This window comes from Acomys russatus, chromosome 12 (genome assembly GCF_903995435.1).
Source record: "Acomys russatus chromosome 12, mAcoRus1.1, whole genome shotgun sequence".
Taxonomy (NCBI): Eukaryota; Metazoa; Chordata; class Mammalia; order Rodentia; family Muridae; genus Acomys; species Acomys russatus.
The window spans coordinates 17,654,648-17,726,736 of record NC_067148.1 but is presented as its reverse complement, the minus strand read 5'-3'; the positions used below and the strand labels follow the sequence as shown (position 1 = coordinate 17,726,736).

The 72,089-nt window shown below is 42.7% G+C and overlaps 2 protein-coding genes across 2 annotated transcripts; one reads left to right on the top strand and one right to left on the bottom strand.

Moving 5' to 3' along the window:
- Window positions 1–30,185: 30,185 nt before the first annotated feature.
- On the bottom strand, window positions 30,186–51,174 carry Fastkd2 (FAST kinase domains 2). Its single transcript, XM_051153934.1, has 11 exons — window positions 50,391–51,174; window positions 47,082–47,185; window positions 46,367–46,475; window positions 46,009–46,132; window positions 45,640–45,779; window positions 44,156–44,328; window positions 37,562–37,725; window positions 35,083–35,298; window positions 33,454–33,538; window positions 31,667–31,781; window positions 30,186–30,355 (listed from the first exon to the last, which is right to left on the bottom strand). Exons 1-11 carry the CDS (start codon window positions 51,102–51,104, stop codon window positions 30,248–30,250), a joined length of 2,052 nt encoding a protein of 683 aa, XP_051009891.1. The 5' UTR covers window positions 51,105–51,174; the 3' UTR covers window positions 30,186–30,247.
- Window positions 51,175–52,418: 1,244 nt separating this feature from the next.
- Mdh1b (malate dehydrogenase 1B) lies at window positions 52,419–70,340 on the top strand. Its single transcript, XM_051153707.1, has 9 exons — window positions 52,419–52,525; window positions 57,041–57,153; window positions 61,484–61,618; window positions 61,795–61,937; window positions 63,088–63,584; window positions 66,839–66,980; window positions 68,204–68,367; window positions 69,774–69,913; window positions 70,230–70,340. The coding sequence occupies exons 1-9, from the start codon at window positions 52,504–52,506 to the stop codon at window positions 70,320–70,322; spliced, it is 1,449 nt and encodes a 482-aa protein (XP_051009664.1). The 5' UTR covers window positions 52,419–52,503; the 3' UTR covers window positions 70,323–70,340.
- The last annotated feature ends 1,749 nt before the right edge of the window (window positions 70,341–72,089 follow it).

Below are 72,089 nucleotides of genomic sequence, written 5' to 3'. Positions count from 1 at the left end.
AAGACAGATTAGCAAACTATTTAGCAATTATCATGAAATGTTTCTAGTGCTATGGTAACACTGTGAAGAGTCCAAAATGATCCCCAAATGGTTCTTGGCACTATCAGAGGGGAAATTCTCAGTGTCTCCTAAGCTTTCAATTCAACAGCCACAGACCAATCACAGAGCCCAATGGCCCCTGTAGAAAAATACCAACTTAACATTGCAAAACAAACAAAAGTCTAAATTCTTCTAAATATGTTTGACTTTAATAGAACACGACATTTTATTTAGAGACTTACTCCCACTCTTAATACATTTTTTTTTTCACTATTAAAAGTGCAAGTCACTCTGATGAATCTCAAATACTGTCATTAACCTCTTAGAAAATCTTCATTGCCAACTTCCCTGGACAGTTATGAAACTACAGAAAACCCTCCCCACACATTGACATCTCCCTTGAATATGGGGTAGCATGGGAGACAAATATAAACAATATAGTCACTCCCACATTGAGTTGGCCATATGAGGATTGAAGTATGAATCTCTAAAATGTATGAATGGTCGAGTTGTATCACTTTACATGTGACATTGAAATCTATAGTTTCCAATAGTTCTGTCTTAGTAATAAGACAGAATCTGGGAATCATCAATAAGATGCAGAGACCCATCCTCAAATAAACAGAAAATAAAACTCACCCCCCCCCCCAAATAAAGAGAAGAGTAAAGCAGAGTAAAGGGCTGTGTGGCAGAGACAGCTATATGCCTAGAGCACGCTCTTTTGCCTGGTCTTCTCAGCAGTAGAAAACTCAATTTTAATTAGTGACTTAGCCATCCAGAGGGGCCCTTTATTTCATTGCAGGTAAATGTGGGGGGTCACATGATGATACTCTGACCAGTAAGGAAAGCAACTTCTTGATAGTATCTTTCTCTCTCACCCTGGATTGGAAAGAGGGTATGACTCTTACTGCCTGGATTTGATGATACGTAGTTGTGAATAACACTGCAAGAAAAGGCAAAACCATGAGTGAGAAGAAATAGAAACCGAAGATGGCTATTAGAACGGAAGCATCTACCTACCCTAGACATCCCCTTAACCTCTTCTCTGGACTCTACAGTGAACAAGGAACAAACAACTCTCTTATCTGAAAAGAGCTTAGTCTGAGTAACTAGCTCTATATATGTGATTCCAAAAAGAGAACCCATTTCTGGTGTCTCCTACAGGCATTCAAAGATGACTATTTCCCACTAGGACTAACTGCTAGCTGAAATTATACTACAGAGCACTGGTTCTCAACCTGTCGGTCAAGACCCCTGCAAATGACCCTTTCACAGGGGTCACATATCCGATATCCTGCATATCAGATATTTATATTACAATTCACAACAGTAGAAAAATTACAGTTATGAAGTAGCAATGAAAATAATGTTATGGTTGAGGGGTCACCACAATCCGAGGAGCTGTATTAAAGGGTCTCAGCACAGCAAAGGTTGAGGAGCACTGTTCTAGAGGGTCCCAACATCCAGGACATTGTGGCATCTCCTTTGCCTCCCTGTTTGCACTACCTACCCACCCTGAGGCCGAAGCAGCAGGAGAGTGCCTCCCTCTGCACTGGTTGGTCCTGGAAACGTGGACTCAGGCAATGTGAGAATGAAGACATGACAGATGCACCTCAGAGATCCCGAGAGGGAGGCTCCATGGGAGGTCTGCGTGTAGAACCAGTCTGAGGCAACGGATGCTTCCTGTTCACTGGTCTCAGCTAAAGGTCAAACACCCTTCGGCATTCGTACATGTACCAGCGGCAGGCTTTGCTGCTTCTCACCCAGAGACGGCTTTGTCATCTCCACGGATCTGAGCCATTGGTGTCCTTGATAAGGCTATGTCCATGTCAACAATCCATATTCACTCATGGCTTCCTCCACTCCCCACAGCAGAGTGTGACAATGGCATGCTCACCCAGAGTATGCTGAGCCAGTGGGCTGCAGTCACATCCAACGTTACATAAGCAGTTAATTGTTCCTTCACAAGGTCTTTGGAAGAGAAAAGGCTGCCGGCATTTGACGTTATGACATACTTCATCTCTTGGTGCCACGTCCTGTCTACTCCTAATACAGACAGCCATCAAGCAGTAGATTTTTACAAGCAATAATCGCCCAGAACAAGAGTTTTTAAAGGACCCCTGTGTGCACAGAACGGTCAGCATCCGGCCATTATTTGCTTTCTGAGCTACCAACGTCCTGCTTCCACTCGTGGCAACTGTTCATTTTTCCCAGCAGTATGCTGCACGTCTCTGTCTATTAGTCAATAAATGTTAAACACATATTAAAATGATTTTTCTCTGAAACAGAGGCTCCTAAATTGCTAAATGGATACACCAAAATTATTTTCATTTTTTTCCACAGGAATTAGGGTTCACTTTTGATTGTAAGCCTTGTAAACAAACACCCCCTTTACTGCCTCATTGACAATCACACCATCTCTCCACCCCCTTATTTACTGAGTTTTATGGAAACTATTTTCCACAGAGTAGACATTTATCATCACAGAAGAAACTCCCATTTCGACATTAACTACCTTAGCTTTATTACAAACTCATTTTCCACAGATGTCCAGCCATGATTTGCTCCTTTTTTTATCGGGAAATAAATAATATCAGGTAATAGCTTCCTGTGGCAGAGGTTACATCCTTATTATATCCAGGGAAATAGATCTCCACCAGTCAGAAGAAAGCCAGATGGTATACCTTTCTCATCAATAAAATTTAATTTTCAGTAAGCCCAGTTGCTATCAAGCTAATATTCGGCTAGGAGACAGACATTGAGGATTCTTAGAAGACACAGTACATGCCACCTGAAAACTTTCTAGTCTGTTCTACCTAGATCCCTTCAGTAGCTGTTGCTCCTTCTTTGACCCAGAAGCCTAAGCCAGAGATCTGACTAAGCCAACCAATCACAGGCTGTGTTACTTCTAACCTGCCCCAATGCCCTGAAACCTGTGTCTGTTCTGCTTTTCCACGCTGTGCCCTGGATAACTACTGCTTTGCTTTGTATCTGTATACCTGTGGCGCACCATCACCATGCACCATGAAACTGCCACCTTACACCCATCCACCCATCAGTCTTCACTTTCATTGCCATCAGAAATGGCCTTTCACACCAGCCAAGGACAATACAGGTGGTAAACTTTAAACCCCTACCCGGATCTAGCCAATGGTCAGAACATTCTCCACAGTTGAGTGGAGAGTGGGATATGACTTTCTCACGTACTCTGGTGCCTCACATTTGACCATGTCCCCTGGAGGGGGAGACCTGGTGGCACTCAGAGGAAGAACAGCAGGTTACCAAGAAGAGACTTGATACCCTATGAGCATATCCAGGGGGAGGTAATTCCCCTCAGGAACAGTCATAGGGGAGGGGAGTAAGGGGACAATGGGAGGGAGGGAAGAATGGGAGGATACAAGGGATGGGATAACCATTGAGATGTAACAAGAATAAATTAATTAAAAAAAAATTTTAAAAAGAAGAAAAAAGAAAGAAAGAAAGAAATGGCCTTTCAAAAAGGATATGTGTAAAATGCCTGAATGTGGAGAAGGAAAAAAAAAATCAAAGAAACAAAATTACAGCATCTGTTTCTCTGCCTCATTTTTTGGCCCCATTTTCTACCTCTATCCATACTCCACGCTTTTCTCTGACACTATATTCAGTTTATATAAGAACTTAAAGCTCCCGCAAGTAGATCTAGTTCACATGGCCTCTGCAAACACTGTTCCTTTTGCTTGGCATGCCCTTCCCCATACCCACCAGCCCCTTCACCTTAGCCTGGATGACTGTGGTTTTGTTTTGTCTTTAGCATATTCATGACTTTCCTAATAAAGATCCCCTCCAAGTCATCCAAGGTTAGACTTTTCTTACTGTGACTTCCCAGGATCAAAACGAATGTTGGCTGAAACACCATCAATGCCAACACCAACTAGTTAGTCTTGTATGATCTTGCATACATTAGATGCATGGAGCGATGTTTGGCGCCATCATTTCTGTGATGTCCAATTCTGAAACCTGCCCTAGCCTGGTGAACTTGATGGCACCATTAAAATTGCTAGAGACATCAGTTAGGACTGGCAGCGAGGTGCTAGTATCAGAGAGCAGAACTAACAGAGGCTTAAAATAGAAGCGTATTGCTCTGCCTCAGAAAAGAGCGTCTAAAGATAGGCGAGCCAGGCCTGATACTGCAGATACAAAGTCATCAGGGACACAGCTGCATCGTTCTGAGTGTACAACTTCCATTCTCAAGGCTGAAAAATATCTGTGGGTCTCTAGACAGTCAACCTTCATTTCAGACAAGACAATGAGAAAGGGAAATGAGGACAAAGGGGACTCTTCCTGGTGCCTTCCCTGTGGGCTTCAGTTTATAGCCCTCTGGCCACCCCTGAATGCAAGAAAGAACGTGCTCCGGGCTGAGTTAGTTACGCACACTGATGCTTCAAATAACATTCTGCTAAGGAAGAATTGGGTAGTAAACACTGAGTAAGTGATTTGCAATTTACTCTACACGCAGCTTGCTTTTGGAGTCCATGCTTTAAGGAAATACTTACCCCGACTTAGACATTCAGAGTTCGATGTAATCTAAGAAACAGTACATAGTTAAGCAAGAAGAGTCACCAGGGGGATTTTTAAAGGAGCCCATTCCCAATATGAGGAAGGTATAAAAATTTAAATCACAATGATCTTTTGACAACATATCTCTTGCATCTAGCAAGATACGCTCTCATATGGAGACCTCACCCACTCACTCATATGTGATCCACATGGAACCGTTAATGTGCGGCACAATGCACAATTTATTCTTTGCCTTAGGAAGTAGGACTCTTAACCTGATTTTAAACTCAAAGGCAGAGTGCCAAGTATCTTGTACAGAATCCTGTCCCTGGTGATTGCATCTGCTTCAAACACAGGTTGGCCTCAGGCTTTCTGTATTCAGCAACAGATTCTCCTCAGAGCCCAGCCCCGACCACCACCTTTTAAAATGGACTACAGGTTCTGTCACTCAAAGAATAGAGTTTCCAGTGTCACTCGGTGAGAGGCTGTCATGGCCTCTGCCAAATCCACCAGCTACTTTATTAAGTGTAAGCAAATGCTGAGCGATTCAGGTAGCTTGCTTGTGTCCTAGAGCTAGTAAATCCCTTTCCTTCCTATTGCTGTGGTGAACCACCTCATGACATACCTGCACCCCACACAGCCCCAGGGAGGCACCCCACTCCTGGCCTCCTCATCTCAAATCTTTTCAAATTCTGACATGCCTTCCACTGCCCTGTCAAGCCCCTGTGGTTTTCCTAAAGACTCGGAGCTTCTTGCTTCCAAACTTGAAGTATGGACATGAACATGAACCCATGTTTGAGTTCTTCAGTCCTTTTGTGCCATGTCAGTTTCACAACGTTAAATTATAAGCACCTGAAGTATTTAAAGAAAAAGAAAGATCCAAGCACCTAGCTCCTGTGTATTCCACACTAATCATTCAGCGTGTATTCGTGAATGAGCAAATGCTCACCCTGTGCTTTTCCATTTCTGTAGTGTTTTTCTTGGCAGGTATCTCTCTAAACTTCAAAACAAAAGCTGGGCTCAAGGCTCTGTATTGGGACTTTCTGTATTGTGCTGGTTTTGTTTGGGTACCCACTTGAAGCATCCTCTAGGATGAGGTCTATATGGACCTTCTCATGCCATTTCCTAACACCCAGAATGAGTCTGATACAGTGGCATGACCCGAGCACCAAGTGAGCAGTAAACAAGTACGCGTACATCTCTAGATGCCCGGAAGACTTGCGTAGCTTCCGCTGGAGTCTCCCAACACCATGAGTGCAACAGAAATGAAGTCTCAAGCTGCCATTGCATTCTTCTAAATAAATAGTGGTGAGACATCTAAGAACAGAAAATTGGCAGGCTCACAATACATCCTGAGAAAAATAGGAGTGTAGCTGTCAAGGAGAAAAGAGTCTTTGGAGCTGAATCGTTTGCACAGTCCCCCATCAGCATTCAACAATAAGCAATTCTTATTCATGCTGGGATGGTTGAGTGAGCAGCTCTGAGAGTAGATAACTGGTCCCAATCAGACAACCTCACATGTATAGGAGATCCATTAACTAAAGCAGATCACCTGGGCTTTGGCCAGATTAAGATGTTCTTGGCTAGAATATTTTCCAGCTCTGTCTCAACCACCTCTAACCATCCAACAGGCTAAAACACACATCCTTATACTGATGTGTGTAAGAAACTATCTTTACTTCACAAGCTAGGCCAAGCTTTTGCTTTGTATCTTACTTATGACTCCTTGATCAAGCAAGTCTCCTGTCAGAGAACAGAATCTCTGAACTGGTGTAGCAAACACTTCAGAGGTGAAGAATTGGGGCTGCTTTTGCAAACCTCCCACCAGAGTCCAGACTGAATATGATTTGCCCAAATCTTTGTCGTTAACATGTAATAGTGATTGGGTAAGTATTTGTTGAGCAGATGCACATATCAATGGGTGGACAGATGACTAGATACATTAGTGAAGCAGCTAGTTTATGGGGCTTTTAGCAGAGACAAGTCATTAATAATTCAACCATCTACCATCTTGATGATGCTGGCAAGAGAACACTTGTCCACAGATTTCCATAAGATATGACCCACTACCTTGTAAAATCAGGAGCAAGCATACATTAGCTTGTTCTGTGATGCCGCTCTGGGGAAGGGTTCTTCAGATGTTCTCAGATCATAAAGTACTTTCCATGTGCCCATCCTCTTTAGTCACCCCAAACCTCCTGTGAAACTAAGGCGCATGCTCATTACCGTTGGACCGATGCCCTTCTAACGTCTACAGTTATCACCTCTTTGCTACATGGAGCTAAGGAATACAGACATGTGTTTTATATCAATGCAGGTTCTTTTTTGCAGGGGCAACATTAAGAGCTCCCATCCCATAGCAGACATCTGAAAAAGTCATGGAGATTTCTCTGGAGTTTTAAAGCCTTCGTTATTCAGGAACCTGCACTAGTGACTAGATTGTGGCAGACAGCAGTGGACTGAAAGGTGGAGCTGCTGAGGCCTCCTCCGTACACCTTTGCTCTGAAGGACGGTTTTGATTCCTGGTGAGATAGGTTTTATAAGTAACTCACCTGGCATCTGGAGAGGTAACTCAGGAATGTGCTCCCTGTGTAAGCATGAAGACACGAGTTCAGATCACCAACACGCCTATGAAAAGCTGGGCAGGGCAGCAAGTCTGTAATTCCATCCCTGGAGAGATGGAGACAAACAGACCTTGCTTGCTTTCCAGAGAATCGAGCTGAATGGAGAGCTCTGGGTTCAGTGAGAGACCCTGCCTCAAAAAATAAAGTGGAGCGCAACTAAAGAAGGCATGGGATGTCAGCTTCTTCTCTATAGGCGTGTGTGTGTGCGTGTGCGTGTGTGTGTGTGTGTGTGTGTGTGTGTGTGTGTGTGTGCGCACGCGTGTGTGTATGAGCACCCTCACACATATCTATGTGGAAGCATGGAGATTGTGACACTACTACAATATACTGTTCTAAAGGAAATGAGCCCAGGACTTGTGGTGTGTTCTACAAGATAATCAAAAGGTAGGCGTTAGCTGTTGGTACTCTTCAACATCCCAAATCGCCCTGAGAGATATGAAGAGCTGGATATGAACTCATCATAATAACTAGCATCCAGTGTCTTTTGGTACCACCAGGCTCTATGCTAAGCAACCCCTGTTTGTTATTGCAGAGAGCAGTTTTCATATGAGAAGAGAGCCCTTCTCACTAAGGGTTTGGTGACAAGGCATCCTAGTTTGACCACAGCCACTTTTATTTGTACCCATCATCCTCCTATAGTTACTTTGGATTTTCTGCCATAACTACAGATGACATTACCTTTCTCTCCCGAAAGTGTCCTAAGTTGGAGGACAATTGTGGCTGGTGCTGGCAGAACCGGGACACAACTCAAAGTCTGTCTGACTCCAGAGGCAGCAGCTCAACCCTTCAAAGCCCTTGATCTATACTCGATGGTGCTGATTGAGGCACCAAGGCTGTGGGGGCATGGGCATTACGACTGAAATGTGGAACTTCTGTGGATCCTAGTTGTGTCAGGAGGACTGGGGACACATGGAAGGGCTGAAAAGAAGACGTAAAGCCCCTGACATCCGTCTTGTAGCTCACCTGGAAAGTCATTGTTTTCTCTACTGTCATTCATTAAGCTGCCCTCATGTTGACTGGCCAAGCATAATGAAGAATCCAAGACTGCATTCCTGCTCTCAAGTCCAAAGGGCAGTTCTGGCTGTTGAGCTCCCCTCTTCCCATTTCTCTTATGCTAAATAGTAACGTTTGTCTCCTTTTATGCAACTGGAAAGATGGCTTATATCTTCAAACGGTGGTCAATTTGGATAAAATGGAAACCAACAAAATCATGGATTCCTCCTTCTACAGTCCCTTCCTTCCCTCGGGAAGGAAATTTGTACATTAGCAAGTGACTGGCTTAGAGAACCTGTTCACTCAGTGCACATCACGAGCGTGGTTGCCTCTCGTTCCTCAGGTCATGCCTATTGCTTTTCGCTAGGGCGTCTGAGGAGAGATGCCCTAGCATCTTCTCATGCAAAGCAATCTGGGAAACAATTATCTTGGAGGACTGTTTGTTCGCATAGGAGAAGCATTATTAAACTCTTGAAATTCTTTTAATGACAAATATTTATTAAACCAAAGGAATAAAAATAGCCTAGAAAAAAAATGACAATAGTAGGAGTTAGACCAAATTACCAGGAGGAACTTAAAACAAAAACAAAACAAATAAACAAACAGGAAAAAACAAAAAACAAAAAGCAATAAGGGCAAAGAAGAGCTGAAATAAAGTCTCCTTAAAGGGTAATTATTGGCCAGGGCAGCCGTCAGAAGTTGTTTCTCCAAATCACAGTATATGGAAGACAGCCAAAGGATCTCTAACTCATGGGTGACAACACAGTGAGAACAGATGCCTTCAGTTGCTTGAGTGCCCTAGAAAGAACTATATACTCACCCTAGGCGTGGAGATGGAGAGGGGGCGGGGGAGAGGGAGAGGGAGAGACAGGAAGGGAGGGAAGGAGAGAGACAGATAAAGAGAGGGAGAGAGACAGAGCAGAATGGAGACAGAGTCTACTGACTCATAAGGGAGGAGTGGTGACCTCTTGGCCACCTGCCTGACATTGCCCAGAGCCACTCCTAAACTGTGGCAAGCAGATATGAGACTTCCAGAGCGCAGATGCCATGGTCGCCCTTGGCCGCAGTCTCCGGGGTGGATCTGGTTGGAATATTTTCCTTCTTACTAATCGACACCCAAGCCACAAGAACACACTCTTTCCTTGTTTTCAGGGAACTAGAGAGCAGCATACTTGCCCCTCACTGCTTATATGGATAAGGTTGACAGGGGGCTTCATTACCTCGTGGTGTGAAAACATACTCCCCTGGAAAGAGTACCAAGCCCTCCTCTCCCCTCCAGGCTCATACATTGGGCTTTAGAAATTAGTACATTTTGCCCAAGCAGATCTTAAAAGTAGTGCCAATAAAATAAAGTTTCTTACAGCTAAAACGCACTAAAGGAAAAGCCTTAGGAAAGTCATATGTAAAATGGACATTTAAACCAGGTGTGGTGGCACACACCTTCAATCCCAGAACTCAGGGAGGCAGAGGCAGGTGGAGCTCTGTGAGTTCAAGGTCAGCCTGGTCTACAAAGAGAGTTCAGGACAGCCAAGGCCACACAGAGAAACCCTGTCTTAATCCATTTACAACCACCCCCTGCCAAAAAAGGGCACATTCAAAATGTTCAGCTTATTTGCATTTGGCAACCCTCGAAGAAAACATCTTTCTTCAAGGGTTGCCAAATACAAATAACCAAATACTATAAATGTATTTGTATAAACATTTGTATAATTCCTGATTGTTTTGTGGTTCTTCCTGGAGGTAGTTTATTGAGTATTTGTGTGATAATATCAATGTATATGTAAAAAAGAAAAATAATAATAATAAAAGAAATGCAGAAATAATAAAAAAAACAACAAATAAAGGAAACTGAGGGAGGAGAGTCGGGCGGGGGGGGGCGGAGAGAGAGAGAGAGAGAGAGAGAGAGAGAGAGAGAGAGAGAGAGAGAGAAAGTGTAAGTATATCCTATCTAAGTGAGTCTAAAGTTTTATATCTAAACCATTTTCTATTATATCATGTATTTATCAACTTAAAAACTATTTCCAGACCTTAAAATATTTTCTTAATCCTAAACTTAAGTTGTTTAGGTCATGGTGTTTTATCACAGCAACAGAAACCATAACTAAGACACATATCCAACAAGGAAGTAAATGCAGAGATTCTGTATTCCCATGCGGGAAGATAATACTGTCAAAAATGTCAGTTCTTCCCTTCCAGATCTATAGATAGACTTAAAACAGCCCAGCCAGCCTCTGAAGACGTAGCTCAGTTGGGACGGTGCTGGTCTAGCATGCATGGAGCCCTGAGTTCAAGTCACGGGACCTCACAAACCAGTTATGGTGACACATGCTGGTAATCGCAGCACTGAGGAAGTGAAGGGGGATTGGAAGTTTCCACTCGTCCTTGGCTATACAGCAGGTTAAAGCCAGATGGGATGCTTGAGATCCTGTCTCAAAAACACAGAGTTCCAACAAAAACTTCAGCAAGCTGTAGCTGTTGACTACATGCCAAAAGCAGCATGGAAAGGCAAAAGATCCGTGAGATTATAGGTAGAATGAAGGTTACTAATGAGCTGTCTCTAAGATGGAGCGATTAGCTTGGGCTTATCAGCGAGGACACAGTCTCATCACAGGCATCCTTAAAAGTAGAAGAAAAAGGCAGAAAAGTCCTTGTCAAAGTAAAGGGAGTAACAGGGGAACCATTCTATTGGACACTGCTAGCTTTGAAGATGGAGGGAGGAGCCTCAATCCAAGGGTTGCAGGCGGACTCCAGCAGCTGGGGGAAAAAGCAACAACGGCAAAACTTTGACTCTCTCAGCAATCCCACAAGAGACAGTCTTGCCCACTTCTTAATTTGTTCCTTGTTAGAGCCACACCGAACTTCAGAGTCTAGCGCTCTACAATAACAAATGTAAAATTTTTTTGAACCACTCTGTAGTAATTTGCTATGACAATGATATGAAATAAACACAGTGTGCTAAACTTTGGACAATTTCATAGCTAGTTGCCTCTGACTCCTATAAGCACTACACAAGGCCCCATCACTTGATTTATATAAACGAAGACACTTGGGTCCCAGCAGTCAAAGGTGCTATTGCCTTGATGTGTCTTGACTATATCCCCTAGGAGATCCCCTATTGGAAGCTCAATGTTGGGGAGGTGACTCACGCTGACTGAGCCACAGGAGACTCTCATTTTGTAGGTGAATGTGAGTCTGTAGATAGTGGTCAGAGAGCCCAGCCCTCCCAGCTCTTTGGCTTCCTGTCTCACCACATGGGTTTTCCTACTCACATGTGCTTTCCATGTGATGCCAACTGTCATGATGCAATGTGGCCAGGGGTGTCACCCCAGGGCTGATACTGTGTTGTTTCGGCTTTTAGATGTTAAAAACTGTGGTTAAATAAACCTGCTTTCTTTCTAACGTACCCATCCTTAGCTACTTGACAAAGTATGCAAAACAAACTAATAAAAATGATTTGTCTACAGCGTCTCTTCCTTGGTGAAATGCAAGCCTGGCCTGTAGGGCACTGAAGCCAAAGCTGTCTTTGTTTCAGACCTGAGCTGTGCAGCCTCAGCTCTTAAGGCTCACTCCCTGAGTAAAGAAAATTTTAAGACTCAACTACCAATTTTCTTTTTCTTTTTTTTGGTTTTTCGAGACAGGGTTTCGCTGTGTAGCCTTGGCCATCCTGGACTCACCTTGTAGACCAGTCTGGCCTCGAACTCACAGCGATCCGCCTGCCCCTGCCTCCCAAGTGCTAGGATTAAAGATGTGCGCCATCACGCCCGGCCTCAACTACCAGTTTTCAAAGAAAGCTCCTTATGTAGACAACAAAACGAAAGCATTATTTTGGTCTGATTGGTCCAATCGGCTCCACTCAATACTTTCTTTATTTAACATGTAGGGGGGTTCCTCTGAGGATAAGCAGGGAAGGAGCAGGGTGAGTTAGCCTCAAAGCTTGGCTGAGCACACTTCCAACCAACAAATAAGTCAGGCCCTAGGAGTCGTGTTCGAAATGCTGCTTTTGTTGTTTGTACTTTTGCTTTTATAACTAATTAACTGTCGATAATGCTTTTTGTTATTTTTTTTATAATTAATTAACAAGCACAGGGAGCAGGCAGCCACTTTTCATAGATTGCATAAGCACACGGAGATAAGAAATCAGCATCGTTACTGGAGTGCACATTCACAGATTACTGGGCTGCTCACACGAGAATTACACATTAATTCAACTACAATAAAAAAATTACATTTGAAGAGCTTATTATATACTATTCCTTCCCCTTCTGAGAAATGTTTGAGCAGAAGCCTAGCATGGCTACCATGGCAACTATAATGCAAAAAATTGGCAGTAACTTTATGAATTGCAAATTCCTCTAAGGGTGTTGGGGATTTTTTTTTTCTTCCTTCCATTTTTAACCACCTCATATGCATTATCCTAGCAATATGTTAAACAAGATTTGGGGGAACTCAGCAATTACTTGGAAACAAGCTGTTTTAAAACCTCAAATTGCATTTTTCTAATGAATGCATGTGTTCACAGGGAACCCCCAGTTTACCTGGTTTTAATGATCCGTATCTTTAACTGAGCTCTTAACACATGGATCACCCCACCTTTTCTAGAAAGGGTCCAGATCCTCTAACAAAGGAACTCACCAGAGTCTTTCCCATCAGCCGTTCTAGAACTAATCTGAGAACGGTGAAACGGGACAGTCTCAGTTTAAAAAATAAAAAAATAAAAAACCGGAATCTCACAACATGTCTCTCACTCCAAGTAAGTTCAGCTGCATTCTTCATGAAAACCTTCACCAAAGAAAGGAATGGCCAGTCCTCCATGTTTGAGTCCCATCCCACGGGTCCTCAGAACATGACAGTGGGAAGTAGACAGCATCCAACAAGGCTTGCTTGGCTCAGGATTTAGACACTTGCAAAGGTGCTAAGAACATAGTTGAGCAAATGTCCTTGTTGTGTGGTGGAGCATCTTTTGGGTATATGTGCAGGAGTGGTATGGCTGGGTCTTGTGGTAGAACTAGTCCTAATTTTCTGAGAGAGCTCCAGATTGGTTTCCACAGTGGTTGTACAAGTTTGCAGTCCCATCAGCAATGGAGGAGTGTTTTCTCTTTCTCTGCATTCTCTCCAGCATGTGCGGCCACTTGAATTTTTGATTGTAGCCATTCTGATGGGTGTAAGATGGAATCTCGGAGTCGTTTTGATTTGTATTTCCCTGATGGCTAAAGATGGTGAGCATTTCTTTAAGTGCTTCTCGGCCAGTAGAGATTCCTCCATTGGGAATTTTCTGTTTAGCTCTGTACCCCATTTTTAATTGGATTATTTGTTCTTTTGTTGTTTAATTTTTTGAGTTTTTGATATATATGGGGTATTAGCCCTTTGGGAAGAGGACATGCTCAGTCATGATGCGACTGGAGTAGGAGAGTTCCCCTTTTCTGAGTAGGGGAGGGTGAGACAGGGAAGAAAGGAGAGAAGGGCTACGATTGGGATGTAAAGTGAATAAATAAATAAATAAACCCAAAAATAGACACTTGCACAAGTAACCAACACCATGCTGTTGTGCATGGTCCTCCTTCCTTAAAGTACTTGGGATTGAGAGGACAGGGTTACCTACAGAATCATGCCACCTACATCTGTGGCTGGAAGTCACTTATGTGCAATGCATTTGAATGTTTGCTTCATCTATTTCACAAGTCCGTGCCAAAAATCAAATGAGACGATGTGTTTGAATACTGCCATGTTCCACTAAAACACTACAACCAGGAATTCTGATTTTTTTAGATTTGATACAGTTACTAGTAAAAAGGAAAAATATAAAGAATCTTTATTTTTTGAGTCCTGTAGCAAGAAGAAGAGTGATCATTTGCCCACAGCTGGTTCAGGCCTTGGGCAACACACTGAAATGGAGGTGGGAACAAAAATATGAATGAAATCCGACTCTATCACAAAAGACCTAAATGGTTGCCTGTCCAATTTGGAAGAACTCTCTGTTTGCAAAGAGTGACACAGGAAGTGACATTGTGCCGCACAGCTCTAAGCAAAGTGTCCTTCTGTGTCCTTAGTGCCGGGCACAGCAGCGTTTTGTGAAAATAAGAAGTACACTGGCATGCTCTTTTCTGCCATGTTTCATAGCAACCTCCTGGGTTCAAGACCACTAGCTGTCTCCTCCCATTGAACAATTGTCTTTAGAAAGGATGTAAGCGCCACAGAACATCTGATGGACAAATTATATTAGACAGAGGAATCAAAGAACCTTCAAGAGATAGCATCTTGCATGGCTCTGAAGACTTCTTGGTCATCGCTTCCTTCTTTCGTGTCTTCACTCAACAAACCCTTACTGCAAGTAGACTGTCCTCTGCCTCAGCAAATACAGGGAAGGAGCCCACATGGTCTTGTTCATGAAGACCTTTCTCACTCACTGAGGAGAAGACTGTACAACCCCCTTCCTCGCCCTAACAGGGTTATGGGATAGCAAAGGAGAGGCACAGATGGTGAAAGGCAGTATAGGGACACATCCTGGGAAGTGACGTTTCAGTTGAGCGGTGCAGGAGCATCCTTCATGAGGAAAAGACGGATTCTGCAAGGGAGAAAGCATGTGGAAAGAAAGCACCTACAAGATGAAACCTGAATGCTATTGAAGGGGCACATAGCAGGGGCACAAGAGGGTAAAAACAGGGAGTGATGACCAAAAAAAATTTGCTAAAGTCCACCCAGGTTCAATTGACAGTCCATGCAAAGCAGTGAGAAGGCCCACTTATTCTTTTTTCTTTAATAAGGAGAAAGAATGATGTTGTCAGATTCAGGTTTTAGGGAGGACCCAGCAGGAATAGCAGACTCTTTCAAAACAAATATAATGGTCAATAATGTCACTCATGTCTCCTAGACAGCCTGCTTTCTCCAGAACAGACCTGAAACCCAATGGCCCCACAGACACAAGATGCATGGCAGAGCTACAGGAAGAAACTTAGAATCTGCTGCCCTCCACAACTTCCTGAAGAGCGAGGAAAGCATTGGAAAGCTGTCAGCATGCTCTCAGAAGGTGAGCGCACAGATTGCAAAGCGTTTCCACCTCTTCAGCTTGGCAGTGAGACAAAAATGCGGTCGATTCCCTTCACTCCAAGTAACTCACAGCAGATGCCGATGCCCTTAGACTCTTCCCCAGCTCCAGTTCCCAACATCATTTCTTTCCAGAGGTCAGGCATATGGAGCTCATTAAATTCTACACAGCAACATTCGAACCGTGTGAAACTTTTTGTTTGCAGTGCAGTTTAATGTTGAGTTTGATTTAAGGAGGACTGCACATTCTTGGTCCGGGGATGGAAACTTATTCATCCATAAGCTTAAAGCCTAGTTTGGGAAGATGGGTTTGAAAATCACAGCTTCTGCCAAGAATTTGAAAAGGTAGGAAAGCTCTGCTCCGGCTTCATTTTTTCATACAGTGGAGGAAACCTAGATCTAGACCATTCCAATGGCAGAGGTAAGGCAACAACCTGGGTCTCCCCATCTCTGGCCTAGCAGCAGCAGCACCCTTGTCTTCCTACAGAACAACATACAAAAAGAAAAATGGCAGTTCTCATCAAAGGTGAAGCTCGCTTCAAAATGAAAATGGCCACCCACTTACAGTGTACTGGTTCCTTCAGGTCGTATTATAAAAATGAGAATGTTAAGAGCTTTGTTTGCAAATGGCTTGCTCCTGTCTGCTACGGAATAATATACAGAGTGTAGCTGTGTTATCAAGTCTAAGAATTAAAATAACTTGCCCAGAGTCACGTAACTTAGTGAAGTCTAAGTCTTGGTGTCTTTGTCTGTAAAATGAGTAAGATGTTTCTCAAGGTTGGATGGTTTTATTTATTTAAACATGGAGGGGGAATAAGAAAGACAGTGGCTGTTGTATTTTGCGGGAATGGGAGGGCTTCAAGCAGGCTGCCTAACAGACTCAGCAAACACTCATTCTCACAACCACTGTGTGAACCTCTAAACCTATGAGCCAAAATTAAACATTTCCTCCTCTTGCTCTTATTATCTCAGCTGCTGGGTCATGGGGAAAAAGTTATCACTCACACTCATAGACACACACACAAAGCTTATCACTCCATTTCATCAACTTCATTCATTAATATTAGCCCTCCAGTGCTTCAATCACTTGTTCAAAATGACATCAGATTCTAAAAGAGGACAACTGCCGCCATTGAATCGCTTGGTTTCTTCAAAAGCAGTGAAGACACCTTTTGTTTTCTAGGTCAGGTTCAAGAACATTTGGAAATTCATACACCATAGAACCAGAGCCTGCTCCCAGGATTAGAAGGTGGGAGATGCGGGTGCTGATGATTCCAAGTCAACCCTGGGGAAGGTAAAACTCTCTGGAAGTTTTTAAGAGAGTAATGTTCCCTCTCGCAAACAATTGAATGTCTATTCTCACAAACTGTAGCTGTTGAATGATTTTCATTCTGTAGAAAGAACACACTGAAAGAAAGCCCTGTGAGATCCATGCACTCCTGACCTTGACCCCAACTGGCCTGTGGAAAGAAAGGATGCCGGGGCCATCCAGCTTTGGCCTTATTCAGAATTGACTATCCCCCACCATACTCATTTTCCCAATACCACACACAGGCACGGACACACACACACACACACACACACACACACACACACACACACACACACTCATACCCCCACACACTAACACACACTTTTATACACACTACATGCACATTCACAAACTCACACACACTCACACCCATACACACTCACACCCTTTCACACACTCACACACACACTCACACACCATTAGCAAGTAGACCACCTGCTTCATATGCTCTGCCAGCAAATTTCAGAACTGAGGGTCAACACCATCCCTGCAACGTGCGCCTCAAGATCTAATCTCTCACGCTGTTATCACCATAACCCTATCATCACACTGCTTGCTAGTCATGATTAAAACAATAAACAAAGGGAAAATTCTCTCCCTGGTGAGCATGAATAATTGCAGATGAGTACATCTTGTTTGGACCCCACACCGTGTAATGTTATATGCTATTACAAACAGTATTAGAGGATGTTTTATTGCCTGATACAATTTCTTTCTAATTGTACTATCTGCTCCCTTCAGATTCCAATCTCATCCTGAACGCCCAACAAAGTAACCTAGAGGGAGTTTACAGCGCTTGCCTGCAATTTATGGGAAAGTCTTTCTCTTTGGTGTTATAACCCTGAAGCAAAAAAATGTGAAACCAAGCAGAAAGAGGCAGGGCATGCTTTGACTACTAGACTTTAAAAGGAAAAGCATACGGAACATGAGCCTTGCTGCTGGGGTGACTAGCAAGGAGGGGAAACCTAGGGGCTCATGTGCAAATGTGTCATACCCAGAAGGCTCACACTAGAAAACCAGTTTACTCAATGGGCTGGCTCAGTGGTGAGGCTGGAGACAGCTCGGATTTCTTTTGTCCTCTCTCAGGTTGGCTCTGTCAGCTCTTTTTTCCCTCAGCAAGAATGTCTCCTGCATATGACAAAGTACTCTACTCATATCCATTGGTTGGAAGAACCTAATTTCAGGTATCCCAAAAGTGCATCTGCTGATCTATCCTCAACAGTCATCTCTTATCCAATTTTAGGTCTTTCATTCCTGAAGTTTGGAGGAATGGTGGGGGGGGGGGGGGGGCTGTCAGTCTCCTCTAGTAGCCTGTCCATCTCTACCTTTCTCTTCCTTCTGGTCCCAGTCACTGTGCTGCCTCTGGCTCCTGGACCAGGATAAAAAGGGGCAAGGGCAAGGGCAAGGTCTATTAACTGGTGATCTTGTATCCTACGATGATGTCCTCTGTAGCTCAGATGTCCAGATGTTGGATCTGGCACATCCTTGTATTTGCAGGAGGTGGGGGGGGGGGTGTTAAAGAGATATTCCCCTTCCCCAGTTTGTTCTATACCTGTAGCTATCACACTATCCATGTTCCTAAACTGGAGCCCCCAAATGCACTCCTGGACTTAGAAGACTCCTGACAGCTTCCTTTGCAAAGTATGGCAGGAAGTCCTATAGAGCAGGTAGGTGCCTTTCAGCATCACTCAGACTTGCTAGTTTCCTCCACAGTCATTTATTCCACAAGAAGTATCTCCATGTCATCTTCTCTCCCAGTAAAACACAGAAGAAAGCCTGAAGCCTCTCACGGTGTCTGGTTTTGCTCTGTCATCAAAAGCAACTACAGACATCTAGGCTTTTCCAGATTAACAGTCAGGTTTCTCTCCCTTCTACCTTCACACTGTATTTTTCAAGCCATAAGATGCACTCCCTCCCCCAAAAAGTGTGGGGGGATTAGGGTGCACCTTATGGTCTGATTGTTGTTTTTACTGTTTTTCTTGTTTTGCTGCTCTATAAAGTGGGTGCATCTTATAGTCCAAAAAATAGGGTATATGGCTATAAGATAAATGTTTAGCTTTATTAGAATATTTACTTCTCAGATAAAAAAGCTTTTAACCATAAACAGCATGTTTGTAATACTCAAACCAAATATTATTTCTTTATCTAGATCCAGTGACCCTTCTAATGAGGTAAATGTGATCTTTGAAATCTTGCCAATGGTACATACTACCTTTTGTATTCAAAAATTCTTATGAAATGAGGTCATAGTTATTGGACAAAGGGATAGATGATAGACAGTTCTGTAGACAGACAGAGATGGATTTGTTGTCTAAGTCTTCTAAATGCTACACGGTGACCTTGGGAAATGTCTTAATTTTCTTACTTATAAACAGACACAATAGTTGCAAGCCCTGCTCTGAGAAATGGGTGGGATCATCTTGGAGTTCTAAAGTGTGTACCACAAGGAGGTGTTAGTGAGATGGGGCAGGGGATCTGCAGCTCTGCTACTGCTTTGAACATTTTCTCATGGCTCCATTTTACTACATGCAGATCAGACACTGGAAGATGACTCCCTCCTGCAGCCAACAGTCCAAACAGGAGAATCAAAATATCTGTGCAACCATCAAAATCTCTGTCCCACAGTGCCCTCACCCACTGAACGTGCTAGCAACGGCCACCGCACAGAGTTGCCGTGAGAATAAAATCTTTTGGTGTAGTACAGTGCCTAGCAGAGACAGCAGTACTCGGCACAGACAATGATTAGATTCATTAGTGCCCTGTATGTTCCAGTGTAAAACACCATGGGGCTGCCACCCCCTTGATGCCTGGGTTCAGTCATTTTTGAATAAGCTTAGTTGCTATGGTTACCTCCCAAAGACACAAGGTTGGAAAATTTGTTGGAAGATGGAGATTGATGGTAGAAGGCTTTAGTGGACGGCACAAAGCAACCTCAGCAGTGGAGACACTTTAATACATGTGAGCTGTTTCCCTTGGAAACCGATCTCATGTTTTGCCAAAATGGAAATGAGTTCCAGAAGTGGAGTCTTGGGAACTCTTCACGTGGCCCCCAGTCGAGACCCAGAACCAAGACCTCAAGGACAGTGTTTCTGGCCACAACCCACTTCCAGAGCATCCCAGTTTCCTTCCCCAGGATCTGACAGTCAGAGAAATGTTAGATGCTAGACAGCCTTTGTCAGATGGCCTTTCTTCTGATGTAGAAGGAAAAATACGTGGTCCAGCAATTGAGTTCAGAAAGAAGAGGCGGTGCTAAGTGAAATGCACACCATGCGGTGTTACATGCCAAATAATAATGGGCAATTCTTGCTAAATTCACTAGCAGTCCTTGATGTGCGTCCTGGGGCCAGGCAGAGGTCCTCACTTCCTCTCAGTCCCATTCACTGAAGGGGGTAACACTGACATCCCAGCCTAAACTCTCCCCTGTGTTCTCATAAATGGGTTTTCATCTATGGAAATCAGGCACAGCGACAGCCGCTCTCAGCAAGGAATAAAAGCTAGCCTGACCCTGCTTCCTGTTTCTAACACAAGCTAACCCAAAATCCTAAGAGGCCGGCAGGACAGGGTTATTGTATAGCCAATCATACTGAAAAGACTCTTTCTGCCTGGTCATTTTCCCCAGACATTCCAGGGAGCTGTCCTATTCTTAGTTGAAATTCTAACCAGAAGGAAGTCACCCCTGAAAATACCAAGTGTCCCAATTTTCTTTTCATGATGATTCAGCACCACCTAGGGGACACTGCCATTCATTTCTTGCCTTTTCTGTCTCAAGTTCCTTGTAAAATACCTAGTCCTCCTGCTCACGCCCTATGAGAAAGCCAGAGAAGCTTCTCCCCTCAGAGCAGAACATGCTTTTCAGACTCTAGCCTAACTTCAGCTAGAAACCATGGTGAATTAGCTTATTGCCCAACAATCATGGTTGATGGCCATGGTTCATATCCACAACTCACTGGAGGGCTTCTGTTTTCATATTGTTAAGAACTGCCAGCTGTTCAGCATCTACTGTAGGGAACAGCATATAAATGCTCTTATAAGATGCACAAGTCCTTCAGATTGGCTCGTAGCTTCCCCATTTTTCAGAAGAAGAAAATTAAGGCTATGGTAAGTTAAGAGATTTTCCCAGCCACAACCCCCACCCCCAGCCATGATAGACTTATGTCTTCACTATAAAATAATCTATATATAACCTACTATGGGTTGAGCCTTCATAGCAGTGGGCTGATCACTTAGGTGACATAGTCCACCTTTGTGATGTCTCCAAGAAGCAGCATACCTTGTGATCAATGATAGATGCCACTTTAAGATAAAGGATTTTTAAAAAGGTATTCTAAGCAAATAAAACTAAGAAACAAGTAGGCAAATGTATTCTAATATCTAACAAAATAGATTTCAAACCAAAACTCATCAGAATAAACAGTAAGTCACTTCATACCCAGTAAAGGAAAAAATCTACCAAAAGGATATTACATTTAAATTTTTTCCTTTTATACAAAAAGAATTCTTTACATTTCTAAACATAGATGTACTCTTCATCAAATACATATTAGATCGAAAACTTGAGATTAACTCCAATATAATGTTAGTAGGTGACTTCTATATTCTACTTTCACGAATAGACAGTCACCTGGGCAAAAACTAAACAGAGAAACATTGTCTTTAAAAGACACCATGAATCGAATGGACCCATTAGACACCTACAGAGCATTTCATCCAAACACTAAAAAATACACATTATTCTCATCAGCCCATAGAACTTTCTACAAAATTGACTGCAATATTAAGTCATAAAGTAAGTCTCAACAAACACAGGAAAACTGAAATAACAGCCTGCATTCTATCTGACCACAAGGAAACACAGTTAGATATCAACACCACTAAAAAAAATAACAGGAAGTACACAAACTCATAGAAACAAAACAACATACTACTGAATGATAATTAGTTCAAGGACGTAACCAAGGAGGAAAAATTTTAAATTCCTAGAACTGAAGGAAAATGTAAACACAATATATCAAAATCTGTAGGGCACAAAGAAAGCAGCCATAAAAGGGAAGTTTATGGTAGTATGTGTATATGTAAAACACAAACAAACAAACAAACAAAAACAACAACAAGATGCTACCAATTAATAGTGTAATGATGCACTGGACAGCTTGGGTAAACAACAAACAACACCCTGAAACAATAGCAGAGAAGACATCATCAAAATTGGGGCTGAAAATAATGAAATAGAAATGAAATCTAAGAAAAAACAAAGAACAAAAAAGAACAGTGAACTGTTAGCTCCCTGACTAAAGATTGGCAAACTTTTAGCCAAAGAGAGAAAAGACGCAAATTAATACAATTGGATATGAAAAGGGAAACACGGCAACAGACACTGAGGAAACTCAGACTGATAAACACACAACTTAAAATTGTATATCCCAGGGGCTCAGCAGTCAAGAGCACTTTCTTTTCTTACAGAGGGACCAGGCTTGGGTACCAGCACCCACATGGTGGTTTGCAACAATCTGCAACTCCAGTCCCAGGGCATCCAGTGGCCCCTCCTGGCTTCTTTAGGCATCAGAAATGCACACAGAGCATCCACATACATTCAGACAAGGCACTCATACACATAAATACAAATAAAATCCTAAAATCTTATATTCTACTAAGCTGGAAAATCCAAAAGAAATGGATGAATTTCTATATGCACATGATCTACCAAAGTTAAGCAGATGAGAACTGAATAATTTAAACAGACCTATAACAAATGTCACAGAAGCAAATTAAAAATGTCTTAACTAAAAAACAGCCCAGGGCCATATGGATTCAGCACAGAATTGGACCATACCTTCAAGGGAGAACTAACACGCACACTATTCAATTCCATACAATACAAAAGGAGAGAACACTCACAGTTCTTTTTATGAAACCAGTATTAACCTGATACCAAAACCAGATAAAGGTCCAACAAAAGTACAATTATATGACAATCCCCCAATGAACAGAAATGTAAAAAATTCTCAATACTTGCAAATTTAATTTAAGAACACATAAAAATGATCACCCATCACAAGCAAGTTACCCTCACCACAGAAATGCTAAGATGGTCTACCATATGCAAATCAATAAATGTAATCCTCCAAACAGACTTAAGAAAAGGAACCACATGATCATTTGATTAGATGGGGAAAAAAGGACCTTTGACAAAGCCCACCAGTCCTTCATGATAAAGGCCCTGGAGAATTTAGAGACATGGGACATATATCTCAACATAATAAATTCAATATACAACAAAGCCAATAGCATGCTCAATGAGGGAAAACCCTAAGCATTCCAACTAAAATCTGTAGCAAGACAAGGATATCCATGCTCTGCACTTGTGTTTAATACAGTTCTTCCCACTTTATCTAGCCTAGTGACAGGAGATAACGGAGAGACCAGTAGGACAGAAGTCAAGGTTTCCTTATTTGCAGACGATATGATTCTATGCATTAAAAAACCTTAAGGACTCTACCAGAAAATTCCCATAGCTGATGAACATGCTTCACACAATAGAAGCATACTTAACACACAAACCCAGCAGCCTTCCTATATACCAATAGCACGGCATACTGAGAAAGAAATCAGGCAAAGAATCCAATTCACATAGTCTCAAAAAATAAATTACCTTAGACAAACCTAACCAAGGTAGTAAAACACATGCACAATGAAAGCATTAAAGCAACAAAGAAAGAGACTGAAGAAGGTACTAGAAGAAGGGAAGAGTCTCTTGCTCATGGTTTAGTAGGATTAATATTGTGAAAATGGCTGTCCTACCAAAAGCAATCTGCAGACCGCATGCACCTTCCATTACAATTTCAATGCGTATCTTCACAGAAATTTAAAAAATAATTTTAAAATTCATAATGAAATACCAAAGACTTGGGATACTCAAGACAATTCCGAATAGTAACAACATTGCCGGATATGCCACCGCCCTGATTTCAAGTTCTACGACATATCTATGCTAATGAAACCAGCACAGGGTCTAGAATCATGGCTTAGCAGTTAGTTACTCTGCTCTCTTGGAACACTTGAGTACCATTGCCAGAACACGTGTCAGGTGGCTCACAGCCTCCTCTGACTCCAGTCCCAGGGAATCCAATGCCTCTGATCTTCATAGGCACCTACATATACACCCACAAACCAACATGCAGATGCATAATTCAATTTTCTTAATCTTTAAAAACATAGCATGGTACTGGAATTATAAATAGTCATATTAAAAATGGATATATTAATCAATGGACTATAATTTAAGAGTTATTTGTTTAGGTTTTTTCCCTTTAGGGGGGATATATTTCTAGAGGTAAATACTCTCAGGTGTGTAGCTGGTAAAGGTTTTTTTCCCATTTCTGTAGGCTGCCTTTTCACCCAAGAGCTTTTTATTTCATGCGGTCCATTTACCAATTGTTCCTAATGTCTGTGCTGCTAGGGTCCTGTTCAGAAAACTTCCCTGTGCCTACAACTTGAATTGTCTCCCATACTTTCTTCTCTACCAGATTCAGCACGGCACTAAAACGAGTTCTCAAAAGAATATAAATGTTCAACATCTTTAGCAAGCAGGGAAATTAAAATTACTTTAAATTTTAAACCAGTCAGAATAGTATATAATATATATGTATATGTGTGTGTATACTTATATATGTGCATATATTTAAAGGCAAAAGGAAATTCTGGTTGTAGGGAAAGGTAAACCCCATTCACTGTTAATAAGGGTGCAAACTGGTGCAGCCACTATAGAAATCAGTGTGAATTTTCCTAAAAACAAACAAACAAACAAAAACAAACAAACAACAACAACAAAAACAAGAAATAGATCTACTATGTGATCCAGCTATTTGATTCCTGGGCATATTCCCAAAGGAATCTGTATCATCTAAGGAGATGCTTGTTTGGATGGGTTCATTGCTGCTCTCTTCACAATAGCCAAAATATACAAACAGCTTCTGTGTCTACCAGGTGGTGACCGGATGATAGATATGTGCTCCATACACACAATGGGACATTATTCAGATGAAAGGAAAACCGGAATGGTCGAACTCACAGGTAAATGGATGAGACCGGAAATAATCATTCTAGTGGGGTAGCTCAGAGCCAGAAGACAAATGCTGAATGTCTCATGAACGTGGGGGCTAGCCTCGACTATTCACATGTGCGTGTTTAAACGGGAGTACTTGTAGAAGTCAGGAAGCTAAGAAGGGGCCAGGGTGAGGGTAGGAATTCAAGGGAAGGGGATAGCTCATAGGTGTTTTGGGAGTAAAGGGAAGTAATGGGCTGGAAAGGGTTAAATGAGGAGATGGATGGTAGGCCAGGATAGAGGAGGGAGTATTGGGGGGGGGGGGCTAAGAAACAATAAAGAGCTCTAAAAATGCCATTCGGAGACCTACTACTGTAGAAGTGTCCTTAAGTATACAAATACGTATATGAAAGGAGATTAAGTGGAGGCTCAGAGAACATCACAGAAGATGAGCAGAGTGTGAGGAGCCAGAGAACCAGGGTACCTGCTGTGAGGCACGTGACAGGGGAGCCGCTCCCATGAAATCCCAAAATACAACTGCTTGGACAAAACTGTATAACGACAATGCCAGCTGACACGCCAACAGGGCTGGGGCCCAACCTCAGACGAAGCGCTACCAGGTAGTCAGTGGCTGTAGAGTGGGAGACTCAATTTTCTCCTGGGATGAACCTCAGATAGGCCATCCAGTCCTAGGCAATTAACCCTAGACATACATACATGCATATACACACACACATGTATTATATGTATGTATATATATGTAAACATGTGCACATATATGCAACAAAATTAAAGAAGTCATGAATTTGAGAGAAAATAAGGGGGAATAGGAATAGTTGAAGGAAAAAGGAGGGGTAGAAATTATGTAATATAGCACACACGCACACACACACACACACACACACACACACACACACACACACATATATACTTCCTTATCGTTACCCATGTGGTAGGTAGGGAATGAGCAAATAAATGCACAAGTACATTTGAACCAGCATTCTAAAAACAAGCCAACGCTGACTGCAGTGCATTAGTTTTCTCTCACACTACCAGTTTATTGAAATTTCACTGAAGAATGTCCTTCAGCTTCGTTTATTTTTAATTTTCTTCAAAATGAGGTCTTCTTCCAGGAAAGCTTTTTACTAAGATGTTAAAACAAAGATACAGAAGTGGTGCTGGTGAGACGGCTCTGTGGGTAACAAACATCACCACGACAGCCTGATGGCTCGAGTTCAAGCCTCCAAGCCCACCCGAATGTGGCAAAAGAGAACCCATGCCACCACTCCATGCAAACAATAAAATAAAGTTTACAAAATTAAAGCATAGTATTTTCTAATGCGTTTAAGCAACATATGCTATAAAGGTCCCCAATATGTTGGCATTGTCTCCCTTCAACTTAGGAATGAAGGGACGTCTCCCTCTACTTAATTCCACACCTTCTCCTTCTGCATTTAACAAAGAAAAGTGACAGTTTTTCTGGGGCCACTGGTCAGAAATTTGGTGATAGCTTCCCTTCCCTCTTCAGGATAATATGGGTCCCAGGGCAGGAACCCCGCTTGAGAGGTCAGTGGGAAGAGTTGCAGTGAACTATGGGAAAAGAATGTGAAAGTTGAGTATAGAAAGAACAGGAAGAAAACAACGGAGGTGGGGTGGTTTCTCCCCATCCCTGCATCCTGGGAAAGGTCCAAGAGTAAGCTCAAGAAGCCTTCGGTCACAATGACTCAGCATCATCGCAGAGCCTGAGCCTGTAGTCAGAAAGGGCTGCCCCTTCTGCTTAGAGCACAGAAGCTGGGACATCAGAGTGCTGGCCTGTCCAGAGCCTTAACAGGTGTGGTCTCTGCCAGCAAAGGGATGTCCCATCCTGCCATGCTGCACCATGGGAACTCTGACTACTGTAGATAAAGCAGATACCCTTAGCTATTGCAGGAGAAAAGAACCGTGTTCTCCTATTGTTTGACTCACCTGATGGCTTTTTAAAAAGATTTTATTTTTATAATTGTGTATGATATGTGCACGTAAGTGCAGAGGCCATAGAGGACAGAAGAGGGCATCAGATCCCCAGGAGCTGAAGGTATAGGCAGTTGTGAGCACCTGATTTGGGTGCTGGGAACCAAACTCAGGTCTTCTGCAAAGGCAGTCTGCCCTCTTAGCTGCCAAGCCATTACTTCAGCCCCAGACTTACCTTTCAAAGCTGGAAGGGAATCTGCAAAACAGCCTGGAACATTTTCCAGGGCCACTGGTGATAGAGGGCACACACCAAACCGTCCACAAGTATGTCAAGACTTACTGAACTCCTCTCATCAGGGGCTTTGGTTATCCAGCTTTTTGGCCACTTGGAAGCTGAGCTCCTCCCTTTACAGCTACCAGGAAGGTCACACACTGGATAGGGGTTTGATGTCTACCCGCTCGGTCACTAAGGAAGCTAGCAGTATGAGGAGCACGGGCCCTTGCTGCTGTTGTCACTTTAAGTCAGGCGTCCTACCTCTTAGGCATGCGCCCAGGATCTTCTGGCAGCTAGACAGCTTCAGTGAGCCAGTCGTCAGTTTGGGGAACAGCAGCTTTTGACACGTATAGCTCCATGAGATGCCCACACTCTTCCTTGCAGCGGTTCTAGTTGCATAGGGATCACTGTACACTAGAGGCTGATCATTGCACAGAGTGGCTACTTCAAAGTCCAAGAGGACTTGAGCTTCACCTGTCGCTGGACACGACAACAGGCCGCATAGATTTCAGTCTGAATGTACTTCAAACAGTCCTGCTTCGTTTCACCAGCTACTCTTAAGGACAGTTCCTACCCAGTGGTTACTACCAAGAAGCTGAAGAACTACCAAAGCGCCTAGGCTACCAAGATGAGACCTGATAGGCTGTGACCATATGGTGGGGGAGGAGGTCCCCTTCTGTCACAGACCTAGGGGAGGGAAATAGGGTGAGAGCGGGAGGGAGGGAGGAACGGGAGGATACAAGTGAAGGGATAACAATTGAGATATAATCTGAAGAAATTTTTAAAAGATAAAAAATTAAAAAAAAAAAAAAGAATTTTGCGTGGGTATTTCAGCACACAAGTTGACATGCAACAGTTACATACAGAAAGCAAGATCAACCCTCTCACTAACAGTTCTCTATATAAAATCACTTGGAATTTCACAAAAGCAGTATTTAATAACTTCCTTGATAGTCTAGGCCTCCTTGTTTTCTTCTTCTATAAACAAATAATTTTTTTTTCTACCTGCCTGAGAATAGACACTTCAGATACCTGCAACCAGGCCAGTGGGAACACTACCACGACAGGAACAGGCAGAGAACCTTTCTGAGGTGATGAACGTTTACACGACCGTGGGGATGATTTCCTAAGTGTGCCTGCACATGTGCAAGTGTCAAACTGTATTTTACATAAGCAGATTTATTATAAGTTATACTTTAATGCAGTCATTTTCTTTAAATATGGAGGAAGTATATTCCAGAAAGATTATATTAACTCATATTCTTCCAGAAGCCTATGCAAGTGTTTGGCTTATTACACTTTCATCAACACTGTAATTTTCCTCCCCAGACAGAGTTTCTCCATTTCTCCAGGTAGTACTGTAATTCTTAAAGGGGAAAAACAAAAAAAACAATAAAACAAAACAAAAAACCACTGTGGTCTCAGAGCCGAAAGTGCTCAGTTATTTGAATGTGCATGCCTTCACTAGTAGACTGGACATTTTTCCTGATACTCAGCCTGATTCTGCACTGAGGTGAAGAACACTAGTAGAAGAGCAATGCACGTCCTGCATATGCACAACAGTCGGCCAAACTCAACAAAACTACCACTCCAAACAGTGCACTACGTTCCGGTGTGTCCGGCCCTTGGAGTGTGCATCGTCATTACACTAGACAGCGATGGACACTTAACATTTAAAGATGTAACCTTGGGTTCCTTAATAACAGTATTTCCATCTCACTCTGAAGCTTATAAAGGTTAGATCACTTGGCTAAATACACACAGAGCTAGACAGTGTGTCCAATGTGGGACCCGAAGCCAGCCCTCCAGGGACACAAACTGCAGAGCAGCAGGGGATGAGAGGGCGTGGAAATCAATGGTGTGACCTCCGCTCAGAAAAGTGAAACTCCCACACCTTAACTTCCTCATCCATAAAGTGTGCGTCTTGGGGCGGGGGGGTCCACTTAGAGATCACTGAACCCTGTTTCAGCCCTGACCTTTCCGCATGCGTCTGGTCACCCTGATAAAATCTGATAGCTGTTGTCACGCCACTGTGCTTTGTTAATTGGCCAGCTGGGGGATCCTCACCAATCCTGATGAGTGTGTGTCAGCTCAATCAGACCCTAGCCTGCCTTGCTATCTGTAGGCTTGACAAGTAACGTCTCCACATACTAGAGAAGGAAATGAAAGCCCACAGAGAACCCTAAGAGCTGCTGGACTTCAAAGGGATTTTAAGATAATGAAGACAGAATACACACAAATACTTAACCATGCCAAGCAAATAAGATGGTCCACCTGCACATCTTCGATGCAGTAATACCTCCTTGTGTTTGAAACCCAAGGCACGGTTACAGAAGCGACCATACACTCCCATAGTTAGAGGGAGGACATATATAATTAACACAACATTTGAACCGCAACAAAAGAATAAGAGATAGAATTTAAAAATAATACCATATCTGGTTCACAGTTAAGCTATATGTTTAATTTTTAAAATCTCATGCAATGTAGGAAAGGGAAGGATAAAGAAAATAATCTCAAAAAATGGCAAAAGTTATGTCAACTGACAGACTATCCATTTTAACCAATATGGATTACTTCACTTCTGTTTCTCTGGTTGTAGCCCAGGACATGTCTCCAGTTGCAGTGCTTGCTGCATATGTGCATACCATCCTCATAGGCTTTGTGCATGTGTGCGTGTTACCACCTGTGTGGGTGTGGGTGAGTGTGGAAGCCTGAGGTTAAGGTCAGGATGTCTTCCTTGGTACTTCTCCATACCACCCGACATGGTAGCTGGGCAGCAAGTCCCTAAGGCCTGCCAGGCCACCCCTCCCCACAGCACACACACACACACTCACATGCTGATGAGCACGGTTACTGGTCCTCACAGTCACATCTGGCTTTTTGCATGGCTACTGGGGATCCAAAGTCAAATTCTAACATTTGCACAGCAAACATATCATCACTGAAGCAGACCCAGGCTCCTCACCCATGTTTCACATGCTACCTCACCAATTCTTGCATGATCTACTGCTTGAAAACCTGGTCTAAATGGCATCTGGACACTGTCTGAATGATCTCAAGTATAAATTCTGAGGCAATATTGAGACTTTAGACAAGTCCCCACACCAGCTTACATGTGACCCATCCCAACACAACTAAGAAAGCAGCTTAGATGATGCTGGGGTACAGAGACAGCTCCTGGGCATCCCAAGCACGTGGGCAGTCAGAGGAGCACAGTAGCTGGAAGAATGGCCCTTCTAAATTGTCTTCAGTATATTCTAAAATACAGTATCAACACAGCTTCCATATGTAAGGTCATCTTTAGCCTAACCTGAAGTAATACTTACAGAGACCGGCCAGCCTACTGCACTGATAACTGAATCACAGCCTTTATTAAAGTCATATTTACAACTGTGTGTGCTTTGATAAGTTAAGTGTTTGCCTTAATCCATGCTTTACATGGTTGCATCAGTAGTGGGAAACGCGTCATCTGAATAGATCTTCGCCTTCACGAATGTGACTGCATCCTCCATCTTTAATTTTCTCAGCTCCCAGTTATTGATCTTAAAAAAAAAAAAAAAAAGATTGTAAGGAAATGATAACATGTTTGAGTTTTTTTTTTTTTAATAAAAGTGTTTTGTTTTTCTTAGCCTATTTCTTAACCCAACTATCATACAAATAATTGAGACTATTCTATAATACAAAGCTTCACAACACAATCTTGAGCAGTTTAAGTCTGTTTTTAACCCTCTATGCTGTTTTACTCCTGGCAAAGATCTCAGCGATACTTGCACTTTGTAGCTTTCCTTGGCTCCAGCTCCTTCCTCCTTCCTTGGACCTCACTGAATCCTCCGCCTCTCTCCTAACTCCTCCCCTCTCCTGGCTGGCAGGAAGTCCAGCCCTATTTTCTCCCCTGCTCATTGATTGGCTGTAAGCTGCTTTATTAACATAACAGGGGGACAATTGGGGAGCAGAGTTTACACAACATTTAGACAGGAAATCAGAATTTAAACAACACAATAACTGATACCTACAATAACATATAAAAGCTAGAGATCTAAGCACAAAGTAGTAGCAAGCCAGCTTTAAAAAATTTAATGTCACCATGCAAATGTTCATATTCTGAATCTAATAAGTCTAGGACTGAGGAAAATAGTTAACACTGAAAAGCATAAAACCTCAAGGGCTCTCTGAACAGTGCAAAATTATTTCCAAACTTAAACAGTACATTAGCAGAAAGGAGAGCCACATCACATCTTGGTAAGTCAGGCCCAACCTCTTTTGGATATTAAAGCACTATAATGGGAGGCTTGCGTGTTTGCACTCCACACCATGTGCAGGACCACAGGAGCAGCGTGTAGATAAAGCCGAAGATCATCATAAGGTCCGAGGTATTGACAGGGAAATCAGAAAGACTGCTCAAGAAAAGCCATGACGCTGAGCGTCAAAGGGTAGCCTAATAGAAGAATCTTCTTCCAGGTTTCCAGGCAGCAAGTATACCCTACAGGAGTCTCACACTGGCCTAGGAAACAAAAGCCTTAACATCCTTCCTTGTTCAAGATAATCTGAAAATTGGAGGCAATTTCATGTGTCTTAATTCAGTAAGAAAGGTATTGTGTATCCTCTTCTTCATTAGAAAGAGATTAAGGCTGAGCAGATACCATCTATAAACGCCCTAGTAGAAGACAATACCCAGCTGAGCCAAATCACGCACTAGAATGTTCCTTCTGACAGAAAACCACAGTTCAGAAGTCAACTGCCATCAGGCTGACTGCTCCCTTGGAGCCCAGTGACCACCTTCAAGCACAGCCCCTGGCAGCTGGGGAGTGCACAGCAGCAACACAAGAAATAGTCCATTCATAGTTTTGTCTTACCAAGATCACATGGAAACCCATGACATTCAAATGTCGAATTTTCATAGCCAACAATCCTCTGGGGTGGCTTGAATTCAAACAGTAGAAAGACTTAGGAACACACAGCACTGCTACTCTGGAAAGAAAATGACAAAAACATGAATAGTGACAGGTAAGCATCTGGAATTTGGCTGCATCCTGCTCTCTGGAGCTCAGGCTGGGGACTTCATTCTCTCCACTCCCCCCATCCCCCACTCTGTCCTTTACTTTTGTTACTTAGCATCTGCAGATCAACACAGTGTACAATGACTACTTTGTAAACCCAAACCTGACACCATGTTCTACGTAATCATACACCAGCCTTCTTTACCAGTGGCTTTACTTTCTAAGGAGGAAAACTTCCTGATACAAACGCATCTCTTGTAAGGGTTTCTGGGGCAGTGCTAAGCTCTGACTCAGATATACTCATTTAATAAAGAAACTTGGGAAGCAAATGGAAAATGATCTTCCAAACTCAAGAGCAAACACGAGAAAACACTAAGACAAAGGCTCCTCTAGTAGGGAGGCCTGTAATCAATGTGGAAAGCCACGCTTAGATTCTCACCATCCTCTGCTTTCTGGAAGGTCACTGAGAGAATAGAGAAAATAACAAGATGCGCCTGCTCTTGTCTTCTCCTGGACACTCATTTTCTGAAGAGAAGACTGACTGTTTGGGTCTTGCACGGCCCAGCACTTTATGCTACCAATTACTATATTGTCATTCTATGTTAGAACATAGATTAAAAAGAGGAAATGCGATTTCAACGGGGTGAGAAAAGACTGTTTTTTTGTTTTTTGTTTTTCTTTTGGGGGGTGGGGGGTAGTTGAGACAGGGTTTCTCTGGGTAGTTTTGGCTGTCCTGGACTCACTTTGTAGACCAGGATGGCCTCAAACTCAGAGAGATCCATCTGCCTGCCTCTATCTACCCAAGCACTGGGATTAAAGACCTGTGCTGCCACGCCCAGCTGAGAAGGCATTAAGGGCACCTGGGTAACATGACACTTAAAAAGATGACTAAGGAATGAGCCAGGCAGATGCAGAAATAGAAAGACATGGACCACTGTGTGAATGACTGGGGATGGGCAGGTAAGGGCTGAATTCTTATAAGATTTTCCTACTCCTCTCTACCGTATGCGGGTGCCTAGCTGGGAGAGTCACGTGGCATGAGTTCCCCAGGGCACAACATCTGACTCATCGCTGTGTGCCCCACAGGCCTAGCAGAGCCTTCCCAAAAAGGCTGACACAAGGGAGATGTGTGTGGAGCCAATTCGTGCTCTTATGCTTCTACTCAACAGGCAGGATGTTTTTTATGGTAACGATATCATGTTTCTCCCAGAAGCACATTACATATGATATGAGTCATGGAAATGACTTGGATTAGCTTTAATGTGCTCCGATCCACAAATAATATTACTTATAAAGCTATAAGAAAGGACTAGGAGGAAGGGCAAAAGCATTGCGTATTTAATTTCTGTAGATGCCTCAAGCTGTTGGTCACTGTATTATCTAGGCTGAGGCTTATACTGCACCGATAATTTCAATTATGTTAACATCGTCTTACTGAACTGTTATCTTTATAGACTAGCTTTTAAAGAATGCCTGATTCAGCACCTGCTGAACCCAGTCTGTTGAACTCAGACACATACAGCAGACTCACATGTGGGAAAGCCCTTGGTGTCCTGTAAGCTACATGCATTCAAAAGGTAGAAAGTCTTTCTTTATTAAAATTATAATTCGGAATGCCCAGCAAGTGAGTATATATAAGCTACCTCTGCATGTTTGTGGCAGAAGCTGAATCTCCATCACAAAATGAAAACACTTGGGTTCTGTTAGTGTCCATTCTTATTTCAAAATCTGAAAAAAAAATTTAAATGATATTAATTTCTTACATACTGCTCAAAGTGATTTCTATATATCAAAAGTTTAATACAACAGCACCAGAAAAGAGAATGGCAGTAGCTAAAATAAAACTGAGAACTTATAAAGTGGCAGACACTAATCTAGGGATTTTACATGTAGAATCTCACTTATTGGCCACAGAATTCTATGTGTACTACTGTTGCTGCCCTTTTAAACAAAGAAGCTGGGATAGTTAAATTCCTAAAGTCACCATACTAGGAAACTAAAAGAAGCATCTAAAGATGAACAAAACCCAGTGCCAGGCATGGGAAATCTCCTGAGCTGTTGGTCAGGGGAGTCCAAGAGAGTCTCAGAATAACACAGGCTCTTGCGGTTGCCCTTAGTTGCCTCCTAGAACTTAAAGGTCAGAAGCCCATTGCTGAAGACACCACACATTTCAGACACAGGACTTGGACTTGGGAGAAACTGAGCTAGAGCTGACCGGCAAGCCTCTTCCCTAGCTCTCACACTATCCAAAGGTCCTATGCAAGCGCTAGGAGAAAAAAAGCAATCAACAGTCCTACCCAGATGTGAAAGCTACAAACAACAGTGACCAGCATGGCCAGGCAGCCACCAAGGCGCAACAGTGGCACCTGTGTCTTGGGAGAAAACAACAGCTGTGTAATTGGACTTAGTGCTGCTCAGCTGGGGGAATCCATGGCTAATACTATGAACCTAGTCAACTACCTGTGGCTGATGAGGTCACAGACCCTAGAGAAGAACCTTCTACTGCCACTTTTCTAAACCAGTGTAATTTCTAACTGCATCACACATACTTATCCTTACCCACAGATAAGTGCACCTGTCGCCCATTTTCAAAGAAGTTTCTGAAGAAGGGCAGAGACCTACAGAAAGCCACAACTGTTCCAAATGCAGAGAATAACTGACTGTGGGACACCCAAGCCCAGCTTGTACATCTACAGAGCAGGCCCTACATCTAAGGCTCAGGGAACATCTCAGAAGAAGGCACAGAAAGGCTGTAAGAGCCAGAGGACTAAGGTACCTGCTGTGAGACAGTGTCTTCCCATTGTGACGGGAAGTCTTAACAATATGGTTACTTAGATAAGACCTAATGACACCACGACCAGGTGACATGCCAATGTGGATGGGGAAAGCTCCCACGGCCCTCTCTAGATGAAAAGCTATAAGCACTTAATGACTGCTGAGAGAGGAATCAATTTTCTTCAGGGACAAGCAAATGTACAATCAAGCAACACTAAACAGACTCAGCAAGCTATGTGTATGTGTGGGTGTGTATGCATGCACACACGCACACTTGGGAATGTGCAGGTGGGCACATGCACAGACATATAACAATAATTAAGAAGAGGTCATGAATCCAAGAGGGTGTGATGGGGCACAGGAGTTGCAGGGAGGAAAGAGATGGGTAAAAATGACGTAAATGTAGTGCTCATGTTTGAATGCAATCTCCTAATCTTTTTTTCAGAACAAAAAAATAAATAAATTTTAAAAATAAAACAAAATAGAGAAATCCATACCAATGTGATAATTATGTGGCAACTGAACATTTCTTGAGAAGCATCCTTCACTTTCCAGAAGGCTGCTGAGCACCTCTGCAAGCTTCTCGTTTGGATGTGATGGTGACGGTGGCAGCTGTGGCAGTGGGATGTGTACAGCTTTGTTGTAAGCACTTTCGTCAAGTTGTAGACATGTATTCAAAACGTGAAGCTTCTGAATATTTTTCTCTGTGTCACCTAAAAATACAAAAGCAAGCACATGATTAAATCATTAATATAACATTTAAAAATACTAATGTATCTATATTTCTAATCACCTCTTAGAATCTTTTTTTACTTAATGCATATTAATTCACCACACAAAATAATGGGTTAAATTTACATGCGTGTATATATAAAGAACTTTGATCATATTCAACCCATTACCTTCAGCTATCCTCCTTTCCCCTCTCTTCTTTATTCCATGTTTTTATTTAAAAACTATTTTTTATACAATATATTCTGACTATAGTTTCCTCCCCCACCTCCTCCCAGGTCCTCCCCACCCACCCAATTCCATACCCTTTCTTTGTCTCTCTCTTTAGAAAACGAACAGGCAAACAACACCAACAACAGAATACAAGCCAGAATTAAAAAAAAAAAAAAAAAAAAAAAAGACATACAAGAAACACACACACACACACACACACAACATAAAAACCCAAAATCAGAAACTGTAATATGTAAGCAACAGACTAGTAAAACAAGAAAAGAAGCCCAGACAAGGCGATATGAGACAGTGTGTCTACCAAGTACTGCCGAGCTCACTCAATGGTGTTGGCTGTCTACCGCTGGGCACGGGCCTACTCCTAACTGTGGTCTGTATACCTACTGAGACTCCATTGGAGAGAACTAATTTTTACTTTGCAAGTGGATATCACTTGAGATAGCTCCTTGGTTAGGGATGGGGACTTGCTTTCTCCTCCTCCTCTCAATGCTGGGGCCCATTTGGCTTGAACCTGTACACACCCCGTGTGGTTGCCACAGCCTTTGAGAGCTCGTATATGTACGGGTTCTACTGTGTTGGGGAGGCACTGTTTCCTTGGAGTCATGCATCTCCTCTGGCGTCACTCTGCCTCCTCTTCTGTGTAGCTCCCTCAGCCCTGAGAGGAGGGGTCAGCAGTCTCCCTCTTTATTCCCAGGGCTCTCTCAATGAGAACCTGGTTTTCATTGTCTAGATCACTGGCCTGTAGTTGCCAATGCTTCAAACTTTAAGCTGTCTTTAGAACTGATGTGGTCTAAACTCCTCACTTTATAGGAGAGAAACTGTCCAAGAATTTAAGACTAGAATCCAAGTTTCCAAGTCTACTCTCCAACCATCAACTATTTTAAAACATCAGTAATATGGTTGACTCTTAACTCAATTTCAGGACTTTATACATTGTTTTTAGACTGAATTATAGCTACTTTATTCTAAGATACATTAGTAAATTCCATACATCTACCCAAATAGTTTTTCTTCATTTAAAGTCGATGACTTTAGGGCATGGTAACACACATTTAATCCAGCACTTGGGAATTCCACTTTTGGGAGGCAGAGGCCGGTACATGTGTGAGATTTTCAGGCCAGCTTGGGCTATATAAATATGGTTTAAAAAGAAAAAAGAAAAAAAAGAAAAGAAAAGAAAAAGAAAGAAAGAAAAAAGCCAATGATTAATTTGGTTTCAAGAATAAATAAATTCACTAATTTGGTACCTATTTTGTATTTAGTACTAATTTGGTACCTATTTTGTATTTGGTACTAATTTGGTACCTATTTTGTATTTGGTACCTATTATTTTGTATTTGGTACTAATTTGGTACCTATTATCTTGTATTTGGTACTAATTTGGTACCTATTATTTTGTATTTGGTGCTAATTTGGTACCTATTATTTTGTATTTGGTGCTAATTTGGTACCTATTATTTTGTATTTGGCGCTAATTTGGTACCTATTATTTTGTATTTAGTACTAATTTGGTACCTATTATTTTGTATTTGGTACTAATTTGGTACCTATTATTTTGTATTTGGTGCTAATTTGGTACCTATTATTTTGTATTTGGTACTAATTTGGTACCTATTATTTTGTATTTGGTACTAATTTGGTACCTATTTGGTCACTAGATCTAACATTGCATCTCCTCATTATAGAGAGCTGGAATAACTGTTTCTAGGTGGCTTGGGTTGGGTTTAATAGTATACTTAGGAAAAGATATGCAAACACCTCTAATCAAGACCACTGAGCTTTGAGTAGTATGCATACAGTGCAGGCTAAAAGAATAACACCTGTGCAAACCTTATTCTTTCCTTTCCCCTGCAGCAGTTATGTCAGCAAAGGTGGTTCTGTGGGTTTGCAGTTTGAAACACTGACCTTTGTCTTCACCATGATAGGCTGTACTCAGCAGCATTTGCTCTGTATGTCTGAACTAATACTCCTCTACAAATCCCACTCAGAATGACAAGGTGACATACTACCTACCTGAAGTCAGCAGTTCATAGATGATGTTCCTTTTGATAAGCTGGTTAATAGGGGCCAGGGGGAAATAATTCATCATGCAAAATGAATGCACTGCATTCAATAGGTTTTCAGAAGAGATATGGTGAAGACAGCTAGTCAGAGCACTAGCCATAGCTTCTAGGAACCTTTTGGGGAACAAAGGAAAGTCAGATTTCAAATAAACTTATGAGACAAGGTCACAGAAGAGCAGATTCCATGGTACAAAACCAAGGTCTTTAAGGAATGCAAAGAAATGAGATGAAACGATCAGAATTGTAAATAAGCATCCATACATAGTGCAAGACATGGCTAGCTCCCATGGTAAGTGTACATATCCAATGAATGACGACTGCAGATGTACTGCATACAAATGTTTCATAGGCTTTCAATCATTTCACTCTATTAAAACTCTACGGGGATAGCAGTATTATTTTTCCCATAAATAAAGATGAGTGAACAGGCTCAGAAGTTGAGTAACTCATCCATGAACTAATTACAGTGGACGGGCAAGAAACAGACAGTTTTAAAATCTAAATGGTCAGGCACCAGAGCCTTTTACTCTTTACACAGTTTCTACAAGGGCTGGGCTGTCACTGCAGTTTTATAAGCAATTAAAAATTCCCAGCTATCAAAATTCTTGGTAATGACTTACAAGCCTAACCCTACCATTCACAGCTACTGTTGTGCAGTATAGCACAGCAGCTGAGCACAGATGGCGTGGGAGCATAACACTTTAGGGAGGCGACACTGCTAAAGAACGGCAGACTTCCCTTGAATCCAGGTTAAGTCTGACTCTCAGGGCATATGTTATCCCTAGCATAACACAGAAATACACACAGAGTACTACTGTGACAGGGTAGAAGGGAGAAGGGAGCTTCGGGGAGATTAGAAGGGAAGATCATCTGAATAGTGCCCAGGGGCTCTGTGTGATAGTAAGGATTAAGGCATGGAACAGGGATGCTGACAACAAGGGCAGCCATCTCTGGGACAAAAAGCTCAGACTAACACGTCTGTGCAGGCCAGTGTCTGAGGTCAGCCGGGCAGTCTCAGTGGCCAATGCAGCGGGAAGGCCTGCGAGGTCAGGAGAACTGAAGTACCACAGGATAGGGATGAGCGAGAAAATAGCGAGGCAGGGGCATTAAAGTGAGACCTGACTGTACCGGGTTCATGCAGTAGTCACAGGAGTATGCGAACCTCTTTTAGTTCTAGTACAGAAGTTAAGAAAAAAACTAACTAATATAATGTTTTTAAAAATTAATAAATACAATCTTAAATATATAAATTGTAAAATCAGTAACAAACAGTGGGGGAGAATAAAACTGTCCAGATTTTCTATGTGACTGAAGTCATGAGCCTATACTAACTGCTACAACAGCATAATTACATAAGACCTACATTAGCCACAAATAAAGTACCTACCAAAGATACAGGAAGAAAAATAAATACACCAAATTACAAAGGAAGACAAAAAAAGAGGGAAAAAAAAAATCCATGACAGGAAACAAAATGATGATAATATCCCCTTCTCTACCAATAAAAGCTTTAAATATATTTGTACTGTGATCATTAATCTTCATTGTCAACTTGGCAGGATGTACAGTCACCATGGAAACATGCTCCTGTGCATGTCTAACAGGGTATTTCAGAAAAGCAGAACTGAGAAGGGAGGACAACCATCTCAATTTAAGCAACACCATCCTATGACCTCAGAGCCTAGACTAAATAATGAGAACACTCCTGCACGGCAGCATTCGTCTCTGCTTCCTGGGTGAGGATGCCATGTGACCGGCTTTACGCTCCCACCACTATGACTTCCCTCTCTGTCATCAGCTGAACCCTCAAGCTGAGAGCCAGAGTGAATCTTAAGTTGTTCATTGTATATTTCCACAGCAACAAGAAAGGTAACTAATACATGTATTACACTCCCCAATTAAAAGATATAAAAAAGCTGAACAGATAACAAAATTTTAAAAGTCTAACTATATACTGCGTACAGGGGTTCAAGTTAGATTTAAGGACACACATTCTGAAAGTGAAAGAATAGAAGACAAGCAAATGGTGACTGAAGAACAGGGATGGTCATATTTATATTAGGAAAAAAACCAGATTTTAAGTTTTAAAAAAAGCTGTCACAAAAGACAAAGACAGCCATTCTATTAGAAGTGTCAGCTCATCGTGAAAGTGGGGTAGTTTACAAATGCATGAGGGTTCAACATCAAGAAGCACACCTATAGCAAAAACTGAGATCTATGGACAGACGGACAGCAGAACAGCAGTGTAAGAGATCTTACTCTTCACTCAATAACCATCAAAGCAGAAATGAAGACAGAGAACCCAACAACACTGCACTCAAGATGACAATGCTGAAATAGGGACGACACACTCGACAGTTAAGCACACACAGGACACACAGCACATAGGTTCCACCAAAGGTGCCACATTTAGGAAAGTGCAAATGTTACTGACATCAGTTCAGACTACAACAGAATATGTCAGAAACCACTAGCCAATGGAAAACTGGGAAGTTCCTAAAGGGAAAATTATTCAACAGACTCTTTAACAGCTAGTGGTCACAGAAGAAATCAAACAGAGAATTAGAAAGAAATCTCAACAAAGCCACAATGCACCAAAAGTAACAGTACTCAGAAAAAGCAGTGGCAATAGAAAAGTTTGCAGTAATAAATGCTACTTTTAAAAAGAGTATTTGAATAAACCTTAATTTGTACCTTGGGAAACTAGAAGAGGCTGAGAGATGGCTCAGAAGCCCCAAGCACTGGCTGCTATTGCCGATGGTCGGAGTGCTATTCCCAGCACCCGCGCGGAGGCTCATGACTGTCTGTAACTCCAGTTCCAGGATCCAATTTCTTTTTCTGACCTCCACAGGGACCATGCACACATGAAGAATACAGACATTATGTGCAGGCAAAATACCCACACACACAAACTGAAAACAAGCACCTCTTTTAAACAGAGGAGCAGCACAATCAAAGCCAGAGGTAGTAGAGGAAGAAAGTAATGAAGATTTACACAGAAATGAATATGAACCCCAGGGAAAGATGAACCAAAGTGGATGCGATAAACCTGCAACTAAACTAGTGGGGAAAAGACAGGAATCTAAACGTAGAAGCGAGAGATGAGACGCTGCCACTAATGCCATCCACATGACAAAGGGGCTGGAGATGTCATTTACTTGGTCCAGTGCATAGCACGCACCAAGCACTGTGGGGCACCACTGGGACTCCTGACATTTAGGGAGGCTGAGGTGGGAGGATCAAAATTTCAAAGCCAGTATGAGCTACATAGTGAGCCCAAGTTTAAAAAAAAAAAAAAATTCCATGTAACCTATGTATACTGTCCAGTATACTTTAAATCATCCTTTGATTATAATATTTACTCTTTTGATTAAATCATCTTGGGATTATAATATCTAATACAATGCAAATCCTATGTAAATAGCTGTGATACTATCTTTAACAGAAAAATGACAAAGTCTGCACATGTTCAGCCTCTTTCTTCACACACACACACACACACACACACACACACACACACTAAAAAAAGGAGCCTAATAAAATACAAAAAAATTGTTTGCAAACAAATTGGTAGCCAATAAAAATTTAAGTCATATACAATTAAATTAGACTAAACCATATAGAAAAAGAAAATCAAAACAGGCCAACAATGAATACATAGATTGATTCAGCAATAAAATCTTCACAAAAAGTCTGGAGCGGTGGCTTGGTAGTGCACATACACACAAGCGGGCAAAACACTCATACACCTCTCCACAGTGCAAAGGTCCAGCAGCAGAGCACTTCACCGTGAGTCCTACCAAATGTTGGAAGGGGAATAATGAAATGAACACAACCCTCTTAAACTCATCCAAGCATCTAGAATGTTTCTAAACTCACAAGACCAACATTATCTTCACACCAAAGCTAGCCACACATGTGAAACGGGAACAGAACACTAGCAAACTAAATTTAGTAGCACACAAAAAAGGATCATACAGAGACCACAAACAAGTGAGACACAGGCCTCCTACCTAGCACACACCATCAATTAACGTTATAATCCCACATTAACGGAATAAAAGGTTAAGAGAAAATCATGCCATCACCTTAAAATCCATGAAGAAAAGCATTTGAGAAAACTCAACACCCTTCTGTGATGAAAGCCCCCAATACATTTGGTATGGAGGGAATGGGCTTCAATGTGATAAAGGCACCTGTGAAACACCTATATCGTCAGCAGCATGCTAAGTGGTGAAAAACTCAGGAGCAAGGCAAGAATGCCTCCTCCTGCCCCCTCTACTTCATATAGCACTTGAAGTTCTAGCTTAAGGTGAAATAAATACATAAAAACAATTAGGTTCATAAATAATTAAATAGAAAAAGGTAAAGACATAGGGCATATATAGGATGCAAAGCAGCAAAGTAGTGTCTGCTTTATTTCTCTATACTAATGAGCTGTCCAATGTCCTTTATAACATCAGAAAGAGGAACTCCACAGGGACAAATGTAGCTGAGGATGTGAGAGACTTGCGCCCTACAAACTATAAAGCACTGATTAAAGAAATTAAAGATAACACAAGTACAACATGGATATCCCTCAGCCAGAGACTGGAAGCCAACATTGTTAAAATGTCCGTATTATCTGCAGTGACTCAGGGATTCAGTGCACTGTCTATCAAATTCCCAATAGTATTTTTTAATGCCACAAAGAAAAATGTGTTCTGAAAGTCACATGGAAACCAAGTTGCCTGCACGCTCTCAGCCATCTTGGGAAGAAAGAACGAGGCTGCAACTGTAAGTGTTTCTTCTTCAGAACCTATTACAAAGCTGTGGTAATTTAAGACAAAGCAGCTCTGCATAAAAACAAATGGGCACCACGAACACACAAAGGACAAGGACAGTCTCTGCAGCAGCTCTGGGAAAGGGGTATGTGCATAAAAATGATAGTTAAATTTTTGCTTTAGAGGTTACACAAAAGTAAACTTAAAACTGATTAAACATAAGACTTAAACTAAAAATCCTCCAAGAAAATACATGGGAAATCTTTATTTTATGACTGTATAGAACAGTGAGCTTTAGACTATGATATAAAAAGTCCAACAAACAAATGCAGAAGTAGTCAGGGGACAACAGCAAACTAAGAATCATCTGCTAAGCAAAAGTCGACAGAATCAAAGAGGAGCAGAAAATATTTGCAAACTGCATACAATAGGAAATTAGAATCCAAAATTTGGAAGGAGTGCCTACAATTCAACAGCATACAGAAATGATCAGAAAACTGACAAAGGACATAACAGATGTGTCTCCAGAAGAGACACTCAGAGCACAGCTGTAAGGAAGGATGCTCGACACATCAGACATTTAGGAGATGCAAACCCAAAGCAGGAAGAGATGTGCCCTCGCACCTGTCAGAATGGCCAGAAAGTAGCATAAGGAGACACAAAGCAAGTGGAGCCAGCACACAGGACACAGTGCACACCGTTGGGGGACCAGCCCTTCCGACTGTGCACAATGTAGGGAGAAAACTACATATATCGGTGAGGATTCCTCAAAAATTAAGAACCCAAATATTTTTTAAAAGGGGAGAGGGAGAGCTAACATATGGCTTCTTGATCCCACATTCAGGGATAGCTCTCCTTTTTGTTTTTGTTGTTGTTGTTTTAGGTTTTAGAAACAAAAGTTTTAACCCGTAGCCTAAGCTGGCCTCTAATTCACAGCAATCCTCCTGCCCCAAGTTTCCAAGTGCTGGGATTACAGACATGGCTAGCACAGTAAGTTTTCCAAGTATATTTTGACTTAAAAGAATTAAAATCAGGCTCTCAGCAGGATGTATATACTCCCTTGTTCAACACAAAGTCAATATATGATAACACCCTAAATTTCCATCAACAGGTGAATAAATATAACATGGCATAAACATAAAACTGGGATATGATTTAGCCTTTAAAAAAAGAAAAAAAAAATCTTCTATATAGTTTAATACGGTTGGTATAATACAGGAGAACAAGCCAGTCTAGATGGACACATAACACACATTCCAAATTCAGAAACGATAGAGGGGAGAAAGAGGAGGGAGAGACGGGACAGGAGGTATTCAGTGCGGATGGGTCAAGTATGAAGGAGAATGCAGTTTCAGACAGCTGTGCTGTGCCAGTCAGCAACACTGCGCTGTGTACAGTGTGTACAGTGGGCCAGGAGAGCACCTCTCATGCTGAAAAGCCATACACAACAACAAATAGATAAAAAGTAGAAAATAAATTTAAAGAAACATCTAACTTCTTGATAAAGTTAAAAAGAAGAAATAATTTAGGAGTTAATAGCGAAAAGTGGACAAGCTGAAAATGAAAACTCCTATAATGAATGAACAATTGAACAAAGGAACAAGCAGGACAGAGACTCACAAAGGCGATATTCTGTTCAACTCTATAAATAAATGCTGCTGGATCTCTAGACGTGGCGGAGGCTGGGAACTCAGCCCCGTGCGCTAACGTATTAAGCCTGAGATCTGCAATCGTTTCTGTATGCACACTGCATGACGAGGGAGAACGAACACTGTACGTACGCTCTGCTCTGGCCTTTGTGGACGTGATTGAGAGAGGAGTACACGTGGAGGATAGAGATGACGTTCTTCATGTTCAGAGAGCCAGACTCCTCCACTACTTTCTCCATGAGCTTGTCCATCAAACCAGGAGGCCGAAAACCAAGAGTTTCAAATAACAAGAGGACAAAGATAACCTTAAAAATAGAAGGGAGGGAAGTTACTCAACAGGTAGAAGATGCTGCTCTAAGTTTTTAAATCTCAAAAAGCACAAGCAACAAAATACCATCCCCAAAGGGACAATTATATTTTCTTTTTGTTCTTTCATCAGATATCAACTTAATGAGCAGTCTCTTTCTAAGCTAGGAACCAAGACATACAACCATCTGCACATCTCACTGAAAATCCTTTCTTACCTTTTTGTCATATGACAGATCTGCAAATTGCTTTAAATTGTGCCTCTCTGAAGTTTTCAAGATAGATGATTTCTAATTTGAACTGCTCCCAATTCCAAATACTGCCTAGATTCTCGTAGAAGTGATAATGCAAACATTCCTTTCTTTTCTTAACCCATACTGGCCTTGAGCTTTCAATCCTCCAGCCTCTGCCCCGAGATGCTGGGATCACAGTGTGTGCCATCACGCCCCAGGTGATTATCTGACTCCAAACCCCAACATGGTGCAACTATTTTTCCTATTTTTCCCCATCTTTTAATTTTTTTTTTTTCCCCAGAGCTGAGGACCGAACCCAGGGCCTTGCGCTTGCTAGGCGAGCACTCTACCACTGAGCTAAATCCTCAACCCTTAAAATTTTTAAAAATTAGTATACACAGTATTACATTTCATTATGGCATTTAAAAAAATTGTTTTTGTAACTCAAACATTTCTGTATCTTAGATCAATTTACGGAAGTAAAATATCATGAATCATATAAACTTCACTTCCACTTTCCCACTGGGTGATGTTTACCACAAGAATCACCCTCTCTGAAATTAATTTTCATAATAAACTCAAATTTCCGCTTACTCTTGTAACAAACTGAACCCAGCGATCTGCTCAGTCTCCGCCTACTTCACTAGAAACAGCGGGAATTACAAGCTGCTTCCTTCAGACATGTAGTGGCTAAACATGACTCCAGGGGGGGAAAAACAGACAAAATAATGAAGTAATAACATGTTATTCTTCAAAAACTGCAAGCCTGTGACACTTTATTATTCAGACCCATCTTATTCTCAAAAGCTAACAATGAAATAGGACACACAACACTAAACAGTTAGCCCACCTACCATCTAACTCTTTGACAAGCAACCAGAAGAAGAACTTTGGACAATGTAATTTTTCCTTCACATAGGAGTGGGCCCCTGTAGAAAGGTGAGGAGCTGAGCTAACTTATAACTTAGCACTGGAGTGCTTGGACACCCTGACCTCTAGAAGGCAGAGAGCAACATTAAAACGAGTGCAAGGAGAGCTTCCTGGAGGCTTCCCAGGGATACCCCAACGGAAACTCACTTGTTTCAATGTCCACATGTCAAAAGTTGTAGCCACATAATCTGCTATGCTCTTAAAGAGATCTTCATTTTGGTACCGAAGGTTTTTACAGGACTGCAGTATGCCAAACAATACTTTAAAAGGACACCCATGGATATTATCTGTAAGGATGAGTTAAATAAACAAGCATTACCAGATGATTTTGAATGTAAGATTCAAGATACTCAGTACCTTCTTGAGGGGAAAAATAACATTGTATTTTGAAGGAAAACAAAAGTAGGCAAATATACAATTTACAAGTAACTGATCCCAGTTGTGCATCACGAGAGCCAAGGGTTGAAAACCAGTAACAGGTCAGATGTGGCAGGTCAGATGGGAAAAGCCCCTTACCTACGACCACCTTACTGCATTCATTCAGAAGGACAACAGAGCGGTGATCCATGGCAGCTAATACCTCAAACATGTGCTGGCAATTCAAGACAGAAAATCTGCCTAATTCCTTCAAGGCTTTCATCTACAGAGAAACAAACTTGCATTTAATTATCATTTCTGGAAAATTTGATGGTGAGGAAACAAAGATGGAGCATAAGAGACATGATGAACAAATACACAAGTATGTACACACACACACACACACACACACACACACACACACAGAGGTATGTTTACACATACAGATAGATATGCTTTAATTAGAAAGTGACAGGTCATCAAAGACAGTCTTTTTCAAATTTCACCAGGTGTTTACCTCCAATTTCTTCTTAAGAGCAGGTGGTGTGTCTTTGCCGATACACTTCATCACTGTTTGTAATGTGAAGATATGTTCCATCTTCCAAACTTGCTGGTCAACTATGATTCTGCCATTAGACATAAGAAATAGAACAATCCTAGAATCTTCAAGCCAGAAATCTGAAATTTTCATTTGGTCCAGCCCCGACTTGGAGTGGCCAGGAATATGAAATCCACAGTGTGGTCTACGTGGTGTAAGCACTTAGGAAGGGTCTAAATCATTCCTGTATATTTCCTCTCACATTACTGCATGGTGGTTATTAATGACTCCCCCTAACGTGTGCCATCAGGTCAGCTGTATCGACTTACATATATCTTTTTAAGATAAGCCAGTGGAATGTAACCCCTATAGTGCCCCAAAACCTCTTCAGATATGAGGGTACATGTCAGTTCTCCCTCCACCTTACATAGTGCCAGAGTCTAAGAAAAGCTAATCCAAGGCACCCAGATCCTTTTATAAAGTAGGTACTTTCAAAAGTACTATCTTGAACTTTCTACCATTCAGAATTGGAATTTTAAGTTAAAAAAAAAAAAAAAAAAAAGCCTTACCTTCTACCAATATGTACTTTACCTACGCCTCCCAAAAGAAGGAATCCAATTTTCCCTGGGCCTTTTAATTCCTCATATACGGGCCCCAGAGAAAAGCATGTGAGGAAAGCCTAGGAGGTTCTCACCGCAGTGCTGCGCGGAGTGCGTTCACATTCATGCATGGCTCCATGGTCTCTAGGGCAGTTGACAAAACTGAAAGGCATCTCTCGTCACACTCATTGATACGCTCCTATTAAAATATAATCACAAACACAGCAAAGGTGATGAGATGTATACCAGCTTTCCCACGCAAAACCTCTGAGCTCATCCTTTCAAAGGACCAGGGACCAGACCACTAATTCACAAAGTCCACAACAAACATCTACTGTGGGAAACAGGATGTGACGAACCAGTGGCTTCTCCAAATAACTGACACATAACATGTATACACCAACACTTTCTTATGCACCATGAGAAACCCATTTGATATTGATTATATTATTTGCCTGTGAGAATAGCTTCCATTAAACATCATTTTTACGCCTCTGTGGCCCCTGAAACCACCATAAGGACAGCATGGTAGACTAGCAGAACTACTAAAGTGTGTAGGTCAGTTGTTCCCCTAAATGGCCCCTAGAAGACTGTCCTTGCAGTCCCCGCATAGCCTTTCCTGAGCATGATGCCACAACTGTCGTGTGGGTCTTCTCATCCACCTGGCCCTCTGAATTTCACCACCACTACCTGGGTCTCAGTTAGGGTTCTAGCTTATTCCAGAAATGGCGCGGCCTTCTGGAGAGAGAACAGCAATGATACGGGGTCTCTAGTCCTCTACAATTAACTACAACTCACCTGGTAAGAGTAGGACCATCTTTGAGGAAGCCTTTTGCTCTTTGCTAAAGTGGTCCAAGTAACCATTACTTGGAGTCAGAACTAGATGATATAATGCTTTAAGGACAAAGGTGGAAGAGGGTTGGGGAGTGGTTTCATTCCCACGAGAATTCCCTTAATATATATGTATATATACAGGATATGTACATATGTGTGTATACATATATACATGTGTATATATGTATATATGTAAGTGTGTGTGTATATATACATATATAGAGATATACACACACACACACACACACACACACACATATATAAACACATCCTGTAGCACCTGCTGTGGAAAGGTCAGGCTACTTGATTCAAATTCACTGTCCTTTCACCTCTGGTTAAATGTCTTTATGACAAGCACACATATTTCTGAGGCACAATCCCATGTAGATTTTCTGATTCCTACTAAGTTCTCAGAGAGGATGTTTCACAGTTGTAAATGCCTGTCCAAGGTCCAGTACAAAACTGCATCACTGTCAGTGGAAAGTGGATTCAAACAATCATCTTTAAATGACTCCAAAAAATACCAACAGAGGCAACAAATCTGGGTGCAGGGGGGATGGTGGCGGCTGATGTACCAAACAAGGATCACACATCAAGAGGACCTAGGCCCCCCATTCTCAGCTCAGTATAGGGGTGCCCTAGTAATGGGAGCGGGGTCTGTCCCTGCCATGGACTCTGTTGATCACTTCCCCCTCTTGGGGTGCCTTACCAAGCCACAGAGGAAGAGGATGCAGGCAGTCCAGATAAGACTTGGTGGCTGGGGTCAGTTGATAGGGGAGAGGGGCTCCCCCTCTCTGAGGATTAGGGGAGGGACATAGGAGGTAAGAGAGAGGGAGAATGGGACTGGGAGGAGATGAGGGAGATATATATAATTGGGATGTAAAGTAAATAAATTTTTAAAATAAATTTAAATTTTAAAAAAAAAAAAAAAAAAAAAAAAAAAAAAAAAAAAACGACTACATACAAAACAAATGCAGTGCCTACCAGGCAAACAGCTATTCTGTGACTTATAAAACCACAAAAATTTTAAAGTTCTTGCTTGAGGACATATGAATCAAGTTAACATAAAAATTTAAATTCATATATCTACAAACTCAATTCATGAATTCTAGTAAAACAGAATATATGGCAGATTATCTCCAGGAAATTAATGTATTTTAACATACTTATTTAATTAATGAGTTTAGGAGTCACATAGCCACTCTTAAAAAGTAAATGCTTACTTCTTCACATCTGGTGCCATACAAGTGACATCAATGCAAATAAAAATAAAGAAATAAATCTTAAAAACAAAAAAAAAAAAAAAAAAAAAAAAAAAACAAGTGACATCAAGCAAGATACTGACACCCTTGGAACTGAAGATGCAAACTTGAGCATGTCAACCCCTGTCTTAAGATTCTCCAATGAATTGCTGTGCCTACTGGGCAATACAAACTCCACCAAGTATAAAAAGCTTTTATCGTTTTCTTATTATCTTTTTCAGCCTCAAACCCTTGCTGCTCGCCACATATCCAACCAATTTTTCACCCAACCCAACCCTATCATTCTCCCACCACCGCCATCTCACCACCATCCTCTACTTCAGATGCACCAAACTATTTCAGCTTCCTGAAGGAGCCACTTTTCCACTGATGTCAGCAATGTAATCTCTGCTGCAGACACCAACCCCTTCATAACCAGTTCTCACAAAATGGTAGCTGTTTCACAGACGCTGACTTTGTATCCTTCGCCCCATTGTATTTTCCTATTTTGAAGACAAAAACTAGGTTGGAAATCCCATTACACACTCTCACACGAACTTGTATTCTTTCTCATTACACTGAGAGTTCTGTAAGTATTTTGATAACTGCACTGGCACAGTGCCTACAACACAACAGGGGTCATTAAAGAAATGCTGGTTACCACTCCTGTAATTACCTGCAAATACATCTCCCAGTTTAGACTGTATGGGTCAAGATTATAAGGAACTATGTGTTCTATCTTTTATACCAGCTGAGAAATGTGGTATCTTGTACATGGCTGACGCCCAATATATATTCACTGTGTGAATAAAAGAATCCACTAGCTGTTAACCAAGCAGTTTGGTATCACTAAGTCTGTTTCCTCACCTAAAGCCTGGTAAAAGGATTAAGATTATGTAAGGGAAATACTAGCACCCAACCTTTCTCTGCATCTCTCTTCATTCCCACTTAAGCCCTGAGAAGGTAAGTGGGGCAGGCTTTCACAAATTCCCAAAGCAAAAGAAATGATTTAAGTTAAGATCTCCTAGCATGTAATATATAATGCAGAAATGCACATAAGAACATATATTCTGCTGATACTTTTTGTTTGTTTTGTTTTTCGAGGCAGGGTTTCTCTGTGTAGCCCTGGCTGTCCTAGACTCACTTTGTAGACCAGGCTGGCCTCGAACTCACGGAATTCCACCTGCCTCTGCCTCCCGAGTGCTGGGATTAAAGGCGTGCTCCACCACCACGCCCGGCTGATAGTCTTTTAAGTGACGCTATACATGTCTACTTCCCCTGACTCCTTCAAGATATGTTCAACACAGCAAAGCCACATTTAGGCCTTACCTGAATCACCCGCAGCAAAGTCTGGACCATCAGAGTATTCTGGGGGACTCCAAGCTTCACAACAGCATTAAGACTGAACAAAAGGTGGTCGCAGTGCATAATCTTGGCTTCTCTCATCATTTGATCGCACAGCTGGTTAAAGGCGGGATGACTGAACATCAGCTGGATTTCAAAGCGCCTCTTGTCTTCAGATATTCTTTTGGCAAGCATCCACATCGCTAAGAAGTAGTTACTGCTGGGAAACGTAGGCGCTTTTGAAAACACGTCCAGCACATCACTCAGAGAGTTACACTCCTGGGCCAGCTTCTTATGATTCACAGGGGTTGGCCTCATTTTCTTGCTAAGCACATCCTCACTGGAGGTACGATGAAAGTCTGTTGTCATCAAATCACGATCAGATGCCCCATCAGAGACAAAACAATGTTTTGACATTCTTTTAGGACAAAGGATTCCGCCATGTTTAAAAACAGCTGCACGGCCTATGCCTTTAGTTTGAGTACAACCACCTAATGAGTTCAAAATAAACATATTCCGAAAGAGGTGTCGGACAGATGGTTGCAAGCCCTCGTCAAAACCATTTAACAGACAGTTTCTCGGGTTCCGTTTTGAATGAATAACTTCTGGTCTGCAAAATCCCAGGGGATATATCCTTAAAGCTCTGCTTCTTGGAAGTAAAGTACTGAATTGTCTAATGAAATGTGCTTTGTTATTCATTTTGCTGTTTACTGGCACACTTTCAAATACTCAAGATGCAAGGAAAGTTAACTTCCTTACTAAAAGAGAGCACGTGCGTTGGACTTTCCTGTAGGGAATGGGTGAATAAAAGAAATAATAGTTAAAGACTGTTGCTTCGATAAGGGAAATGCAGCTAAGAGGGACTTGCAAGGGTACCTATGAGTCATTAGAGCTTTATATTAAAATGGCAAAAACATGTCTCCAGTATGTTTCTTCCACTTTCATTTCAATGCATATATTCTTGTAAAGTACCCAGGTCAGTCACTTCAGCGGCTGTGGGTAAAGTAGCTACTTTAAAATAAATAAATAAATGATTTCTTATGTAGGTGTGGATAAAGTAGCGTCTTTAAAACAAATGGAAGCAAGAAAGGAAGGAGAGAGGGAGGGAGGGAAGGAGGAAGGGAGGGAAGAGAGAAAGGAAGGAAGAAAGAAAGGAAAGATTTCCCGTGTTAAGTGTTAAGAAAGACAGAAAGGAAGGAAGGAAAGAAACATTTCCCGTGTTAAGTGTTCAATAAATCTTCCCCGGCTATGGGGAACTTTGTTAACACTGCTTTGGAGGCTTCCATTGAAAATGGTATCATTGATGGACATTTTCACTCACATGATCCAGAAATAGCCAAAAGCAAACTGCTTAAGAAAACGTACTTGGACAGGACGGCCTTGCTTCTTAAGCAAGGAAGAAAAAAAAATGAAAGCTGTGTTTTTCGTGCATGAAAAGCTGCAATCAGGGGTTGGGGGTTTAGCTCAGTGGTAGAGCGCTTGCTTGCCTAGGTAGAGCGCTTGCTTGCCTAGCATACGCAAGGCCCTGGTTCGGTCCTCACCTCTGAAAAAGAAAAGAAAAGCTACAATCAGCCAGCCTCATCAAGTTCCTGAAACCGGGGCCACCCAGCATCAACTCACATTCCTAAACTTAAGACCGAGGCCACTTCTCAAACTTTTCTCCACCCGGTAAAAAGACTACTACGATATCGCTCACGATTCCACTTACGCTCGCCATCCACTCACCTTAAAAGAGAACCCCGTGGCTACACACGGGCGCAGCCATGACAGTTCCGCCCTAAATAGGCGGCGTGGCTGGTGACATTCTACGGGTCCTTGTAAAGGTCAAAAAGCTTAAGTTCGCGGCGCCTATACAAGACCAGGTGTAGATGGAGAGGTAAAACTGCCAGAAAGAATAGTTTCTCTCCTCGGATGAAGAGATAAAATTGAAAGCCGTAGGCACCCACAGAGTTTCTGTACCGTTGTTCACGAAAGCTCAACACATACAAGTAGTAACGGCAGCTTTAGAGAGCGCCTGTGCCACTTTTACTGCGCGGAGCGGTTGCCAGGAAACCGCGACGCTGTGGTCCCAGTCTCTGGGTCTTGCTAGCTAAAGACCATGGCCAAATTCGTTATCGCTGGTGAGTACTTCTCCAGACATAGCACAGATGTTTCCTACTACCGTTCGTCAGCCTAGTTAACTGGCCCTATCCTTCAGACCGATCACCTCAGGATTTTTAGGCATCCGTTCAAAGATGCACGTTAGACAGTTGTAGTGTGCCAAGCTCTGATGAGCAGTGGGGACACAGTGGGGAAATTGTTCACCTCTGCCCTTGGCGAGTTTTAATTCTCATAGAAGTACAAAACGTATAAAGAACCGGGCGGTGGTGGCTGCTGCAGGCTTTTAATCCCAGCACTCAAGAGGCAGATGCTGAGGGATCTCTGCGAGTTCAAGGCCAGCCTGTTCTACAGAGCGTGTTCCAGGATAGCAGCAAGGGCTGTTACACAGAGAAAACTTGTCTCGAAAAACCAAAAAACTTATAAAGAATTACTTTTATCTACCTTGATTATTGCAACGAGGGAGAGTTGCACAGGCCTCTGGAGGGGCGGGGGGTTGCGGATCAGACACAGGAAACTAATTAGGGAAGCTGTTAAAGAAACTACCCCCAGATAAAGGCAAGGGCTAGACGAGGACCTGCATGTGAGAGTATGGCAGGGATTAGTCTGGGATTAGACTTACAAAATAGAAACTAGACTCTTACAAACACCTAGCGAAAAAAATGTTTGAACTAAATCTTGAGCACAATGAAGAAGCATTGAAAGAATAAGTTAAACAATGTTGATGGTTTTACATTTTTTGTTTTGTTTTGTTTTGTTGAGACAGGGTTTCCCTGTGTTAGCCTTGGCTATCCTGGACTCGCTTTGTAGACCAGGCTGGCCTCGAACTCACAGCGATCTGCCCGCCTCTGTTTCCCGAATGCTGGGATTAAAGGCTTGCGTCACCATGCATTTTTAAAAGGTCTTCTCTGCAGCTGGAAGCAACACAAGCACTTACTGCAATAGGCTGCTTAGTGAGTCCGCCTCATCATTTCTCATCGTCTTTCTTTCTTTCTTTCTTTCTTTTTTCCCTGCCCCCACCCCCCAGACAGGGTTTCTCTGTGTCTCATGGAGTTTCTTTCTTTCTTTCCTTCCTTCCTTCTTTCCTTCTGTAATACCCAGATCGCCCAGATCACGAGACCCCCAAAATGACCACCAGGACTTGATACCGATGCAGCATACACAGGGTCCTCCTGTAGTACAGGCTCAGAGTTCAGGTCACAATCCTGACACAGCAGGATAGGAGCGTGACACCTGAGCTTCAAGAGTAATGGATTTACAAGGGGGAAAACCGTAACTGGGAGTCGGGGTCACAGGGAAGTAAGGGGGAAAAAAACATAAGCAGGGGTTGTAGGTCACAGGAATGTCAACCTTCAGGCAGGTTTAATGAGGCTGGATCGCAAGGGAAGTTGTGGGTCAGAGGAATGTCAACTTTCAGGCAGGTTGGGTCCAGGAGGCTGAATTCCAGGGAAGTTGTTTTATCTCAGAGGTTCATTGGGAGTTGATTGTATCTAATCACTCTGGTAGAGTTTCTGGAGAGTGCTGGCAGGTCTAGTTTACGGCAGTGCGTGGTCATTCCCAGAACGCAGGAGGAAGTGGAGTCACCTGGAGGACAAGTTCTCACAGAACATTAACAGACCACGGCATTAGTTGCAAAATATACATTACATATAGAATATAGCATTAATTTTGCCCTTACACTTCCTTCTTTGTTTGTTTCTTTCTTTCTTTCTTTCTACCCCACCCCCACCCCCAGACAGGGTTTCTCTGTGTATCCTTGGCTGTCCTGGACTCACTTTGTAGACCAGACTGGCCTTGAACTCACAGTGATCTGCCTGCCTCTGCCTCCCTGAGGGTTGGGATTAAAAGCATGCACCACCATGCCCGGCCTCATGGAGTTTATTAAAAGAGCTCATTGCTGTTCTGTCTCTAGCTAGTCTTGTTGTTTTTTGGTTTTTTTGTTTTTGTTTTTGTTTTTCAAGACAGGGTCTCTCTGCATTACCCTTGGCTGCCCTGGACTTGCTTTGTGACCAGGCTGCCCTTGAACTCACAGCAATCTGCCTGCCTCTGCCTCCCAAGTGCTGGGATTAAAGGCATGTGCCACCACCATGCCCAGTCATGAAAATTATTTTTAACTTATGTCTTCTTTAGTTATTTTAATTCACTTTAATTATTTTGGTTAATATTCCTAGACCATGATCAAGGCCATGGAAATCTCAAATGTGTTGCTGAGGCAGACACAGCCATTGTGGGGAAGAGGATACAGGGCTGAGAACTGTTTAAGCAAACCCAAAATGGAGTTGGAACAAGATGGTGTTACCTCAGCCATTTCTGAATAGAGTTCCAGCTTATCCTGCTGAGTTCCCATGCTACATCCGGAAAAAGATGGTTGAACACAGGAAAGTGTAGACATCTAGATGGGATACTATGCCTGAGCTAGGAATACAGACTACTATGTGAAACCAAGGAGCTTGGCCAGGAAAAAATAAATAACACAGATAAGACATGAAATTGTGTGCCTTGCAGAACTGATAGAGTTGGATGGGGGAAGAGAGACCTACAAACTATAGACAAGACTAGCCAGAGACATAGAAGTTTCCGGAAACCTGTAGAGTACCCCACCATAGTCATGCACGTCAGGGTTTATTCCACTCCACAAATGGAAACTGGCAATGGTGATCAATGCTACCAGGGGTCAAGGAGACATGTTCAAAAATTACTCGTTATATTAAGAACCCAGAAGTCCTCAGTCACCTTCTGGGAAATTGCGGGAAACACTAGATTATAATGGAATAATAACTGAATGAACAGATAAGATCCAAGGTTGGCAAGGATAGAAGCTGTTTAAGAGAAGTTTTAACAGAAAGCAGCACCTAGAAAACAATACCCGGGAATATGGGACATAGGCTTTTTGTTGCCTGGGAAAGGGAAGCTGATTGTATTTAAATATGCTTGAGAGGAGGCACTTGAAAAAGAAGCAAGAGCTTAGCAGGGTAGGGAGAATTTGTTGAGCGGGACTTCCAAGAAGACAGCGGGTGGTGCTGAGATCATGAGCGGACTCCTCTCGCCTTGGAAACTTCTCCTCTCCTCTTTATATCTGTCTCACACTTATCTTCTCAGTGATGTCTGGGCAGAAGGAACGCGAACTTGGAAAAGGCAGGTAATTGAGGTCATCTCAGGTGCAGAGCTTTTACAAGCTAATTTCCTAGGAAATGGACAGGATCATTAAACGTGAGCCACAGAGTGCGTTTGAAGTAATTAACAATGGATTTGAGCTAGACAGAGAGGCTTACACACACACACAGCAGTATTGAAAGGATTGATGTAGGATTCTGTGAGGTTGAGGAAGAATGTTACTGAGGAGGTTCGGCACTTAGCCTGTCCTCCTAAACTGGCACCCATCTCACTCCCTGCGGGGCGGGGGGGGGGGGGGGCGGTAAATTCCTATGCCTTCCTCACTGCAAAAACAAGCATCTACAGTTCTCATTGGGCACCTGCACCTCAGAGTGGGCATCACATGCCCTGCCAATCATAGCTTCCACATGCACTGCGTGTTTCTCCTTAATGCACTTGTCACCACGATTTCTCTCCAATGAGATCAGCCCTCTCCCTCAGCTTCCTCACAACTCTAGACCACACATCTAATCTAAAAGGGACTGCATTTCCACTGCTTACCTCACACTTTACCGTTGAGTGTTGTTTCTTTTAACATTAATTTGTTTTATGTGTGTGTGGAAGGCAGGGGACAGTGCAGAGGATGAAGGATAGCTTACAGGAGTTGGTTCTCTCTTTCTACCATGTGTGTCCTGGAGAGGAAAGTCAGGGCGTCAGGCTTGGTGGCAGTTTAGTGTGTCCTTGAGTAGCTTCTAAAGAGTAGTTCACTGTTAGTATCTCACACTTAAATATAGTGTGTTATGGTCTCTTATGTGGTGTAGCCGAGTACTAGAGAAGCGTAAACATTTAAAACATTCTCTTTTCCATCAAATTGTATTCTGTAAGATTCCGACCTATGAAATGTGTCTTTGAGGTATGATGGTTTTCCTCCCGTCTTAAGCTCCCAGAATAACAACTCTTGGGACTCAAGTTAATTATTTACAAATTAGCCATACCGCTATGCTCTCCTCTGACTAGCTCATAACCCATTACTCTAATCCACATTCTGCCACGTGCCTGGTTACCTGAGCTCAGGCACCATTTTTCCGCCTTGCTGGCAAATCTCGCATGCCTGGCTCCATCCCAGAATCCCTTCTGCCTGATGGATGTTCCACCTATTTCCTGCCACAGCCATAAGCCATAAGATTTTTAGTTGACGGGTGTTGCATCCATACAATACACATGAGATTCCTTCTACATATCTTGTTTTTGTTAATATGACAAAAATTAGATGTTAGTGTTATGGAAGTGTATTTTGTATATTCTGTATAATTTTGGTAGAAAATTATATTATAGCCATGGTACGCATCTTCTAAGTGTACAGCAAATCCTCATAACTGTGCAGTAATTTGTGTGTGTGTGTGTGTGTGTTAAAGAAAAGCAAAAACTAATTTGAACTCCTCTAGGTAAAGCAGACTGCCCATATTATGCTAAGGCAGAACTTCTGGCAGACTATTTACAAAAGAATCTTCCTGACTTTCGGATTTTCAAAATCACGCAGCATCCTGATGTGTGGGAGGTAAGAACCATTGCAGTTATTAAAGGCACTTATGGAAGAAAAGGTTCTATTTTGATAAAATACTGGCTAGCATATCATGTCAGCTTCTCATGATGTCTGGTCATGCACTGATGACATTTGAATCCTGGAAAAGTTAAATTCTTACTTATCAGTCTCAAGACATGATTTTTTTTTTTTTTTTTTTTTTTTTTTTTTTTGCCGATATTTAATAGCTCAAAAGAGACTCCAATAAGCGGAATAAATGTGTTGATCCCACACCCAACCCTACCAAGAAAACAGGTGGTTTGTACAATACTACTTAACTTTTTCTTTCCCTTCCTCATGACATCCTAATGATGTGAGGACTTACTTATTTGAGATAGTCACATCTGCGGCTCTGTTTCCCCTTAAACAGACTTCAAGGTGGAAGGTGCTCTGGAGAATCCTGGCAAGGAATGAAGATGGAGGCCGCAGCAGTAGGCAGAGGGGAGAGTTGGGCTACAACACGGCTGCAGCAAAAGAGAAGTCAGGGGATCCTACAGGGAAAGCAGGTTGGGGGATCCTTTTCAAGGTACCCCACACTGAAGAAAGGAAGCCCAGCTTCTGTAGCATTGCATCAACCAGTCACCTGATGTGAGCTGCCCCAAGGAAGGGGGGCATAATAGTAGGCAAAGGGAAGTCAGTTCTAGAGAGAGACTCAGGAGCTAAGCTATTGGACTCTACCCTAGTGGCTCAGGGCACAAGTGCCTTGGGTGTAAAAGGGAAGGAACCTGGGCTATTCACAACCATCTACTGCAGTGCACCCACTGTGCCTCTGGATCCGTGTGCTCCATTAAGTAAATTCACACCATCTGCTAACAGCTCTTCCGGGATTCCGATCAAGATCTTTCCCTGGGAAAGCGTTATTAAAGGAAGGCTTGCTAATGAACTGTATTCCCCATTGCACATGCTTTCAGGGCCAAACTGGTACTCATCTCTCCTCACTCCCATCCATTACAGGCCCCCCTCTACTACTCTAGGCCTCTTGTTAGTGTGGTGACCTAGTTCTGTGTACTTAAGGGATGTGAGCCCCAGTCTCTTTTCAGGACATGACTATTACACTTTCCTGTGTATGGTCAAAATTAAGCAGGGAATCACCGAAGATGCCCAAAATAGCCTAGATGTTAATTTTTTTTTTTTTAATCTGGGAGGGAGCTGTTGTACATTCTCCTGATAAGCAGGCCCAGTTACCCCTTCTCCAGCAATAACTGCTTTCTTGGCCTGCTGGTCTCTCATCTCACTGTGATCCATGTCAGCTGTAGCTTCAAGGTGGGGTTCTTCTTATGTCCTCTGCTAAAAATGTTCCTCTTTGGAAACTTAAAACCTTCCAATTCACACAGGCTAGAGTAAAGAAATTTGGGGATGCATAAACATTCCAAGACGGACCCTGGAAATGATGGCAAATGTGGTCTCTATTCTGCCCCTTGATTCCTAAATTCTAAGTAGTCTAGCTAATAGAGGAAAGAACTGCACTGGTATCTAATACATTTTACAGCTTGAAAGAGCCAGACTGTTCCTACCGGATGTCAGACTTCTACCTGGGGCCTGCAGCTTTTCTGGCCTGGCCTGGCCTGGCCCTCTATCAAGCTTGGCATTATACGATAGGGACAGTGTGCCCCCTAGTGACATGCTCAGTACTACACTTCTCCTATAAAGTGATCCCTTGGGTTCAAAGATGTGTGCATGACCTGGAGTTGTCGAGTTCAACACTTTGTACGTGCTCAGACAGGGGTTCTGCTGAAAGTGCTACAAGCAGGAAAAAGGGTTCCCTACCCAGAACATGTGTTGATTTCAGTCTAGACACATCATTTTCCTTTACACTGTGGAGAGAATCCAGTGTCACGTCAGTTTTCCACAGAGAGGCAGCTTGAGGTCCTCGAAGGATGGTGTCATTATCAAGCGCTAGCACCGGTCGTTGTTGCTGGCGTACTGACGGTTAAGCAGCAATAAGAACTATCTAGGCGGGGCTGGAGAGATGGTTCAGTGGTTAAGAGCACCGTCTGCTCTTCCAAAGGACCTGGGTTCAATTCCCAGCACCCACATGGCAGCTCACAACTGTCTGTAACTCCAAGATCTGACACCCTCACACCAACACACATAAATTAAAATTAAATAAAATATTTAAAAAAGAACTATCTAGGCTTTTAGGACTAGAAGCCCATTCCCTTGAATTGTTGCTTTACTTCTGTCTCTTGTGTGGCCATTTGCCTATGACTGCCCACATTGTCCTATCTGTGGGGCTGGTTATTGTTCTGTTCAAACAGATGGTCTCTGGTGGGCATTTCCCCATCCTTTGTACCTCAGTATCTTGCCACACAAGATTCTTTCTCTCTTCAGCGCATTTCTTGTGACTTTGGTGAATAAAATATTGTCCAGGCCCCTACAGAAAATGTGATTGAATAATAATTTATCCAGATTTCCACAGTGCTACAGTCACTAACTTCTTAAATTAATGTGTGTGTGTGTGTGTGTGTGTGTGTGTGTGTGTGTGTGTGTGTGTTTACTTATGTGTTTGACATTTGTTTGTTTTGCCCTGGGATCTGCATGTGCTAAGACACGTGTGGAGGTCAGAGACTACCTTGCCTGAGTCAGTTCTCTCCAGAACTGAAGACTGGCCCAGAAATGGAACTCAGGTTGTCAGGCTTGGTGGCAGTCATTTTAACCCACTGAGCCATCTCACCAGCCCTCCACTGCCCTTTTGGCTCCTCCTGCCACTATCGTCTTTGGCAGATTTGTCATTTTTACATATTTGAGTCATCGTCACTTCCTTCAAACTTCTGACTGCCAGTCGCTCCATGCATTACCATCGTGTCCTGGGGTCCCTACTAGGGTACCCGCCCCCAAACTGCAGAAGAGTGACTCCATCATCACGTCACACTTCCGACCCAGGACTCTCGAGAATCCAGTCCTGCACACAGTTTTCCAGATGCTGAAAGAACGTTAGCGTGTCCTCTTTGGTCTAGTCCTTTAGGGTAGACCAATTTCTTCCTGCAGCCCAGCATGTCACCAGCCAAGCCATGTCATGATTAGAAGGACCTTGTTGGAAATCTCGGCCTTCTTACTTTTGGATGGAATAAGAGCATGGGCTTCTTAGCAAGAAGTAGTGTTCCCTTATCACATGGCCCTGGGATACCTGCCTCCAGTGGGATGACTGCAGGACTGCTCAGCTGTACCTTACCAATAAGAATGCTGCCCCTCGCCAGGCATGGCAGCGCACGCCTTTAATCCCAGTACTTGGGAGGCAGAGGCAGGCGGATCACTGTGAGTTCGAGGCCAGCCTGGTCTACAAAGTGAGTCCAGGATGGCCAAGGCTACACAGAGAAACCCTGTCTTGAAAAACCAAAAAAAAAAAAAAAAAAAAAGAATGCTGCCCCTCCCTGATACTCAGATCTTCTCATTGGAAACCTTGGTCTACCCAAACCAGATGATGGAGACATAAGCTTTTTTCTGATAAGTCTGCTGAGAAGCCCCCCCCCCCACCCCCCGGCCTCAACTCCCTGGATAACTTTTAGCTCATTAATTCAGTCTAAGCCATAGAAACCATAATCACAGGTTTGAAAAGCAGCATCAAAAGTTATGTGCCCATAAAACTATAAATAACACATAACATAATGAAATCAGTGGGGTTTTTTGTTTTGTTTTTAATCACCCAACTTAGAATACCTGGCTTCTCTTTGAGTTAAACACACGCACTCCAGCAGAGGAGCAAGTTCCCACACTTTATGTGGCCATTGGATCTGAAGAATAATCCTTATTATTCGTTAATTTGTTATTTAGCTCATCGCTTTTTTTTCTCTGGTTCACTCTTCCTTTGTTTGTTTGTTCGTTTGTTTCTTTTATTGAGACAGAGTCTCACTGTGTAGCCCTGGTTGCCTCTGCATCCCCAGTAGTGCTACAATTAAATGCACAACACCAGGCTTGCCACTGTTTTCTAGTTTATATTTACCACTTGAAGATATCTGAATCTATTATGTGTGCACAGTGGCATTTAAAAAAAAAAAAAAAGCTGTTACTTTGTTGTTTAAATCCTCGAATACTGAATTGAATTCTTAGGCAGATTTAATATATGACTTTTTTATTAATTTATTCATATTACATCTCGATTGTCAGCCCTTCCCCTGTTTCCTCCCATTCCTCCCTCCCTCCCACTTCCCCCCTTCTCCCCTCCCCTATGTTTGTGATTGAGGGAGACCTCCTCCCCCTATATATGCTCTTAGAATATTGAGTCTCTTCTTGGTAACTTGCTATCCTTCCTCTGAGTGCCGCCAGGCCTCCCCATCCAGGGGACTTTTATTGGAGTCTTTTCTGACAGGAGTGGCTGGAAGACCTCTGTGAAAAGAACATGTGGGATCACAGAAGCTCGCCCATTATCTGGAGAGAGCTGCTGGATCGCGGAGGCAAGGGCTTGCTCTTGGGAGGATACAATGAGTTCCTGGAGCACGCCCAGGTACGGGAACTGCACTGCCTATCTGTCCAAACATATTCTCTTAACACGATTTAATATTGCAGATGTCTTGCTCCCTAGGCCATTCTGCCATCTTTCTTTGGGTCTATTTTTCACTCTACCTTCTGTTTAACAATGGCCTGCTCTCTGATGCTGAGTTTCCCTTTTCTGATGTTTAGCTTTACTATGGTGTCACTTCCAGCATGACCACAGAGCTGATGATGATCATCGCCCAAGAGAACCTACAGGCACATGTAGAAGAAGATTTGGAGAAAGAAGTCCTGAAAGATGTCATCAGCCCCTTGCAGGTCTGGATTGCCAGGTGGGATAGCCAAGCCCCAGAATTTATGAACCTGGGAGTTTTGTTTTTAGAAAGGACAATGGGATTGGATTAATTCCACGATGGAAGAATACCTAACCAGGCTTAAGATGCACGTGCACGTGATTGTATTCACATGTCTGGGCGGTACATGTGTATGAGTGCCTCTGTGTGTCTAGCCTCCAGCATCCATCCCCGTGTTATTTAGGATTTGCATGCACATATGTCTTTACACACAGTCTCAAGCAGCTTTCCTGGCATGTGTCCGTTTTGATGATTGCTCTCCACCTCGTCCCCACCTGCTGGCTTTCCTCAGTTTTTCCTCCTGCACCCCTGCACTCCTGAACTGTGTGCACCCCTGCTCCCCTGCATTTCCTCTCTCTTTGTTGTTCTTTCTCTAAGCACTTCCACCCCTCCCCCCCCCCCACCACACCACCCCCCACCCCCCATCTACCTCACACTGCCTTTCTCACTACATGTGTGTATCCTGACACATGCCTGTCTTAAGGAAGTATGTGTAATGGAATAGAATACTGCAAACACTGAAGAGTCAGAAACTGTACCATAAATATCCATGACCCTGTCCATATTAAGGAACTGAAATGGACATCACAGCTGTGCCCTCCCCAAGGCCAACAAGAGTAGCAGAAGTTCTCAGATGCACTTTCCAACTCCACATAGCTGATCATCACTAACATAGGAGATCCAGGCACACTAGGTTTCACATAGAGCACAGGACCTGTGCTTATCCTGGCTGTTCCAGTATGGAATTCTCTTTGTGAGACTGTGGGAAAGATGATCTGTCCAAAACGAAAGGCATAAGGTGTTCATTTGTAGATAAAGGTTTACAAGACATTGGCTAACTGAGGCGGGCATCTTTGTCTTCTCACAAGCAAAGCAGTCTGATAATGAGCTTTTGGTTGCTTGGTTTTGTTTGGTCTTCTGCTTGTGGGAGAGCTATTATAGTTGAAAAACCTAATACACCAGTGATTTTTATTTGGTGCCATCATCAGATGCCGAGATGGAATGAGCAGTGAGATGTTCTTGTTCTGATTTGCATCCTTAGCCACATGTGTGCACACGGGTTAAGAGTAAAATGTATAACTGGGCAAGGGATCTAACCATTTTCCATCCAACTATTGCATTTAACCAGTGCAAGTACTAATGTGTGCTACCACCTAATCCCCCTCTTGGTAAGTGGAGAAGTGTTTGGGATGGACACGGAGCTCAGCCTGACCCTGTTTGACCGGGAGCACACCGAAGACTGCCTGAGGAGCATAGTGATGGAAACTGAGGACTTGGCATCGCCGTTCCTCCGCAGTGTCTCCTTCTGCACTAAGGCAGATGAGGCCTTTCTTCAAGCCCAAGTCATCATCATCCTGGATGACAGCACAGAGGAGGAAGTGTACACCCTGGAGAGCTGCCTGCGGAGCAGGCTGCCGCTGTGCCGCAGCTACGGTCACCTGATGGAGAAAAACGCTCACAAATCTGTCAAGGTCATTGTGGGAGGGAAAACCTTTGTGAATCTTAAAGCAACTTTGCTCATGCAATATGCCCCTAACATCGCAAGCAACATCATCGCGGTGGCGCTGGGTGTGGAAGGCCAAGCGAAAGCAGCAGTAGCCCGAAAGATGAAAACAACCTCAGCCCGTGAGTGAACTCCCATTGCTGTCTCATTTGCATTCTGAAACATGGGTTCAAATGGCAGAAAGCTACATCCTCCAGGACCGTCCTGGATGTGTGACCTAGATTAAGAGTGATGGATGGAACCAGTGTGATCCTCTCTCATTCAGGTGATGCTATTGTGGCCCTCCCTCATTCAGCGGGTGCTACCTAGACTACCCCACCCTCCCTGCCCAGCTTTTTCCTGTGCACGCATACTGTGACCCAGTTTAATTCTTAAACTCAGGGCAGCAAGAGACTAGCAATAATAAATAGTCATAGCCTAATAAACCAATCACAGTAACACACAATAACTAAAGTGATCTAAAAGTTATCCACTGTCTAATTTTGAGATTTTCCATATAACGTTTTAAAGTGTAGGTTGGAACTATAGGTCAGTTGTAGAACTCCTCCCTAGCACGCATGAGAGTCCGTGTTCACTCTCCAGTCCTGCTGCGCCCTCTCTAAAAAGAAAAAGTGTGCAGCTAAAGCTGTGGGATGGAGTGAGAAGCTGCAGATAAGGGGGGCAACTGTACAGATTTCTTTTAATCTACTTTTATGACTTTGTCCACCAGTATAAACTTAGCAAATGTTTGCTGTAATAAGATCTCTATTAGTCAAGTAATAATTTTAAGCCTAATATCCCATGGTAATAATGGGGAAAGTAGTGTATGCTGTTCAAAAAAAAATATTAAGGCTATGTTAAAACGACTTCGCCTCCTTTTGTGCTCTTTTTTTTTCTTTTTTTTTTTTTTTTTTTTTTTTTGGTTTTTCAAGACAGGGTTTCTCTGTGTAGCTGTGGCTGTCCTAGACTCACTTTGTAGACCAGGCTGGCCTTGAACTCACAGCGATCGCCTGCCTCTGTCTCCCAAGTGCTAGGATTAATGGCGTGCGCCACCACGCCCGGCCTTTCGCACTCTTACGGCGCGAACAGTCAAAGTGCTGTGCCTCAGACTTATCATCCTTAGAAGCAGCAACTCCCTCCTAGAGTTGATGTGAAGATCCAACAAGACAGTGCCATAGTTACTTTTCTACTGTTGTGAAGAGACATCATGACCAAGGCAATTTATGAAAGAAAACATTTAATTGAGTTGGGGGCTTGCTTACCATTTCAGAGGGTGAGCCCACCACCACCACCACGGCAGGCAGCAGGCAGGTGCAGGGTTGGAGCCATAGCTGAGGGCTTGCTTCTGATCCAAAAGCATGAAGCACAGATAAGAAAATGGGGGAGGGGCGCTTTTGAAACCTCAAATCCCACCCCCAGTGACACACTTTCTTCAACAAGGCCACATGCTTCCTAGTCCTTTCCAAACAGTTCCACTCACTGGAGACCAAGTATTCAAACATATGAGCCTATGATGGCTATTCTCATTAAAAAAACACCACCTACAGTATTTCTAAAGTGCCCATAGGAGATGCCTGATGTGTGTGGTAAAAAGCTGTAAGGAGATTAAACTTATAAAGTTTATTATATCTAACTCAATTTTGTTATTATCTTTCAATTTGTAGATGTCAATATCTTATGAGGCTGGGTCACATTTAGCGTATTTTAGCTGTTTATGTCCTTCAAGCTGGCCCCTGTGTCCTTCCAACAGCATCCATGTGGATAGAAGTTCAAGAATTCTGAAGATGAAGGTTAAGGAGACAATGGATGTGAGCTGACATCCAACCCAGTACAGGATGCAGTGAGGACCTATCGTGATGCCCACCTCTTTACAGAAAAGCTCAGAATACTTCTGTCTTTTTGCATACAGCTTCAGCCTCTTACCCTAAATGTTAGTCTAATTGTCTTCTTCCTTAAAGGGAACAGACAAGAATTTAATCTCCAGGAAACAGATTTTAAGTAAATAGATGTGCTGGCTAGTTTTCGCTTGTTGTTTGTTTTTTATCAACTGGACGCAAGCTACAGTAACCTGAGGGGAGGGAACTTCAACTGAGGAAATTCCTACATGAGATTAGGCTGTAGGCAAGCCTGTAGGGCAGTTTCTTAACTAGTGATTAACATGGAGAGGCCCAGCCCATTGTGGATGGAGCTACCCCTGGGCTAGTGCTCCTGGGTGCTATAAGAACGCAAGATGAGCATCCCATAGGTAGCAAACCAGTAAGCAGCACCCCTCCAAGGCCTCTGCATCAGCTCCTGCCTCCAGGTCCCTGCCTCCAGGTCCCTGCCCTGACTCCCTTCAGTGCTGGACTACAGCATGGAAGTGTAAGCAATGAATTTTCCACCCCAATAGCTTTGCTCATGGTTTCTTCATAGCAACAGTAACTCTAACTAAAACAATAGCTAAGTGAAGAAATAAACAAAATCCTTTTTAAATTGCATAAAACATTTCTAAAAAACCAACAGTGGCAGAATCATTAAATACCAATCTTTATTTTCTCCCACTCATATTCTTTTATTTTTCTCCATAGAGATATAACTACCACGTGACTGTGTGGCACTGTTTTCTCACTCATCCCCCTACCGTCATGCTAGAACATTGTAGAGCATATAGGGCTGGTTTGTTTTCTCCTAAACCTTGTTTCCCAAAGAACCTCCCATGAAGAATAGCATCACCATTATTTCACAAGTGATGAAACCTGCCCAGAGCGTATTCATTTACACACATTTCTACCTCAGTCGAGAATAGAAGGTGCCTAGTCAAAACACTAAATAGTTGGAAAAAAATTGGTTGGGGAAACAGTAAGACGTCCAGTGAGAGCACATGTTCCTGAACCATAGCACACTGGAGGTGGAGACAGATGCATCTCCAGGGCTCACTGGCCAGCCAGGCCTGGTCCTTTCTTAAAAGATATACAGTGGAGAGTGACCAAGGAAGACTCCCAATGCCATTTCTAGCTTACACGTGTACACTCAACCACACATGGTCATGCACATCATGTGTGAGTGTGTGTGTGTGTGAGAGAGAGAGAGAGAGAGACAGACAGAGACAGAGACAGAGTGTGTAAGGGGGAATAAAGTTAAGAGCAGCACATATGACACAATTTTCACTAACAATTTCTTTCATGGCAGTCCCCTCGGTGTCCCTTCAATTGCCCCTCTAGCACACCACTAACAAGGCATTCCTAGTGACTTCCAAACCCTTATAATAAGGAAGGTAAACCCCAGCTTCTGCCCAGGTTGGAGAGCTTGGACTTCATTCTGCCAGCCCCAAGACAAATATACAGACAAATCTTGGGGTTTGAGTAAATTTTATACTGATGAACTTTACTGTGATTGTTTCTGATTCTGTCCTGCATAGACATCAAAGATGTGATAATTTGGGGTAATATCAGTGGAAATAACTACGTTGATCTGAGGAAAGCAAAAGTTTACAACTATGAGAGTGCTGTTAAGGGACCTCCTGGATATTATCACTCTGTGTTAAACTTGATTTTTGACAGGTATAGTATATTTTTTAAGTAAAGTATAGTATACTAACATTAGATAAATGAAATAGATGTATAATAGTTGTAAATGCCATTATGACATTTTTGTAAAGTTTTCACGAAATAACTTGTGTTTTCTATTGAAGAATCAGAAAAATTGACAGAATAGTAACTAGTTGGTCCTCAACCCTATTTGGTTTGTTCGAAAATTATGAATTTTTCTATTTCAGGTTATCGTGAAAGTAGTTTGTATATGCTGTTGAAGTTGTCTCTAAAACAGGTATATGCAAGGCAACTGTTAATGTAAAGACAGGCATATAGCCAAGTAGAAAGTCACTTGAGGCATTTACAGGAAGAGGCGCTAAGGTGATGAGCAGGCTGGTCAGACTGACCATTAAGTCCCCAAAGAAGCAGAGATGAAAAGTGGTGCATCCCAGGAGCAAGAAGCCTCCTAGGTTGGAATTCTGTCACCATCATTTATTAGTTGTATGCTTTAGAGAAGTTACATCAAATTTGCTCTTCAGCTTCTCCACTGATAGAATGAAAACAGTAGCATGGCCTGCCCCATATAGAATGAATAAGAAAACCAACAAATTCATCCAGGCAAACATTCACGTTACGGGGAGACAGGCAGAAGAACCAGACAGAGCCCCTTTGAATCACTTTTCTGAACTCTGCTCCAGTTCCCCAGTTGCAGCCTTTTCTTTTCCTTTGTCTTTTATCTCCTCTCCCTGGCTTGCACAGGATCAAGGTTACCAAGATCGGAACATTTGGTGACTCACTAGTAGGGCGAGCCTTGCTCTCATCCAGCTGGGGTCTTTCCTGACTTTATACTTCAGACCATAAAACATGTTGCCCCAAATCTCAATGTGAACAATTCACTGTTTAATGATCGTATTTGATTTTAAATGAGGGTTGTGACTGGTCCCAAGAAAGCATCTACATATAGTTAATGATTTGTAATAAAAAGAGGTTGTTCCTATAGCCTTTGACCTCTTTTCGGTGCTCCATATTTTATTACTCCACTCCAGATTGAAATTCCATGCCTCCTTTCTGCCCGGTTGTGTTATTTTCCCATCGTGTTCTCAGAGGTAACCAGGACACCTGAAGAAAGAGCCTTTGGGTCTCACTACTGTGAAGATGGTAGACACAGCCCCCTGTGCTGAGTCCTAGGGATCAGAGGACGTGCATCTTGCCCCTGCCTCTGCTGTGAAATTGTTTCTTGTCTCTTCTTGCAGGGAGTGGGTAACAAAAGAATTCGTGATGATGCTTCGCGACTTGAGCAGCACCGGAAAACAATTTGGAGGCATTTTGGCTGCACATAGCATAGCCACCACCCTGAAGTACTGGTACTATGGCTCACCCCCTGGAGAGATTGTTTCCTTGGGGATCATGAGTGAAGGTAACAACTCCTATCTTGTAAAGCCCTATGTAGATCATATCTTGGTCTATAACAACTTGTGTAGATTTTAACAGTACCATAATCCATTCATTCATCCATTTTTTCATTCAATCATTCGCTCATTCAACTTTTCATTCAAAAATCCAGCAGCAGTGATTGTGAATGTCCCAGGAAGGCAGACGAGGGATTGCACCTGGCTTCTGGCTTCAGAAACGTATCGTGGAGTCAAGGAGAGCCTCATGATGCTTTTCTCTATATATCCAGCTGAGAAAAAGAAAAATCAATTCTAGACCGGGAGCAGGAAGAGTCAGAACAGGCTTTGTGAAGGGAAGGCGTTGCAAGAAGTCTCAAAGTCTTTGGTGCTGCCCTGGAAGGCCCAATGTGGGAGAACACTGAGCACCAACATCAGAGCTGGGATCCTCAGAGCCAGGATCTGACACGCAAGGAGACCCTGGCTTCAGGAGACCAGGGAGCACGGGGAAGGTGGAAAGGGCGCTGCCTGTCAGCAGACACTGCAGAGAGTGTGCACACTGCAGTAAGCTAAAAAGTATGCACATGTCTTCCAGCGTCCTCTAGACTAGAAAGACAGTGGCTGCTGTTATGTCCTCCATAGGGTCAACCTTAAGCACTTCTTGCCTTCAGCTTTTGCCAGTCTCATTCCCTCCCTGACCTGCAGGCCTTGGCCTCTCTGCTGAGGTCTAGCCTAGGTCGGTTGGGAACACGACCATGTGGGTGCCATGCTGTCCCGCTGGCTTCCTCCCACTCTCTGGCATCCCCTAGGTTAGCAACAGTGCCACCATCTCCTCCTTTAAATTTCAGTGCAGCTCAGGAACATCTTTGAAAATTCACACTGTGAGAATTAATCTGTCTCTCCTCTCTGCTCACACAGCGTTTTGTTCCTTTCTCAGACAGAATGCGCCTTTTCAGATGCATATGTCCTCTTCATTAGACTATCTGCACCAAGGGCAGGGATTCCTATGTGTCACCTTCTACATCTTCATAGGAGAAGTGTCTTACGTGACACTCTGTGACTGCTGTACAGTTGAAGTAGCAATGCCTGACCATTACCACACTGGGGCTTCTAATTCGTTGGTGTGTTAACCTCTGTAGAGAAACAGGACCTGAAAGCCCTATGAAGGGACGTGGTACTGACTCAACAGAGACTTGCTTGACGTGAGCTTAGTTTGCTTCCTGAGACTCACATGGAAGCAGGAGAGGACCTCCAAATGTGTACAATGGAGCATGTGCATGCACACACACACACACACACACACACACACACACACACACACACACACACCACATAAACAAAATCTTAAAATCATGTATTAAGTGTGTCCTCTTCAGTTATTTTTCCGAGCTCTTCTTTACTGATTCAGGCTGTGTCTTGCATGTGCTCCCTGCAGGCCAGTTTGGTATTCCTGAGGGCATTGTCTTTTCTATGCCTGTGAAATTTGAGAACGGAACTTGGGTGGTTCTTACAGACCTGGAGGACATTGAGCTGAGTAAGCAGATACTAAACAGGCTCACAGAGGATCTGATTCAGGTAACGGCAGAGGGCCAGCAAAGGGACTGGCTCTAATAGTGACCCTAAAGTGATTCTGTAGACTAAGGCGTGCATGATTTTCTGACCTCAATTTGCATCGTAGCCATGAAAACCTTCAAGCGACAAAGCTTAGAGAATGTCCCAAAAGTATGTTACCCGTTTAGTTCTATAATTTTCAGTATGCTAAAAATATTTATTTATTTTAAATCAAGAATCAAAGAATTTTTCCTGCTAAAGAATGATTTAATGGTTGCTGTCATTTAATTCTCTGATTATGATTTCTTCTTTCTCTGATTATGATTTTTTTTTTCAACAGGAGAAACTTGTTGCAATGGGAGACTTATTAATTTTTAAGCCAGTTGAAGAAGGTAATCTCATAAATGTGTTGTCCCATTGGGCTGATGTCTAAAAGGTACTTACAGAGGGCTGGCAAGATGGCTCAATGGTTAAGAGCACTAGCTGCTTTTACAGGGGACCTACATTTGGTTAACAACACCCACTTGGTGACTCAAAGCCATCTATCTATACCCATCTACAACCCCAGTTTCAAAGTAGTCAGTGCCCTTTTCTGGCCTCCTTTGTCACCAGACATGCATGTCGTATGCAGATATATACACAGGCAAGAATGCTTATACACAGAAAAACAAATAGTTTTTATTTAAAAAAAAAAAAAGTACCAGAAGACTGGAAAGGTATCTCGGTGGTTAAGAGCACTTGCTGTGCAAACATGAAGTTTGAATCCCTCCACTAATGCAACACAAACAAAAGAGTGTGGACACACACGCACGCCTATAACCCAATGCTTTGGGCAGGGAAGCAATGGAAAGGTCTCTGAGACTTGCTGGCTGCCAGCCAAGCTCTATTTTCGTGAGAAACCCTACATTAACAGAACCAAGGGGAGAGAGACAGAAGAGATATGCCCTCTTTCTCTCGCCTCCGTGCACACATGGGCAGGCCCATGCACCTGCATTCACTCTAGCACACACAGGTGTGGAACACTCCCTATAACTGAATTACTATTAATACTAAGACAGATAACTGAAACCCGTGTTTTGTTTTTAAACTAAATTGTTGGCAGAGCAAGCTGCTACATTCATCGTGTATTTAGAAAAAAAAAAGAAATCACCTTTTTAGAATACTATGGCCATACAAAGTTTGTATATTCCACATTAACTAGTTTCCTAGAACTAATGGAATGAATTGCCATTCCCCGGGTGGTTTAAGACTGACGTGTCAATGGAGCCATGTTCTCTGCAAGCCCTGGAGAAGAACTCTTCTTTACCTAGGCTTCTAGTGGAGATGCTTGGCGTCGTGGCCTTGTAACCATATCACCCCCTCGGCCATCCTGCGCATATCTGTCTGTCCCCTGGACGTTTGCGTTTCCACTTCTCTCCCCGGTCACAAGGTCATTTGTCACTGCATTTAGGGCCTGTCTTAATCCGATATGACTCCGTTTAATTTTTATTTGTTTAGTTATTTACTTATGTGTGTATTTATTATACGTATGTGTGTGTGCATACACGAATTTATGTGCACCACTTGGATGCAAGAGCCTGCAAAGGCCATAAGTGAGTGTTGGGTCCGCTGGACCTGGCAGTTGTAAGCTTCCGTGTGGGTGCTGGAACCCACACTCTGGTCCTCTGCAAGAGCAGCGAGTGCTCTTAGCTGCTGAGGCATCTCTTTAGCCCCCATATGACCCCATTTTAAACTGGTCATTCTCTGCTAAGTCTCAATTTACAAACAAAGTTACAAGTTCAAGAGCCAGCAGTTAAAACTACAATGTGTCTTTTGGGAACCACAATCTAACCTGTACCATATATACTTTCAAATAGCTTTATTTGAAATTCATTAAATACTCCAAAAAAAAACAAAAAACAAAAAAAGAATTTTCTCATCGGCATTTCTTCTAATCATAAACACATAGATTGGCTTGTTTGGGAAAACTTAAGAAAAGCTTAGTTAATCAAAGGAGAATAGCGGAGAGCCAGGGCTGTGAGGGATAGCGGATAGCGGAGTTAGCTAGTGGAAGGCTTCTGTGTTTGGTGTGCCCTGGGGACAGGTGGCAACAAGAGAGGGTCAGGGAACCAGACACACAGGCTGAGCAAGGAGTTCTGGTCGGTTGTGCAAATGGCTCAGAGGGCAAGACTGCCCACACAAAACTATGGCTGTTGAGGGA

Excerpts from the sequence above, each read along its gene's own strand:
- Fastkd2 (XM_051153934.1), bottom strand. The coding sequence starts at position 51,104 with ATGAATAACAAAGCACATTTCATTAGACAATTCAGTACTTTACTTCCA. Across the intron at positions 46,476-47,081 it reads GCACTCCGCGCAGCACTGCG|AATCATAGTTGACCAGCAAG; the intron begins GTGAGAACCTCC and ends GTCTAATGGCAG. Across the intron at positions 37,726-44,155 it reads CACAAAGGCCAGAGCAGAGC|GTTCCTAGAAGCTATGGCTA; the intron begins GTACGTACAGTG and ends GTTCCCCAAAAG.
- Mdh1b (XM_051153707.1), top strand. The coding sequence starts at position 52,504 with ATGGCCAAATTCGTTATCGCTG. Across the intron at positions 57,154-61,483 it reads AGCATCCTGATGTGTGGGAG|GAGTGGCTGGAAGACCTCTG; the intron begins GTAAGAACCATT and ends CTTTTCTGACAG. Across the intron at positions 61,619-61,794 it reads AGTTCCTGGAGCACGCCCAG|CTTTACTATGGTGTCACTTC; the intron begins GTACGGGAACTG and ends TCTGATGTTTAG.